Below are 70,104 nucleotides of genomic sequence, written 5' to 3'. Positions count from 1 at the left end.
GATTTATTATGATATATAAATCAAAATTTAAATTTATACTTATGAAATATTTTTTATGAATTAAATTATGAGATATTTAAATTAAAGCAAATAATATTTCACAAGTTAATTAGAAATTTTTACAAATAGTATTAGAGTAATTATCAGTTGAAAGAAAATTAAATGTTTCACCGTAAATCCATTTCTAGAATCCTGAAAAAATTAAATATTACACTGTAAGAGTTATTTTTAAAATCCTAACGTTTAATATGATTTTGGTTTTATGTTTATGTGTATATTTTGGATTAGGATTAATGGGGATGTCAAATTTTAACAAAAGAAGTTTATGACATTTCAATCTCACATTAAAATATTTTGAGAATATATTATAATATATAAGTTAAAATTTAAACCTATATTTATGAGATATTTTTTGTGAAATAAAATCATAAAATTTTTTTATCAAAACGGATAATATTTTATAAATTGAGTGGGAACCTTCACATAACAAAAGTCATGATCTAGTTACCATTCTTTAGTAGTAAGTAGTATCTTTTCTACTATATTTTCTTTTTTGGTATAAAAAAAACTAAAAGTCTAAAGAAAATTAAGGAAAGAGATATTCGACATGGGTACGAAATCGAATCTAATTATCATTGTAAACACTTATTTTTCGAACTTTGGTTTTTTAATTTGATATGTTTCAAATAAGGATAATAAAAATAAAAACAGAGTTTTAGTCCTAATAAAACTCTAGGATAAGGAGGTTTATATTTTGAAATTAAGCTAATAAGAAGATTTTTTAGGAATCAAAATAAAAGGGATGAACGATATGATTTTTTTGGAAAAAAGGATTTTTAGTTTTTTTTTTATTATTTTTGGTTGATTTGAGGTTTAGTCTTTATGATTTGATCCTTATATAAACCATTAATCACACACACATAAATGGGTAGAGAAATAAAAAAGTCAGAAAGTATCAAAAAAAATTTGAAGAAATTATTGTTTTCTAAAAGAGGTTTTTTTGAAAATTTTCTAGTTTGAGGTTGGATTAGAGCCGAGGTGATGCTTTGGAGGATCTCAAGAAGTAGAAAAGCGATTAGGTTTTTTTTTTGTAGGGATTTTTTTGTATTTTTATTTTTTTGAGAATTTTTTAAAAATTTCAGAATTTGGTTGAATTTTTCAACAAAAATTCAAACTTTCCGACGATAAACTTGGTTTCAGGCTTTGAAATCTCATAAATCGGTGAAAGCTCAACCGGTGTTCTTTCTTTTTAGAAAAAAAAATAAAGGAAATAAGAATATAAGAAAAATAGAACAGGGAAAATCTAAGGAGAAAAAGAAATTTTGGTCTTTTATACAAGTGGCAAACGACACCAATTTTAGCATTAACCATTTTAGGATTTGTGTGTTTCCCTTTAGTCTGACCCAATCTAGTTCGTTGACCCGACGACCTATACCAATGTTGAATTAATTGAGCCGCTAAGTCGAATTCAAGCCATATCCCTCCAACCAAAGGTTTGAGTCTGCAACTAAGCCGAGCCAAGGTAAGTTAAGGTTTTTTTTGTCTTTCTTTTACCTGTTTATCTGTTTATTTTTTTTTTCACAAATTAATAACATTTATTCAATTTTGTATAAGTTTTTTTTTCTTTTCTAATATTTTTTAAGAGAATTAAAATGTTTTAAATAAAAATTAAAAATGTGAGGAAAATGAAAGTATTTTTTAAATAAAAAATAATCAAAACATTTCATAAAAATACTTTTTGAAGAAAATAAAAATTCAAAAAAATGTTTTTAGGGAAATTAAAGTATTCATTTTTCTAAAAAGTAAAATTTTAAAAAATATATTTTTAAGGAAAAGTTGAAAGTATCAATTAAAGTATCAATTTTCTTTAAAAATAAAAATTTTTAAAATAATATATTTTAAAGAAAAGTTGAAAGTATCAATTTTTCTTGAAGATAAATGTTTCAAAAATGTTTTTTTGAGAAAAAAATTAAAAGTATCAATTTTTCTTAAAAATAAAATTTTTATTTTTTTAGAAAAAGTTAAAAGTTTTAATTTTTTTTGAAAATAAAAATTTTCAAAAAATATTTTTTTGAGAAAGGTTGAAAGTATTAATTTTCTTTGGAAATGAATATTTCAAAAGATGGATTTAAGAAAAAGTTGAAGTATCAATTTTTCTTAAAATAAAATTTTCAAAAAATATTTTTTGAGAAAAAGTTGAAAGTATAAATTTTTCTTAAAAAAATAATTTTTTTTCAAAAAAATGTACTTCAAAATAAACATTTTTAAGGAAAATTTGAAAGTACTAATTTTCCTTAAATAAAAAAAATTTAAAGAAAAGTTGAAAGTATCAAATTTTCTTAAAAAATAAAAAATTTTCAAAAAAAATATTTAAAAAACGTTTAAGAAAAAGTTAAAAGTATCAATTTTTCTTAAATAAAAAAGTGATTTTAAGAAAAAGTTGAAAGTATAAATTCTCATTAGAAAATAAAATTTTTCAAAAATATATTTCAAAAGAAACATTTTTAAGAAAAAGTTGAAAGTATCAAATTTCTTTAAATAAAAATCTTCCCAATATCAAAAAATGCAATTAGGAAAAAAGTTAAAAGTATCCATTTTTTTAAAAAAAATAAAAGCATTAATTTTTTTAAATAAAATAATAAAAAATCTTATAAAAAAGTCAAAGTATTAATTTTTTTAAAAATTTTTTAATGTTAAATAATCTGACATCAAAGTCCCTGCAAGAGAAACAATAGTTTTCTTGTATACTTTTGAGGTGAAAGAATTTTTTTAATTTTTTACCAAAAGTATTGGAATCAATTAAGAATAATTTTTAATAATTAATTATCTATTAAGTTTTTTTAAGACTTAATAGATAACATTAAATCAAGCTGATATAATATTTTAATAGGCTTTGTGAAGGTGTTATAACTTTATTTACATGTAATCGTACTTTCATACCTAAATTTGATTTTGTAAAAATTGAATCTACTTTTTAAAAAATATTTGAATCAAATTTAAGATTTTTTTTTTTAAATGGGATAGATTCATTTAAGTAACCAATTATACTTAAATAAAAAAAATTAGTGACAACTTTTAAATTAATGTCTAATGATAAATTCATAGACCTAAATGTTATAATAATCATATGAGAATTCACCTCAATATAATAATAATACCATTTCTAGTATTCTTTAGTAATAAAATGGTATCATCGTAATCACATATAGGATGGATCAGGGAATGAAGTAAATTGGTCCAAAAACAAAATCAACCAGAGATAGCACCATAACTGAGAATGGAGCGACTGAATTTACAATTTAGGAGGTCAGTCAGGCCATGAATATTAATAAATTCAAAGCCTTTTAATTTTGAAAAATAGTCAATGCAAGAAGCTAATCAGCTGTCCCTTATTACTTATTATTATCAGATTCAAAAGATGAGCAGTGAAATTTTAAAAAGTCTAACCTATGGTCTCTGGCCTCCAAAAAAAAAAAAAAGTCAGAAGGTTTTTGGAGCCAATGTTCTATATTTGATATATGCAGCAGCTGCCTCTATACTTATTCTGATATGCTTCTAAAATCATAAAGATTACCATAACATGAAATTTTTTTAGAGTTCAAAGTTAAACATTAATGGAAATGTGTGACTAAATAAATGGATATATTAACTTCATGCACGTACGGTTTCTGCTTATTCTATTCATTGTCTTCTGTTAGGTAAAAACGCAAATGCTTGTCCCAATATATAATTAATCTTTGCCCCCCACCAAAATAAGATATTTTATTTGCCTGCAGCATTTTTTTACGAGAATTATAGCTGACTCTATTATTTTTTTATGACAACAAAATATTATTATTTTTAAATCTAATGTGAACGCTTAAATGTACAAATTTTATATTTAAGTTCGTATATGTTTTATTATTAAGTTTGTAAGTGTTTAAGCTTGAAAGGAATTCAGAAATAACTAATCTAGTAAAGAATAGGTGATCAACTGAAATTTGTTTCGAAATCTTTAGTAAGGATTTTCAAGACAGTTGATGCTAATAGAAGAGGATCGAACCATTTTATATATAAATATATATATCATAATGCATTTTTAAATTTTTTTCAATCTCTCTTACTTGGTGATTTAATTTCTTAATCTTTCAAGTTAATTTGTTGCACTTCGAAATTTTACATCTCTAAGTTTTTGCAAAAAAAATTACCATTTAACTCCTCTACTGATATAAAGAGAATAATTTATGAGTGCCCTCAGTTTTGAAAATTTTAAAAATTGCGTTTTATAAGTAATCGTGACCTCAATTCTCTGTAAGAGAGGAAAATTCATTTGATCAAATCTAAATTACATTTTAAAGTCAAATAATTCAAAATACAAAGAGAGATGGAAACTATAACATAAAACACTATAATATGTAAAATTGAGGTTTTCTTACATGATGAAGCTAAGATAAGAAATAAGACTATTAAGGTATATATGAACATTTAGATTTGTTCATGATGAAATTACAAGTGCTTTAAGGAAATGGTTTTGGAGGAGGGATTAATTTATTGATAAATTTTATGGGGTTGTCCAACCAAATGTGGTAAAAACATATCATGTGGCAATTTAATTTGTGGTGCATATCACAAATTTGGATGTGATAGCAAGTGGACCCTTTACACACATTGCATCAGATTTAAAAATATGTGCCATATAAAGGCATGACCAAAAACTTTGATGTCAAATAACGAAAAAAATTTTGTTTATTGCTTGTAGTTTATATGAGCCAATCCCTTGTTACCAAACTGACCTTTCCAAGCCCCCTCCCCCCTTTTATATTTTTAATGTTCTAAGCTGGGGCAGGTTAAACAGGAACTAAGGTAGTTGAGACAGATTTTCACCATTATTGAAACAAAGAATTAAACTATTCAAAGCACGTAAATTGTGCTTGAGCCCTTTTGTTTGTGACAAAAGAGACCAACATGCAAGAGGAAAAAGAGGCTAATCCAGCTTGCTAAGACCAAGGGCTTCAGTTCAGCTGGGGCAGATGAATCCTATTTTCCCTTCTATCTCAAAATAAATATGGGCATAACTAATATATATTAATTAAAAAAAAGAAAAAAAATTAAGAATTAAAAATATGGGCAGAGAGGGCATCAGAAGCAATAACTTGGCTGCGTTTTCCTTGAGAAAATCAAAGTATATAGTAATATTTATTCCGACGCCCATATTATTATTTTATATATTAATTTGTCTTAAGCAAATCAAGTTGTTAGAAATTAATCATAATATCTTAAAAATATCTTTATTTATTAAAAAAATTAATAAAATTCTCTCCTGATTTGTTGAAATCCAAAACTCTAAAATATAAAGCTTTTTCCGAAACATATGGCGCGGGTAGATAGCCAATTAACGAAACAAGACAAAATGGAACTGTAGTTTTTCACTACCTTTTTTGTCAGTGAAAATATATGTCTATCAATATTTTCTAAGCAATAAATTTAATGTTTGGGAGTGAAATTATTTTATTAGTATAACGGCGTGTGCCGTGCACATGCCCTATTGCCTTGTTTTTGCATATCAAAGTAAAAAAAAAGTATAAAAATATTTATTATATACTTTTTATCAATTTGATATTTAATATTTTAATTTTTATTTCATCATCTATTTTTTTATCTAAGGTTAACACTGTCAATTAATTTACAACGTGTTATGAACATTTAATAAAATATTGAAACATGTTAAAAATTTTAGTTAGTATCACATCATCAATTATCGTATTTGCATTACAAAATTTTAAAATTTACAAAAACTACAAAAAAATCTAAAACATTTAAAAGAATTTTAAAAATCTTAAATATTTAAAGTAAAAAATTAAAAAATTAAAATTTTAAAAAAATTCGAAAATGAAATCTTAAAAATTCAAAAAAAATCTCAAATTTAAAAAAAATCCCAAAAAATTCAAAAAAATTAAAATTTTAAAATTTTTCAAATTAATAAATCACAACAACTTTAAAATTTTGAAAATAAGAAAAATCTAAAATTTTTTGAAAAAATCTAAAAACTTTTACAAAATTGTAAAAAAAATTTTATAACTACGAAAATTTTTCATTTTTTAAATATACAAATTTAATTTTTTTACATATTTTAGGAATTTTTTAGATTTTTAAACTTCAAGGAAATTTTTTTTAAAAGTTTGGAATGTTATCTTTTATATTTTTCATAATCTTTTTAATTTTTCAAAAAATTTAAGAAATTTTTATAAATTTTTAGATTTTTGAAAAAAAAATTATTTTTTTAATTTACAAAATTTTTCAAAAAATTTTAGATTTTTTATTTCAATTTTTTAAGTTTTTGAGAATCTTTTTTTTTTAATTTTAAGAAATTTTCATTTTTTTTGAATTTGTTAAATTTTTTTTATTTTTTATTTAATTTTTTAGAATTTTTTAAATTTATTAAGTTTTATAATTTCTAAAAATATTTCATAATTTTTAATTTTTTTTATAATTTTTTAAAAATATTTTAGATTTTTTAAGAAAATTTTTAAATTTTTTTAAAATTTTCTATTAATACTAACATAGTAATTGATGATGTAATGTTAATTAAACTTTTTAATATATGTTTGCATTTTATTGATTGTTTATGCCACGTGAATGATTTTACTAATGGTGTTAATCTGAAATATTAAAGTAGATGGTGGAATGAAAATTAAAGTATCAAATTGATAATTTTATTTTTTTTAGATATTAAATTGATAGAAAATATATAGTATAGAATCTATTTTTATGTTTAAAAAAAAAAAACACTAACCTTTCGGTTCCCAAAATTTTATAGCACTCACCTCTCTCTTTTGGTTCTCTTGAAATCTTAAAAATAAGTCTATAATTATATGTTTTTGTTCTCTTTAAGTAAAATATTCTCTTTTAATGAATTGGTTGAAATTTTATAAGTTTATAATTGATGTGCAAGAATCTTAGAGGGTTTTTTTTTTTTTTATGTTTGCACACATCTTGTTGTTGTTTTTTTTTTTTTTTTTTATGGTTGAAAAATATGAAGTTATAATAAATCTTTTTTAAACTCACCTCACTCACAGGCATGTCAAAATTCCAACTACATTATATACATGTAAATGCCAAATATTGATTAAATTTTCTTGCAAAACCAGAAATTAACCATTAAAATTGCATATATATGCAATATTTTAGGCCTTATTATAACTCCATATATATTTTCTTAGTATCCACTCATGAAGTGCCATAGTTTTCCTATGCAAAATATATAATAATTAAGCAACCGGATTCACACAATATGTATTCATAAATCCAATTCTATGATCAAAAAAGTTTCTTGCCACCATATAATTAATCTGATCAAAGACTTTAATTATAAGTCATGCACCCCAATATTTAATTAAAGTAGATATATGTATTTCTTATATATGTAAAAAGTTAAGTTCAAATTTCTCTCCCTTCTTAATTTTTTTTTTAATTCTTATAATGATCATCATGGAGGTAATTGTAATATCACATTGTATTTTATATAAAAAAAATTGAATTTATAATATTAAATATATTAAAATCAAAAATTTTTTTAATATATTTAAAAATTAAAGAGAAACTTAAAATGTGACAATGAGAATTATATCAAGTATGAAAGAAAAAAAAAACCCATAATATCACTATCAAAACTTTATCAATTAAGATGTTTGATAAAACTTGCACGTTTCTAACACCACATAGGGAAAAATAACCCCCAACCCCTACCCATCAAAACTAATATTGCAAGATTCACATTATTGATGCAAAGCAAAGCAAAACCCACATTTTTCTTCATTTTCTTTTTCTATTTTCCTTTGCTTATTTGGGGTGTTTTGTGTACTAGACTAGGCTATTGATTTTCCCTTTTGGCCTTTCTCTGATGGAACTTTGGCCTCAGCAATATTATATGGGTCAGTTATTAATTATATGCCAAGCTGCAACCAAATTTATAAAAGAAAAGTTGATGAAGTGATCAAAGTTCATGGTATCCAACTGACTTACTGTAGTTTTTGTTAACTAAAAAGCATTTGAAAGTGAAAGACTCTTAATTGCTATATATATAATTTATTTATATGACTTGAGGCAGTAGCACATAAATCTTGGCCAGATATTATACTTTTATTGACATTTAAAAAAACGAAATAACAAATTCAATCCCACTTCGTACATTCAATTAATTTGAAAAAAAAATTTTGTAAAAAAATTTAAAATATTTGACTCAATAAGTAATGCATTTATTTTAAAAATATTTAAAAAAATGTTTTCTTTGTATAGACTGAAGTTATGGAGTTGAGTTATAACCTTCCTTCAAGTGGGTACAAAAATCTGTATTATTCAGTAACCGAACTAATTAGTAAGTGATAGTATATAATTGATGAGAGGGGATCGAATTCCTGCTTTGCTTAAAATTGGCCTTTACATATGGCCCCTCAACACATGATATACATCCATATGTTGATAAAGCTTCAACCTGCAGGCAAATGCCCTGAGGAGCATCTCACATTCCCAATCCTAACCATATCCTTTTGTACACAAATATCTCCAATGATCCCTTTTGTGATTAATAATTGATAGCTATTCCCTAATAGTGTTAACATTTTGGCCTTTTTCTCATACATTTTTAATTAATGTTTGTTCTAGCAGCTGATCATGCTTGATGTTTCCAGTTTGAGGTAGACATATTCAGCCAGGGCCGACCTGAATCCAAATGATTTTGGTCTAAAGTTGGGTTTTTTCACAGGTGAACTGTGACAAAAGCAGTTCCACTACTTGAGGTGGGCAATGGGCAATGCTCCTTCATTCTTTGAAAGATTCAATGGAACATAATCTTCTCTCATCTACAAGCCCTTTCTTTTTATCACTCTCACATGATGGAAATATCATGTCGATTAAATTCTTTAAATTCAGAATATATGAATTTACATCTTACTTCAAGTGGGTACTTTTAATCAAAGCATAAATCTGTGGCCGTCCTAATCTCAATTTTCTAATTAAAAGAATACTTGTCGAAAGTTCATTGGGGATCATAATAGAGATTCATGAATAAGAATTGGTCACACCAGATATCAGTTCTATAAGAGAACAGTAAGAACAAGGACTCGAGGAGTCTAGTTGGTGAGGAGCACTATCTTACCCAAAATGTAAGCTGTTCTATGATTTGGGCCCATCCATAACATGAGTGGACCAGGGCCTGCCTTGGGCACTTTCTTTTTCTAAACAGTAATACCAGTGGGAGTAGGACCTTGCTGCAAGTTTCAGGTGACAAAATTGACAAAAAAACATGTCATCATGTCAGTACTGCAGTAACAAGCATGAAGCCTTTGTATGTATCGTTTAGCCTGTCTCCCATTGGCTTATATTTGATCGACAATTTGATAGCTTGAAGCTTTTTGATGTTTCTGGACCATTGGACATGTCGGCTTGCTTAAGTTGTAACTAGCAAGAAACTCACCCAGAGAATGTAAAATTAAAAAAATAAATAAATAGGAAATAAGTTGTGGTTTTAAAGGGATAGCTTTAGTCCCTTAGCCATGGATACTAACTAGCTCTGTTTGGTTTGTCCTTTTCCTTCAAATTGAAGTGAACGAATCGCATTCAATCTGGGTACTTATGTTAAACAATTTGATTTCCTTGGTTGTGAAGTAAACCAACTGAAGCAGCCTGAAAAATACAATCCCTCCCGCTACAAATGTAGGCGTGAGAATTTAGATTTCTTTTTAACCTGCTCAATATGTGAAAAGTTGCGCAGATTCAATATTTTTCAATAGAGATAACCACACAGGAGATATTGATTCACTTGCCATGTTACTTAAAAATCAGAAGATTCCCATCATGGCCTTCTCATATATTTTCAGAATTATTTATGTGGCCACCCATTTTCATTGATGGTGATTACCAATATGAAAGAGACTCGGGAGAGAGAGAGAGAGAGACGATTACTTCAGCCCCCGGCAAACGCTTGGAGCCACAAGATGGCTAAGAAGCATATCCACCACTCAAATGGCCATTCTTTTCCAGTTGACAATATTGTTGAGTACCAGGCGGGAGGATGAAGCGCTTTCGTCAAAGAAGTATAAAAGCACATAAAAACGACAAAAATTAACAGAAGCACAGAAAATGGAACATTTGACATCAAATGGCAAAAATATCATTTGAACAAGATCCTATAGCAGACCACAGGAGTCTATAGCATATGTACAACATATCTACAAAACTAAGGAACAAAATCTGTTACTACATAAATTAAAACAAAACCAAGAAAACAAAATGAAAACTTACACTCAATACCATGGGCATCGCAAACTAAGTTCTAAGGAAAATTACGTGGCAAATTATAGACAACCCACAACCTCCTGGGAAGCTAGCCCTATTTCCCTACCTCCGGCACCCCCAACCACCTTGTAAGAAATGGGATTAAAAAGAAACAAAGAATAGAGTTCACAATGCTATTGCTTAAAGCTGGAGAACTAAAGAATGTATGAAAGAGAGCTCCAAAAGGACCAATTGAAGGAGAACAATTTACATAGAGTAGGATATCAAAAGATCAGAAAAGGAATTATGACAAAATTTTTCAGTTTTCATGTCTTGCTCTTCCCGTTGGCACCTTCTCTCTGATTTCGGAAGTGACTGAGAAGCTGTTGTGCCTGCAACAGTAAAAATCCATATATCATGTACTTTCTCATGTGCATCCAGAAAATTTTCTTTAGATTAAACAGTAATCAAACATGCAATTAATAAGCGAACACCAATTTTAAGGTTTAATGAACTTTACAAGAAAACCTAATGCCTTTCTGACGTCCCTGCTTTCCACAACATGTTTTGGAAGCATAACACATTTTTCTAACCTTCCTAATTAGTTACAATAAGAATCACTTTACTGGTGAAATGACACGAAAATTAAGGAATATAATCATAATTTCGCTTATTTCATTGAGATCCCAAAGAAAGGAGAAGACAATGCAAGGACTGTGGCACCGTAACTGAAGAAGAGGAAAAAATTAAGATGCGTACCTTTTCCTTTGCTCTTGGTGTGCCAGACTGACACAATGCGATAAGGGGTGGCACAGCCCCTTCTTGCAAAACCAGGGTACAGAACTTGGGACTATTAAGGCATAGTTGCAGCAATAAAAAGGCAGCGTTTTCCTTACCCCTCTGTGATCCTGATTCAACAACTTCAACTAGTACTGGAATACCACCTTCTCGTAAAATTGCCAAACGCCCTTCACCAATCGTAGACAGGTTTGAGAGAAGAGCAACTGCCTTGTCAACCATCCCACTATCAGGATCCATTAACTTGACAAGGTATTTTACCGCACCTGCTTGAACTATACGAGCCTTATTTTCATGAAAGATTGATAAGTTAAACAAAGCAGCAGCAGCATCTTTTTTTCCTCTCAATGTTCCAGAGCCCAGAAGATTCACCAAGGGTTTGACAGCACCAGAACGTCCAATGCTTGCCTTGTACTCTTCCAAGGCAGAAAGACTGAACAAAGCTGCCGCAGAGTTTTCTTTGGCTCCATCATTTCCAGACTTTAAAACATGAATTAGTGGCTCTATTGCTCCTGATTTTGCAATCATAGCCTTATTATCTTCATTAATTGAGAGGTTTAAAAGGGTTGTAACAGCATGCTCTTGGGTTAGCTTTACCTCCGAGTACAATAGAGAAAGTAATGGTGCAACAGCACCACAGTGGCATATAATTATACGATTGTCCATGTTGTACTTTGCAAGAAGACGCAATTCTGCAGCAGCTGTAGTTTGGATTTCATTTGATAGGCTTTTAAGGTTATCCACTAATTTCTTCACATGGGAACTTGTGGTCAAATCATCATACCCTGACCCAGAAAATGCAATGGAGTATGCTCTGTTATAATTATGATTTCCATTGACCGTCTCTTCTACTTCTGTTCCAGAGACCTGCAACTGCTTTCCTGTTATCCAGGGAGAAAATCCGGATTCTTTTGTTGAAGGAAAAGTGCCAAGGCCCTCAGATGAAATTTCAGCTAACTCATTCATTTCATGTTTCTTTGACCTCCTTGACAAGTAATTCAAAGCAGGAGGCACATGATCAATGCTGGAAATTTCACTCGAGGTTGATTCAGTGCTGCTGTGAATATATGACTGATCAGAGGATTGGTGGTCATACTTGTCAATCTTTCTGCTTTGGCATCTATTGCATTCTCCGCCAAATCTAGATGAGACGTCAATCTTCTGCTTCTCTAAACCATTTCCAACTTCTAGAGATGATCTTGACGTGGAACTACTACTGCTTGCAAAGCAGTGGAAACTATCAGCATGGGTTAAATCTTCAGAAGATATATGATTTGAAGAAGAAGAGATTGAGACAAGTTTTGCATGCCCAGTGTTATTCGAAAGGCGTAAGTTGTTTTCCTCACACCAACTTGCTACCATAGCTTTGACCGTGTAATTTGGAATGAGATTTGTATGCGTGAGCGTTTGACGGGTCTTTGGGCAGATGGTCAGTCCAATATCAAGCCACTTTTGGATGGAAGCCCTGTCATAAGTTTGCCCAGAAGCCACAATAACAGGATCCAGCATAAGTTCCAACGACAGGGGGCAAAGGAAGTATGGAGGTATCAAAATGCCACTTGTGGGTTCAAAGTGCTCAATTTTAAGCATACAATCACGTACTTGGGAGATGAGATCCACAATCTGATTGATTTCTAATTTCCCTTTTGCGTTGTTGACTTCCGCATTTATTCTCTCTTTTTCCACTGCCAAAGTTTCTTTTAGCAATTCCATGTTTGACGTCAAGTTTAATAATTTGATAACTTTTATCAGATGATCAGTGCAAGGAATAGCATCATCTTTTTCACTTCTCAATGCCTCTCCTATATTTTCTGATAGTCTCTCCTGCTTCAGACATTCAATTTCCCGCATACAATGCTGAAACAGTTAACATCAATTAGTCTTGCTACTCAAAGCCAACTAGCACTGAGATAGTGATAGGAGTTGCCATCCAGCTGCCTAACAATTTCTAAAAGGACAACAAAATTTGTAGAAAGAAAACGAATAGCATTTTTGTCATCCAAACATAGACTGAAGAAACAAATTTGATTTTCTCATACCTCTACACTGGTTATACTTGAAGTGGACGGTGATGACTGCAACAATCTATACAATATGTGACATATCTCAAGTGAAGAGCTTTGCATTTTTATCAGAAAAGGCTCACACTGGAGAACCTGTACATGTTTTTAAAATATTAAAAGATAATTGAAATATGATAGTAGTAGAGGCCTGAAAATCCTATTTCTTTTACTCAGGAAGGAAAGGTATGCATAACACAACACAACATCCAATATTCAAGCTTCTTTCTCTTTTGGGTGATAAAATAGGGGAAGGCCTCCCCTTCCATTCCCCGCACCACCCAATCCCCCCATAATGGCATCATGATCTAAGGTCCTTAGTATAACATCAAAGAACTTTACCAATTAGCATAGCCGGCAAGTTCCTTATTCATTTTACTAAATACTACATTTGATTGCAGGAAAAGCATGAGGAAAGAAATGCACTTTCTTGCAATCTATAATAAACTGGATTAGCTATTTTATGAGACAAGTGTTCTTCTACAAACTATTATACTTTAATACCTAGTTGGCACCATCCTTGTTATCTTTAAATATGATGTGTTATATCTGCAAGAAATAGATTTTCTGGCAATCTATAACAAACTGGGTTACATTTGCAGTCATATCATTAAAGTTTTCTACTATAAACTATAATATTCTACAAATTAACCGAAACTTCACAGAATCTCATTCAGAAGGCAAATTTTTAGGTCCTTGTACTCATTGTGCTAGGCATTCAGGAGACAGGGCATCCATCCTATCAATGGTTTAATCAATACATATCTCAAATCGATGGTGGGTACTATTTGGCTCCTATGTCCTATCCAAAACAGCACCCAAATTGGACCAAATTGATGGAAACTGGTTTTTCAAACATGAATAATAGAAAAAAAATCCTGACTAAAAATTAGAATATGCTCATAGAACACTGATGTTAGAACAGATAGCATTTGAAGCAATGCAACCAAAATAAGAACCAAAAAACAAAGACAAATCAACTGGAAAGGGAATCCTTATTTCCAGCACTACCCTTTTTTTTTCTTTCAGGTATCATTTTATCAAGGGAAAATGTATTCAGTAAAGATTAAAATTAAACTTACCCGGTGGATTTTGCTCATTGTAGGACACCAGTTCTCCAAGAATTCTCGAGCCTCATTAACAAGCATGTCTAGCTCTTCACAGTCTTTAAATAGAACTTCATCTGACGGTATCTCGCAATCAACAACATCATCAAGCAGTGGTTTTAAAAGTTTTAACACAACAACAATTTTCCTGTATTCCTTTTCAATGGGAACACCTTTTATTGTCTGGCATGACACCAGATGAATGAATCGAGAGATACTGTTGATAAGACATCTCACGGAGGTTGTGGCCATCTGACCTGAATTTAATAGAGCATAATAAAAACTGCTCAGGTAAGATCTGTTCATAAGTACAACAGTGATTGCGTGAAAAAACTTAAGCTTGCAACTTTGTCGGTGTTGACTTTTTTCCATAATCTAAGGAAGCCCGGACATCTAGATGATGACCAAAAAGATAAAAGATCAGATTTTTACAATTTTTCATAGCAAGTGAAAGGCTTTTGATTGATGTCAATACCTGCGGAACACAGACAAACACATGCACTGCTGAAAATTATTTGTTCACCAATGCCATGGAGCTTGACCTTTTTTCCCCAGAAACACAAAATTTCCAATTTAAAAAAAAATAGAAATAAAATATAAGATTTTAAAAAATTCAGTATAAACTAAAGGCTTTTGACTAATGCCTACGGAAGAACACACAAACATCATTTCAGAAAATATATTATTTTTTACGCATTACATGGCATTTTCTATATTGACTTTTTCCCAAATAGTCTAAGGAAACCTTAGATTAACTTTCCAACAAAAAATAATATTAAATAAAAGATCGGATCTCTCTCGATATCTCCAGAAATTAATACTGAATTTTTATATGAAAATGTTTTCATAGTTTGTTTGGTTGTGAAGAAGCTTGATAAAAGTGTAAAGTCTAAATGTCTAATACGCACCTCCATTGTTTCTTAAGAGAGTGAAAGAGACAGTACTGATAGAGAATTCCTAAACTTCAGTGACGAAAATCTTTCACCGTTCATTTAGTAGCTGAAGAAAGCTTGATAAGAGTTTGAAGTCCAACAACATCAAAAGCTAAGTTTAACAGAGCTACCATAACATCCAAAATTCCATTTACTGAACCAAGAAAAAGAAAAAGGTTTTTCTTCAATCCACTAGAAACATAATTCAAAAACTACTCCACACTCATAAACTAACAAAACCTAAAAAGAAAATTCACATAAAAGCAGGAGTTTTTCCCAATTTCCAGTGCTTAAATCCAATTCAAAGCAAGACCACCACTTTATGTAATGAAAAAACCCACCAAAATATTAAACAAAAAAGACAAAAAAATATATTGAGAAATCAACATTTAAACATATAGAGGAAGCATGTTTTTAACATTGAAAGCATACCTCTGTCTTGAAGTGGGTTTAAGCTGGAGAAAAAAAGAAAGCACAGATTTTGATGGATATTTGAGTAATGTAAAACCCTCAATGAAAATAATCAAATATTGAACTTTAAGCATCAAACATAATAACTTCAGCTCTGCTTCTTTTTCCTCAGTCAAAGCTGCATGAGAGAGAGCTGCAAGAAACTAAAGAAACAAAACTTGAAAAAACAAAAAAAAAAAAAGAGGGGGGGGGGGGGTGGGGAAGACAGGGAAAGAAGGAAAAAGGGCAAACTGGGTGGGGCCCTCTTTGGTTGAAGATTTGTTGGATTATGAGGAGAAAATTAAGAGTGGGGGAGATTTGGAATTAATTAAGCCTTGGGTTTTTATTTTTTACTTTCTTTTGTTATTTAATAGAATGAAATCCAACAGGATTTCAAAGACAAAGTACTAAGGTACTTCGATTGGTCTTCAGCTGTGTAATAACTTCAAATGAGTCATTTACCCTTGTTCTTTCCCACTTACCTCAATTGGCAACCTCTTCTTTTATTTTTCTAATTTTTGCCCCCTCTCTTTTAAATGTTTGCAATGTTTACCACCACTTGATCACTTATACATAGGCTAGGTGACTAACAAAATTAATGAAATAAGAAATTAAAATTTCAACTTTGGGGTGATGATAGCAATCTTATGTTTATATATTCAAATAATCGCTAATATTTAATAAAATGATTGCAAAAAAAGACAAATTATTTATCAATGAAGAAATTTGTTTATTAATAAAAGTAAAAAACAAAAAATCATTTATCATATGAAAGGATAAAATATGGGGGATATTGTGTCTGTATTTTATATGATCATTGTATGGATACTAATTTCATTTCTCAGGAAGAATATCTCTCAAAAGTTTGATATTCTAGTCCTAAAGAATATGGCATCTTATGCTAAGATATATGGTAGTTGATGAGACTCCTTTTTTCATGTATCCATTCAAAGAAATATCCATATTCTGTCATTTTCAACTCGATTTTTTTTTTTTTTTTTGGATTGAGAATAGCGGATATGAATGTAGTTGCAAGTCACAGGGAAAAAAATATGGTAAAAACCCTTGTCAGCAATTTCTCTTGCCTTTTGGATTCAATTGTTAAACTTTTTTATGTGACATTGTCTTTTTGGAACCAACAAAATGGAACAGATTTTGCTTATCAGTAACTCCATATTCTTTCAAATCAATGTAAACATTTGTGGTAATTACCTCTTTATCTACTAGTTTTTGACACTTTTATTTTTTTTAAAATTATTTTAATAAATAAATTGTTTATACAATAATAATTATTATAAATATTAATAATTTAATTTTGGTATAATATAAGTAAATTTTGATTTTTTATATAATTTTAATTTTAATAACTATTGATAAAATTTTGGTAACATTTAATATAATTTTGGTAACGTTTAATATTAGTTTGGTAACTTATCATATAATTTTGGTAACCATTTATAATATTTTAGTAATCTCTTTATATAATTTTTGTAATTAACTTTCTAATAACTTGTTATATACTTTTAATAATTATTTATAAAATTTATATCATCATTTATTTAACAATAGGTTCCCATATAAAAGCACGAGTTTAATTCTAACATAAAATAATTTTTTTTATATAATAACATTATTGTTTCATTTAAATTTAAAATTTTCTTACTAAATTTTTTTATTAAATAGGTTTGTGATAAGTTTATCCTAATCTCCCAATATGAAATTTCTAACTTCATTTTTTTCTAGTAATAAAGTTATCAATGATTAACTAATTTACTGTTAATTTATCGGTAATTTATTACAAAGTTATCAATGATTAATTAATTTACTACTAAATTATCATTAATTTACAACTAAATTATTAATAATTTACTACTAAGCTATAAAAAATTTACATTTAAATTATCATTAATTTACTATTATACTATCATTGATTTACTATTTAGTTTTTTATTATTTACTAAAAAGTATCATGGATTTATTAATAAATTAATCAAGATTCATTATCAAATTATCACAAATTTATATTAAATTATTCATAATTTACTATTGAGTTATTTAACTAGTAAGTTATCAATGATTAACTACTACTAAGTTATATTAATTTACTTTTAAGTTTTTATGATTAAATATTAAATTATCATTATTACTACTAAATTATTTATAACTTATTACCAAATTTATCGATTAATTACTACTAAAATGAAACTAATTTACTATTAAATTATCACTAATTTACTATTAAATTATCACTAATTTACTATTAAGTTATCATTGATTTATTATTAAGTAATCAATTATTAACTATTAAGTTATCACTTATTTTTTATTAACGTATTGTTGATTTACTAATATGTTCTTATTCATTAACAATTATGATACATGAAACTTAAAAAGTCCACTAATAATATCTGAAATAATTTTCCTTTTATACAATAATGTTATTATTTTATTCAAGTTTTAAATATTGTCACTAATTTTTTTATTAAATATTAATGATTTAATTTTGGTATAATATAAGTAAATTTTGAATTTTTTATATAATTTTAATTTTAATAACTATTGATAAAATTTTGGTAACATTTAATATAATTTTGGTAACGTTTAATATTAGTTTGGTAACTTATCATATAATTTTGGTAATCATTGATAAAATTTTAGTAATCTCTTTATATAATTTTTGTAATTAACTTTCTAATAACTTGTTATATACTTTTAGTAATTATTTATAAAATTTATGTCATCATTTATTTAACATTAGGTTCCCATATAAAAGCACGAGTTTAATTCTAACATAAGATAATTTTTTTTATATAATAACATTATTGTTTCATTCAAATTTAGAATTTTCTTACTAATTTTTTTTATTAAATAGGTTTTGTGGTAAGTTTATCCTAGTCTCCCAATATGAAATTTCTAACTTCATTTTTACTAGTAACAAAGATTTAATTATTAACAACTTTAAGTATAAAAAAATATATCAATGATTGACAATTAAATTATTATTGATTTATTATTATATTATCAACGATTTAATACTAAGTTATTAATAATATACTCTAAATTATCAATGATTTTATTACTAAATTAACATTAATTTACTACTACTTTATAAATGATTTACTACTAAGTTATAAATTATTTACTATTAAATTATTGATGATTTATTACTAAGTTACTGATAATTTCTTATAAAGTTATAACTAATTTACTGTTAATTTATCGGTAATTTATTACAAAGTTATCAATGATTAACTAATTTACTACTAAATTATCATTACTTTACAACTAAATTATTAGTGATTTACTACTAAGCTATAAAAATTTTACATTTAAATTATCAATGATTTACTATTATACTATCATTGATTTACTATTTAGTTTTTTATTATTTACTAAAAAGTATCATGGATTTATTAATAAATTAATCAAGATTCATTATCAAGTTATCACAAATTTATATTAAATTATTCATAATTTACTATTGAGTTATTTAACTAGTAAGTTATCAATATTAACTACTACTAAGTTATATTAATTTACTTTTAAGTTTTTATGATTAAGTATTAAATTATCATTATTACTACTAAATTATTTATAACTTATTACCAAATTTATCGATTCATTGCTACTAATTATCACTAATTTACTATTAAATTATCACTAATTTACTATTAAGTTATCATTGATTTATTATTAAGTAATCAATTATTAACTACTAAGTTGTCACTTGTTTTTATTAACGTATCGTTGATTTACTAATATGTTCTTATTCATTAACAATTATGATACATGAAACTTAAAAAGTCCACTAATAATATCTGAAATAATTTTCTTTTTATACGATAATGTTCTTATTTTATTCAAGTTTTAAATATTGTCACTAATTTTTTTATTAAATAGGTTCATGGTAGGTTTATCATAATCATCAAAATGAAAGTTTTGATTTCACTTCTATTAGTAATCAGGGTTCAATCATTGACAACTTCAAGTATAAAAAGTTATTAATGATTGACAATTAAGTTATTAGTTATTTACTACTAAGTTATCAATGATTTATTATTAAATTATCAATTATTTACTTTTAATTTATGAATAATTTATCATTAAGTTATGAACGATTTATCAATAAATTATAAATAATTTCTATTAAATTATTGGTAATTCACCACTAAGCTATTGATGATTAATATAAAGTTATAATTAATTTACTACTAATTTACCGATGATGATTTACTAAAAATTTATCAATGATTAACTAAATTATTATTAAATTATTATTGATTTACAACTAAATTATTAGTAATTTACTATTATGTTATTAGTGATTTACTGCTAAGTTATTAATTTACTACTAACTTATCAAATATTTACTATTATATTTTTATATATTTACTATTATGCTATTATTGATTTACTGCTTAATTTTGGATTATTTACTACAAAATTATCACTAATTTACCACTAAATTATTTTTTATTCATTACCAAGTTATGACAAATTTATATTAAATTATACATAATTTATTATTAAGTTATCACTCATTAACTATTATGTTATCGATGATTTACTACTAAGTTATACAGATTTACTTTTAAGTTTTCAATGATTAACTAATAAATTATCAATTATTTACTATTAATTTATTATTGATTTACTACTAAGTTTTTTATGATTTACTATTGTCAATTAATTACTATTAAACTAAAATTAATTTATTATTAAATTATTACTAATTTACTATTAGGATATTATTAATTTATTATTAAGTTATTATTAATTTATTATTAATTTATCATAAGTAACTACTAAATTATCGCTTATTTTTTTAAAATTATCTTTAATTTATTACTATGTTATTATGTATTTATAACTATATTATAATTGATTTACTATTAAGATATTATGCATATATTATTATATTATTATTGATTTACTAAAAAGTTATCAATTATTTACTATTAAATTATCATTAATTTACTATTAAGTTATCACTAATTTACTACTAAATTATCGATGATTACTACTAAGTTATACTGATTACATTTAAATTTTTAATGATTAATTACTAAGTTATTAATTATCTACTAATATGTTATTATTGATTTGCGTATATCCAAAAAAAAATTAATCACAATGTATGTTAAATGATGTAATTTGTAAGGTAAATAAAGAAAGAAAAAAATTTCAAGCTTAAATGACTTGAAAAGCATGAGTAAATGTTCTAAATTTACTATTCATAATTTCACACATAATAATAAGTTAAAATCATAACTTTTTATGCTAATGCAAGTATTAAAATTAAATTTAATAAATATATAATATATTAGGTCAATATTTTTAAAATATTCTTCAAAATTTTTAGTTAATGGTAAAATAGTACATATTAAGAAAATTTTCATTTATGATTGAATTGAATTATTAGTGTTTGTATTTTTATACATGTTAGTAAAGTACAATTGCATATAAAAGATTGAAATTTTTGAAGTGTTCTATCACTAATGGAAGTAATAAACTTTAGTTTATGTTTATGTTTTTAAGTATACAATTTTGGGTAAATTTTTTGTTATATATATATATATATATATAATAAAAGTAATGAGAACAAATTTACTAAATAAATTTTATAAAAATTAAACAAAAAATAATTTTAAAAAATAATAAATTCACAATTTATTCTCCATAAAAAAATTTATTCTATTACACAAAAAGTTAGTATATTTTTAATTGTTGCTTCATTTTTATTACCATTATTAAAAATAACTTTTTTAATATTTTGATACCGATCAACTTCTTCATTTGAAAAAAGTAAAAAATATTTTTGTAATTTTCATAAAAAAATTTCTTCTACTAAATAAAAGTATGGTATATTTTTAATTGTTGGTTTATTTTTATTCCCATCATTGAAATTGACTTTTTTGATATTTTGATACTAATCAACTTTTTCATTTATAAAGAGTAAAAAATATTGTAATGAGTCATAACAACACAAATAAAGTTTAGCTCTATGTTGTCTTTATGAATAAGTTTGAACTATGATATGATTTCTTTCAAATAAATTGTTTAAATCATTTCTCTCAACATTTATAGCAACAACTTGGTTAACAAATGAACGATAATAAATTTGTTAATTTAGATTAACATTTTCTGCAATACAAATTTTAAAATTCTAAAAAAAGAAATATCCTTTAATCTCTACAAAACTTAGGCACATGGATTTTCTTCTAAAATTATCATTAGTATCTTATCACTTTTGCACTTAAATTTTCATTGTGTTGTGTTATTATCAGTGCCATAAAAGTATAGCTAAAATAACATAGATTAATCAATTCAAATTGAGTATAAATAAAATTTTTACTCATTTTAAATCTTAATTAAATTAAATATAATACAATACACATAATTATAAAAAATGAACTAACTTGATTCAATTTCAATTGATTTAAAAAAGTTAACAACTTAACAGTTATTTAAAACCTGAAATGAGTGAACATGATAAAAATATGAATTGAAATAGCAATCCAATCAAAATCTAACATTAGTTATTCATATTCCATAATTTAAAAGTTTTTTAATTTAAATTTTGTTCTCTTAATAGTTAATATTTTATTTTTGTTGTCTTTATGATTGAATTAGTTAATTAATTTTATGAGTATTTTCTAAAGTGAAATTACAATTATAAGTAATTGAGTATATATTTTTTTATTTGAATTTTGGACGATTTGAATCCAGCTTCTCAAACAAAGAGAAGATGCATCAATTATTGATCAAATTTGGTTAAATACATAAGTGAATAGTTGAATACACTATGAATAGAAGTAAATGATAAAACTTGACTTAATCTAATTTGTCACTAATCCTAAGTCTAAAATTCAACTCAAAATTATAAAAAGTCAAATTAAAAAATGACTGAAATACTAAATACACAATTAAATAAATATTTATCAAATAAAATTTTGCTAATAAATACTTTAAAATTATTTTTAAGTTTAGTTAAATTATAGTTTATAAAATTTTTATTTTAGATGTAAAATGATAATTAACTTGATGAATTTCAATTTTTTTGGAATAAATATTACTTAATATGTCAACCTTAAAAATTTTGATACAACAATGAATTTTTTTCAATTGATATAAAAGAGAAATGAATGAGTATACAATGTTTCTCCAAATAAAAAAGTTTCATATTAATCTTAAAGAAATTTGAAGTTAATAAATTTTTATATTTTTCATTGAAACATATATAGTACTAATTTTCTTTATTATATGAAGAAAATAGAGTTATGTATAACTAAGCAATCTTTCGTCTCACATTTTTGCATAAAATAATCTTCTATTGGTACTCTCATCAATTGAATATAATTGTACATCCTATCTATTGAAAGCTTAATTTTTCTTTCATTTGAAATTTTATTATACATAAAATTTTATTAAATAAAAATATTATATTACATAATTTTAAAAAATAAAACGAAATAAAATAAATTCCTCACCTTGGTACTTATCATTTTTTTAAAAGAAAATTCTAATTCTGAGAATAACAAATTTATTACGTAATACTTATACTATTGATAATAATTTCATTTTTAGTATTAACAACATAATTTTCATGACTGAATGTAATTTTTGCATAAACATATTCAAAAGATAGATCCAATAAATTTTGACACATCTTGAAAGAATTCACAAAAAATAATTAATTTTACTTCACTTGATAATTTTTTACTTATATAATTCATGTTAGGTTGTTCAACCACTTAGATGACAAAAAAAAAGTGAGTAAATTTAATATAATTGAGAAAAATTAAATAACCTTAAGATATAAATTAATTATATATATATATATATGTCTCAAAGCCTTTGCCCTAGTAGCTAAAGGTGTTTGAAGGGACATCAAGGGTTTGGTTTCGAGCTAGGCCTTCCCACTCTCCCTTACTTGTACTAAGGCTTTGCACGTCTGATGTAACCAAAAAAATATTATATGTATGCATATTAAGATAAAAGTTAAGAGAAAATAAAATAAGTTATTATTTCAATCAAGATGAATAATTGTTATGATAATTTGATGAGACCCAATCCTAAGCTAATGGTAGCTTTACCTCCTCCTAAATCATCTAATTGTATAGGTGTAAAGTGAAATTAAAGGATTCAATAAATCATATAATGTTAATTGTTGGTAGAGAGAATGCAATTAATTTGCATTTGATTTGATATTAATTTTTGTTTATGAGAATAACAATTATAAAATTCTAGAGGTAAAAAATATAAGAAAAAAATTAGTTATAGAGGTTAGATTAAACTACAAGAATGATATGTTAAAAATTATTTCAAAGGATTAAAAATATTTAATTATATTATTAATGATCAAATGATTAACTCATAAAATATATAAATAATAAAATAATTAACATACATATGTAATTAATATATTAAAAAATTGAAAGGCAAAAAATAAAAAAAATGCTTTAATGACTTAATTATAATTATTTTTAATGAATTTATTTATCAACATAAACTACATAAACAATTGCTTTTACAAAAATTAAATAAACAAACTTTATATAATTATTTTATTCCTATACGTACTAAGTTTTGATCTCGTTCTATTCTTATTTTCATTTGATGTAAAAAAACATTTTACTATAAAAAAAGAGTTAAATAATAAAAAAATTAGTTAAATTAAAATTTGTAAAAAATTACTAATTATAAAAAAATGATTTAAATTAAATTTTATAAAAAATTACTAATTATAAAAAATTTATAAAAAAAATAGTTAAACAATCAAAAAATAATTTAAATTAAATTTTATAAAAAAATAACTTGTAACATTTTTTAAATTAAAGTTTCATGAAAGGTATTTTAGTCAATCATTTTTAACAATTTTTTAGTCTAATTATAAAAGAAAGAGTTTAATAATAAAAAAATTCATTTAAATTAAAATTTATAAAAACATTTACTAAAAATATTTTTACCAATCAGTTTTAACATTTTGAAATTAAAATTTTAAAATTTTAAATAGTTTAATTTCACATAAACTCTATTTTTAATTTTAGTTTATTTAAATTAACTTAAATAAATATAAAAAAATTATATATTTAAAGATAAAATTGTTAATTTAAAAATTTATAAAAATATTTAAATCGAAAACTATTAATACTTTTAGAATTCGTAGTTTTATATATAAATGATATTAAAACAAAATTTCTTCCTGAAATTAAAACTTAACTAAAATGTAATTGATAAACATCTCACAGTTCTCACTCGTATAAAACAACAATATATTACACATGATATACTTAATCAATGATTGGTTAATGGAAATTTCAGGAAAAGAAGAAAAATTGGAAAAAAAAAAAAGGTAGTATTGTATGTAAATATAAACTCTCTTTGTTTTACTGTATGCCATAAATTTTATTCAAAGAACCCTAAATTCTTTTTTCAAAAAGATTAATGTGTCAATATTTTTATATAATTTTTTCTATATTTCCTTCTATTTCGCATTTCCCCTGAAATTTGCACCCCATCCTTTTCTTTTTCCCTTTTTTTTTGTATTTTGCCTTATACAGCCCTTAATTTTGTTGAAACAGAAAAGTGTTGACAGATAAAGACTAACCTTCATGATTCTAACATTTTGCAACAGAGATCATTATTAAAGAGGAAATTGGAATAACATGTTGCTGTGCTCAAGATTCCAGGCCACATTAAATTGGTCTTTTCAAAACAACCCCTTTTATATATAAATAAAAAGGGTCAACTACATGATTCTTTTTTTAATCCAAAAAGTGAAAGATATGAAGAAACATACCTGTTTTGTAGGAAAAGAAACTTGCAAAAAAAGGAGGAAAATTTTCTTCTTGTTGATAAACGGAGATAAGGATAAAGAGAAAAAGAAGAGAGTGCAGGCCAATTGAATTGGCAAAAGCTTAAGCCTAATTGTTTCCATTCATTACACATTGATACTGTACAAACAAAGACAACTTTCTTGTCCCTTTGCTGCCTTAATTATAACAGCCTGCCCCATTTTCCTTTTGTTGGTCCATTGCCAGCTACGAGCATCTTTCCTAAAGATGAACAAAAGTACATGCATCAGCATCATTAACTGCCCTTTTCTTTCTTATAGAAATTAAATCAGCTTACAAACCTCCAAAAGTAAGTTGGACACCAAATGAAATAATCTGCCCCACCAGTCACCTAGTAAATGAAGTTTTAATGGAGATCTTTTATTTTAGATTGAAAGAAAATGTTAGAGAACCACTCTGGAAATATAACTGACAAGTCAATCCCTCTAGGCTACTGCTTTGGTTATACTTAAAAAGGGTTTGTGCAATGAACCAATTGCTGAAATACTGACCCTTTTCACTGCTTTGACTTGTAGTTTTTGTTTTAGAAACACGTTTGTAAATCACAACCTTTTCAACAGGTTTTGCTTTAATGTTATCTCTTATTATGTGGCCAAAGTCAAATAACATCATATCAGATTACATAACTTTCTTCCTTGATCTCACAATTTAAATAAAAGAGACCATGGTTGCCGTACACGCCATGTTGCAAGTTTTCAAAGGACAGGTTTTTCAGTGGTTGGTTCCCCAAATGGGGATACAGCTTTGGAGAAGAGGATGACTTTGAAGGACTCTAGTCCAATCAGATAACCCTACTTTCAAACTTTAATTTTCTCCACTTTTTTTTATTTTTATTTTTATCTTTGGACCAACACCCGTCAAGATTTCAAGGCTTCATTCAGGACTTTCTCAATTGAAACAATTATGGCTTTGCTTCCAAAACTCACTTACCTTATCCTAATCTTCAAAGTGTCGGTCACACAGTCAATCCAGTAGTAAACAACTAGAAATGCATAAGGATAGAAGTTTCTTATCTAGTTAGCCTCGACGGTAAGTGCTCTTAGATTTCAGTCATCTAAGTGATGTTTTTGTTGATGTTCATTTAAATGTACGATCTCAATGATGGCAAATCTTATCCTCATCTGTTTGAACCGATCCGGAGAGGAAATGTAATGGATAAATCATAAATCCTTCACCGCAAAAAAATGTGATGCTTCTCCCAATCTAGCAGAGTGAAACTCGAACAAAGTTCTACTATAGCAAGGACCAGGAGCTGTGAGCAAGCCACGTGCTGGTTATACCATCAGGTTCAGAAAGAAGACGGAAAGGGTCTTGATGTTGTATGGTGGGGCTCCTTTAGTGCTTCCACTTTAAGACTAACATGACAACTTTACCGGTCAGGACATCAATTAAATTAAGCTTCCAGTACATTTTGCCAACTTCCATGGCCAGCTTATTCAGGAGCTTGAGACCCCAACGAAGCAACAAGTATCCGACTCGTATCTCTTGATTTGTCAATTTTCAAATCATCATACTTTATCAGCTGGACCATTCATTCAGAAGAAATCTGAGCATAAAACATTCTAACATATAAATTAATGTATATTCCGCGTGTAATCATTCTTTCTGTGCAAAAAATGATCGTTAATCAAATACTCTTTCTATTTCTTTTTGTTCTTGGAAGAGGGAGGTTTATAGCAGTCAAATTCCAATTCTAATAAAAGGGAAACAGACACAGTGAGGAACCTGTTAGGGATTTGCAGGTTCGCTTGCTTCAGCTTCAAGCTAGATCACGCAAATTATGTGAAGTTTCCCAGAACGTCTCCGATGGTATATTTTACTAAATAATGCTATTCTTAGTACTTGGGCAGAAACGTCAAAAAGACAGGTACATATCATCATTCCAATTCTGTACAATCAAAATAAGGGTCTCATTTACAGTAAACTTGATTACGTAACATGAACTTAAAATTTCAAGAAGTTTAATCTGTCATGCATAAACCAATCCCAGATCCATTATTGGATTTCCTCCCGTCACACGGTATAGAGCCTTAAACTTTTTTTCAAGTTTATGAGAAGCTATAGGTTTCAAGCTTTGAAGGAAACAAAGAGGGTGATGAACGATTTCCGAGAGGAAACTTCTAAAAGTCTTTAAATTTCTATGCTTTATTAATTTAAGGACAAGGACCAGAGAGCTGAGGGAAGATTTTTGTGTTTGGGATTTCAGACACTTTCTAGTTTCTCCTACATATTGGAAAATATGTCTTGACAGTTACATACAAGGTATTACCTGTCATAACGTCTAGATCTAAGGATCTATCATTAGATATTGGTTTGAAAGAATTGTCACTAATCTTTTTTTATTTAGGTGACATTGGCCACCTAAAGAATTTATCTTTTCAGGGAACACCTAAGTTTAAAGGTCTCTAAAAGAGTAAGTTTGGGTCTACTAATCATAACAGGATTCAAGAGTTCAGTTACATGTGAGGAAAGTTATAGCACCCTCACAACACCCATCAAAAAATGATACCAGCTTAATTTTGTGTTATCCAATAAGCCTTAAAAATTTATTAAGTAATTAATTATTAAAAATTATTCTCAATTGACTCTAATACTTTTAGCAGAAAATTGAAAAAATTTCCTTATCTCAAGAGTATATAAGAAAACTACTGTTTCACTTGCAGAGACTCCTTCGTCGGATTATTTAACATTAAAAAAATTCAAGAAAATAAAAAAGAAGAAAAAAATGATTGCTTTTATATAGAAAAAATTGATACTTTCAACTTTTTCTCAAAATACTTTTTAGAAATTTTAATTTCGAGAAAAATTGATACTTTTAACTTTTCATCAAAAATTCACTTTTAAAAAATTGTTTCTAAAGAAAATTGATACTTTCAATTTTTTCTCAAAAAATTCATTTTTTGGAAACTTTAATTTCAAGAAAAATTGATACTTTCAACTTTTCCTCAAAAATATATTTTTTTGAATTTTATTTAAAGACAATAAAATAATAAAATAAAGAAAAAAATAAAAATAAAAATAAAGGAAAATAAAATAAAAGTATTAAACAAATATAATTTAATCAATAAATAATAATAATAATAATAAATAAATAAATAAAATGAAAAAAAACCTGGAAACGGCTCGGTTAACGGCTCAGCTTGGCTTGGCTTAGGAAATGGCTCGCACTCGAGTCGAAAGCAGGTCGGATCTTGGCAAAACACGCGGATCCTCTAGGTTACTTAACGCAGAAACGACGTCGTTTTGAGAGGGTATATAAAGCTGGTTCCTTCGTTTTTTCAGCAGAACCCTCTTTTCCTCTCTCTTTGTTCCTTCATCTTCTCTCCCTTCTCTCTAAAAACTCGAAGAAATCCGGTTGAATGCCCGTCAAATTCTGAAAATTTTCGTTGAAATCTGGATTTTTCACCGGAAGTTCATCGAAAAACTAATCGGTTTCTGAGAATGGTTGCTGAAAACTAGGAAATTGGTTGAAAAATTCAAACTTGATCAAAATAGTCACCGAAAAATTCAGTCTTCGTTAGGGACGGCAATCAACCCCGTCCCCAACGGGTTTCGGCCCGACCCGACCTTATGGGGTCGGGTTTTTTTTTTTAATTTTTATTTTTGGGTCGGGTCGAATGGGTATAGTTATGGAATAATCAAGGTCGGGTCGGGTTCGGGTATACCTAAAACTCGACCTGACCCGACCCGACATTATATAAAAAATTATTTTTTAATTAATTATTTAATTATTTATGTATATATATATTTATATAATGATATTTTTAAATATTTATATTTTTAAAAAATAATATTTTATATTTTAAAAAATAATATTTTATTAATTTCGGATCGGGTCGGGTATGGTTTACATAGTGTGGGTCGGGTCGGGTATAAAAAAAATCAGGTAGAGTCTGGTTTGGGTATGCTAAAGCATAAAGTCGGGTCGGGTTCGGGGCGAGTTTTGCCATCCCTAGTCTTTGTCGAAAAATTCAATCGGACTTTGAAAATTTTTCAAAAATTTCCAAAAAAAAAATTCGTAGAAATATCTCCAAAAAATTTTCACCGATTCCTAGAGCTATTCTAATGCCTCTAAACTTTTTTTCAGCTTTTAAATCTTCTCTCTGTGTTCTTTTCTCTCTGTTTCAGTACCTATTTATAGGGATTGATCATAAGAGTTTATGATTAATCCCAATTTCCCTTGGGATTTAGATTCAATCTTTGAATCCAATCCCAACTCTGCCAGCCCCAGATTCACATCAGAATTTCAGCTGTTCCTAATCCTAATCCCAATCAGATAATCAAAAAAATTGAAGAAAAAAAATAGATAAATAAATAATATAAAAAAGATAATAAATTAATTAATAGATAAACAATAATTAATAGATAAATAATAACATATAAATAGATAAATATATAAATATATTAACAGATAAAAACATACATTAATAAATAGTAACAATAAATAAATGATAAATACATAAAAGATAAAGAAAAAACATATATATAATATAAAATAAAATATAAAATATAAAATACAAAATAAAATAAAAAAACAAAGTGGACCAACCCATTTGAATTAGGCCCAATTGATCCGGGCCTGGACCAAATTGGGTATCTACAGCTGTCACTCTTTGCACATTTTTTGTGAAACAAAAATTGCGTAAAGACATAGACATCCATTCAATACTCAACTCAACCTTTTTTTTTCTTTCATTTTTTTTTGTGTTTAAGATTTGATCAAAGCTCTTCTAAGCAGAGGCTCAATAACTTTTGAAAAACATAAATAATGCTCCTTTAATTAGAGGCTCAACGACTTTGAAAATGAATAAAGCTTCTCTAATCAGAGGCTCAACGACTTTGAAAAATAAACGGCTTCTTTAATCAGAGGCTCAACGACTTTGAAAAATAAATAGCTCCAACGACTTTGAAAAATAAATGACTCATCTAATCAGAGGCTCAATGACTTTTGAAAAATAAATGGCTCCTCTAATCAGAGGCTCAACAACTTTTGAAAAATAAACAAAGCTCCTTTAAACAGAGGTAATTTTTTTTATTTTTTTTAAAATTTTGATCAAAGCTTCTCTAAGCAGAGGCTTAACGACTTTTGAAAAATAAATGGCTCCTTTAATCAGAGGCACTACAACTTTGAAAAGCAAATTGCTCTTATAAATAGAGGCAACAAAACTTTTGAAAAATAAATTGCTCATTAACAATCATGTCCAAAGGAATTATGGATCGTGATTGAAGGAATTTTGTAATGAAAACTCAAAGATTCACAATTTGAGTTCAACATTCATATGTTTAGATTCGCAAGAACCTTCCAACTTCGTAAGAATTTACTGAAATTTGATTCTTAAAATTTCAGTTTCGTTCAAATTTGCAAGTTCTCAAGATTTGCATTTGCAACTCGCATCAAAGATCCTCATTTGAATTTTGGAGGCTTACATCCAAAAGGTCAAGGCTTTTTAAAGGTTTGCATTTGACAAGCTTAGGATTCACATCCAAAAATTCAAAGCTTCTCATTTAAGTTCAAAGGCTCAGCAATAAAACTTAGAGTTTCACATCTAAGTTCAAAAGTTCTCATTTAAAAATTTAGAGATTCATATTCAAAATTTACAGCTTTGTATTTTGGAGATTCACATCCAAAAGTTCAAAACTTTTCATTCTAGTTCGAAGATTCACATTCGACGAACTTTAGGGTTTCACTCCTTAAAGATTCTTATTTTGAAACTTAAAGATTCTCATTTGAGTTCTAAAAAATTCTCATCAAAATATTCATAATTTTTTTCAAGTGACTCAAAAATTTGTATGAATGAATGTTATGACCAAAGATGCAAATGCCTTCTTAATGATGCAAATATGATAACCTATATTCTCATAGTGCCATGCATGTCCAAACAAAGTTTAATTCATCTAATTATGTGCATGTATTATTCAAGCAATGATGCCCTCATGATGCATGTAATACAGACATCTATGTCACAAAATTCTAAATAATTATGGTAATATGACTCTCAAAACTCCACCATTTCGCATGTATTCCTTGTTCAATTTCTCAATACTTTGAAATAAGTTTCATCAATAGATCATCACTTGACCACCATTCATGGACTTTTTAGCACTAACAAATTTCAGAACAAGTTTCATCCACCATCACTAGGTCATTACTCATAGGTGTCTCAGCATTAATCATTCCAAAATAAACTTTGTCCATTGATTATTTTCATCATTTAATCATAACTTGTAAGTCATATCGACCAATTTATCCTTGTACTCATCACTTGATTATACCACTTTTCAAGATTTGCCCCATCTTCATTTTATTGTCCAATCCATCATCATATTCTTCATTTGGTTATATCATGTATCCTTCCAAATCATCTTTTTTAGGTTTTTACTATTTCTTCATTTTGTTACCACCTTCATCTTAGATTTCTCTTTAAAGAATTGTAAGGTTTTTTTATGCATATTGTCATTCATTCATCATCATTTCAATTCTTGACAATTATAATGCACTCATACATTTTCTTGATTTTTTTTAGGGATATAACAATAAGAGAACACAAGGTGAATTATGGTAAAGATAATCAATGAAGATCTATTTTGATACAAAACAAATAGGAAATGAAATAAATTGGATACATGTCATTGGATGAATGGTATGTCCAAATGATGAATATTCAGACAATTCTCAACATTAATCTAGGATTTTCTTTTTTAAAAACTCATTCCATTTACTGTTGAAGTCATTTTGAGTTTGGTGAACTTTGTCCCAATCTTTGAGAGATCTTCAGATGTCTTTGATTCTTCATCCATGTGAACCATTTAACCTGGATATTTTTCTACCAAAATCACCCTTTCAGGTTTTCAATTTCATTTTCTCATTTTTTTCTTTCTTTTTTTTTTCTATTTTTTCTTTTTTTTCATCATCTTTTTTTCTTTTTTCTCATTTTTCATCCATTGTTGATATCTTTCCACACATCAAACTTTAGAGCAATGTAGCATGATTCTATTGCTTCATCATGAGCATGCCTTCACTCAACATATGATCATTCAAGTTGAGCATTCACACTTGATCCAAATGAAATTTTTAATGTTGTAATGTAGGCCAAGGTGAAGGGTAAAAAAAATAGATATAATAGGCTCAAAACATGTATTAAAAAGGTTCAAAACCAAATGATCATTTGATGCAACTTGGCATTTTACCCCTACATCATTTCATTATTTTTTCTTTTTTCACTCAAAGGATTCTCATTACTTTACCCTAAATCATGTGTGGCATTTATTTTTTCTTTTGCTTTTCTTTCTCTTTCCATCTTTGAGACCTTTTGTGATATATTTTTTTTTAAAAAATTACCCTCTCAGTGTAAAGGGTGATCCTTGGTTAGGGTTCTTTAGAAAAAAAAATCATAATAAGCTCAAAAGAGTAGCAATGAATGGTTTTTCGAATGGTAAAAGAAAGATGACCATTTTTCATTTCAATTGTGAATACTTTTATTAAACATCATATATTGAACAAAGCTCATGAACCTGTATAAAAAATTACACATCTTTGAGACATATCTATTTTATCTCTGGTAACAGCTTACTTTTTTGCTCAAATCATCTTCTCATATTAATGTGGATGAGTTCTCAAAATTAAATCCCAGAATTATTGTTATCATTGTCTAAATATTCATCATCTGAAATTTGAGAATGAGAATATAAATTTATGAAAAGTAACAGAGCATGGAGTAATGGTCGAGTGAAAGAGAAAATGTAATGAAATGCATTAACTTACCTTTATTAAAATGATAACAAGTGAAGTCATATTACAAAAAGAAATCTAACATTACTAAAAAAGAAATCCTAAAATGACAAAAATCCTTCAACCAGCCTTATCTTCATTCTTCAAAATTATCCCTCTATGCGATCAGGTGAAAAATCTCTATTGACATATTACCCCTAAATTCATTGTGACTCTCCGGACCCTTTCTGACCAATGTGTTTTTTATTGTCACTCAGAGCACTAACATTAGGTGTTGTTGCTTTTCGTTGATCAAAACTTACCATTCCATCATTGATCAATCATTGCACCTTATGCTTTAAAGTAGTGTAATTTTCAGTAGAATGACCAGTGATTTCATAGTGATAGTCGCAGTGGGTTGTAGGATCATACCACTTAGGATAGGGTGGCTTAAATGGCTCCACATGGCTAGGGATAATCAAATGACTATTATAAAGTTCTCAATATAACTCCGTATAAGTCATGGGAATTGGATCAAATACAAATTTTCTCGAGTAATCCGTTGTTCTCGTGAACCACTTGCTGGGTTAATAAAGCGAATTTGGGTTTTTGCAGGAGCTTGAATGTTAAGGCTATATGTAAAATCTTGAGGACTAAAAATTGATCGGTGTGTGAATGAATAAGGTGGTTGTGGAGCTAGCTGGTATGGATAGAATGAAGCATTATTCACAGCAGGATAGTATGAAAAGTAATCTTAGGGTGGATAGGGTTGATAACCCCTGAATTGTTGTCTATCAAAGCTCACAGCTTGAGCTTCAATTTTTTTTTCTGATGCCTTCTTGGTTTTTCCTCCTTTTAACTTGTCATTTTTTATGGCATTTTCAATAATTTCTCCAGAGATCACCATGTCGACGAAATTTTTTGTTGCATTCCATATCATCTTTCATAATAGGGAGATTTTAAAGTGCTGACAAACAACACTGTAGTTTTTTTCTCAATCAGATGAGGCTACACTTGAGAAGCAATAACCCTCCACCTCTGGGCATACTCTTTAAAAGTCTCATTGACCTTTTTCTCCAGGTTTTGTAAGGACAAACGATCATAAGCTAAATCCATGATATGTCGATATTGACTAATAAAATCATGGGCCATGTCACTCCAGGAACAGATGCGTGTTTTGTCTAACTGGATATACCACCTAACAGTAGAACAGTAAGACTGTCTTGAAAAACATGCATTAATAGCTTTTCGTCATGTGCATGGGTTACCATCTTTCGACAATACATGGTAATATGAGTTTTTGGGCATTTTATGTCATCATATTTTTTAAATTCTGATACTTTGAACTTAAGAGGAATGACCACATCAGGGACTAAGTAAAGCCCAGCAGCATCAATTGAATCATAGAAACCAATTTCTTCCACAGCCCGTAGCCTTTGTTCTAGCATACTAATTTTGAAGTTTTCTTGAGCTTTCACTTTTATCTTTTCCTTATCTTTTCTTTTTAGTTCATCCAAATCAGGGATTTGAATTGGTTCAACTGCCTTTTCAGTAAAGACAGGATTCACATAACTATAATAATGTCCTGGATTTGAAGCTGATGGTATTCCAGGATATATAGAATATGTGAAGTGTTATGGTGGAACCTCTTGTGTAGACTAAGCTTGAGGTGGACCAAAACCAGGTGGATATAGGGGGTCGGTCACTTCTTGCGATGCAGGACTTTGTTGGCTTGTATTCTCTTTTACTCCTTTCTCTTTATTTAATTTGTTGAGAGCATCCAAAATTTTACTTAACTCATTCTCAATCTTTTCCTGTGCTTTTTCTAACTTTTCAAATCTGTGAGAATTTTTTTGCTCCATTTGTTTGGTTCTGACTTTTGTGTTGTATCGATGGATAGAGTTTTCACTAGATGGAGCTATCTTTGAACCTTTGACACCACAATTATGATTAGAAATGCTATGCTATGCTTTATGTATGACATGTTAATGCACAAATGAAATATACATTTTTATAGATGAAATCTAATATGAAATGGATGCAAATGATTGTATTAAAACATGATCATGAAAATAATGCAGATGCATAAAATCAGACAAATAGTTAGTTTCATAGATGAAATGAAAGTAATGTCGAGCCATAATGTTACATATGATAATGAAAATGATGCACAAAGTCAAACAATCAAAATGATTAGATAAACACCCTTTTTGTGTCTTAGTTTCAGGGTATACCTATCATTAGGTAGAAAGGGCTCTATCTTAGGTTTAGGCACTTCTAAAGTTTACTATGTGTGATTCAAGGTTAAAATCTAAAGGTTTCCAAATTACTTCTTACATCATTGTCCGTCACAGACTAGTAAGGCACCATAATCTTCACCCATTACAAGCTATAAGCGAAAAATGTTCAATTTGAATGAAAGTATTTCGCTAGCCACTACGGAGACATTAAACCTCACAAAAATAATATGTACTTTACTTTCTCTTAAAGGGACGAAGCTCGGGTATAGAGCTCATATTATGCATATGCATATGAATGACATAATTAATAAAGTAAATAAACATGAATGAATAAAAAATCTATACAAAAGGTTCAATTTTATTAGGCTTTTGGATAACACAAATTTATTTGCTGGCCTGACTCTCGGACTTCCCTAGTGGAGTCGTCAAGCTGTCATAACGTCTAGATCCGGGGATCTATTGCTAGACATTAGCTTGAAGGAGTCGCCACCAATCTTTTTTATCTAGGTGCAATTGGTCACATAAAGAATCTATTCTTTCAGGGAACACCTAAGTTTAAGGGTCCTTAAAAGAGTAGGTTCGAGTCTACTAACCATAACAGAGTTTGAGAGTTCGGTTACGTGTGAGAAAAGTTATAGCACCCTCACAACGCCCATCAAAAGATTATACCAGCTTAATTTTGTGTTATCCAATAAGCCTTAAAAATTTATCAAGTAATTAATTATTGAAAATTATTCTCAATTGACTCTAATACTTTTAGCAGAAAATTGAAAAAATCCTCTCATCTCAAGAGTATGCAAGAAAATTATTGTTTCATTTGCAGAGGCTCCGTCGTCAGATTATTTAACATTAAAAAAAATTCAAGAAAATAAAAAAAAAGAAAAATGATTGCTTTTATGTAAGAAAAATTGATACTTTCAACTTTTCTTAAAAAATTCACTTTTGAAAACTTGTTTCTAAGGAAAATTGATACTTTCAACTTTTCCTCAAAAAATTCATTTTTTGAAAATTTTAATTTCAAGGAAAATTGATACTTTCAATTTTTTCTCAAAATCTTTTTTTGAAAATTTATTTTTAAGAAAAATTGATACTTTCAACTTTTATTCAAAAATATATATTTTTTAAATTTTATTTAAAAAAATAAAATAAAGAAAATAAAGAAAATAAAAATAAAAATAAAGGAAAATAAAATAAAAGTATTAAACAAATATAATTTAATCAATAAATAATAATAATAATAATAAATAAAAATAAAATGAAAAAAAAAACTGGAAACGGCTCAGCTCGGGGAAAAAAAATGGCATGGAGACGCAGCTCGGCTCGACTCGAGAAACGGCTCGCACTCGGGTCGAAAACGGGTCGACGCTCGGTCGGGTCGGATCTTGGCAAAACACGTGGATCCTCTGGGTTACTTAACGCAGAAACGACGTCGTTTTGAGAGGGTATATAAGGCTGATTCCTTCATTTTTTTCAGCAGAACCATTTTTTCCTCTCTCTCTCTTCCTTCCTTTTTTCTCCCTTCTCTCTAAAAACCCGAAAAACTTCAGTTGAATACCCATCGAATTTTGAAAATTTTCGTCGAAATCTAAATTTTTCGTCGAAAGTTCACCGAAAAACTAATCGATTTCTAGGAATGGTTGTCGAAAATTGAGAAGTTGACTGAAAAATTCAAACTTGACTAGAATAGTCACTGAAAAATTCAGTCTTCGTCGAAAAATTCAACCGAAATCTGAAAATTTTTCAAAAATTTTCAGAAAAAAATTCGTAGAAAAATTTCCAAAAATTTTTTACTGATTCCTAGAGCTATTTTAACGCCTCTAAACTTTTTTTTAGCTTTTAAATCTTCTCTCTGTGTTTTTTTCTCTCTGTTCTAGTACCTATTTATAAGGATTGATCAGAAAATTTTCTGAACAATCTCAATTCCCCCTGAGATTTAGATTCAATCTTTGAATCAAATCCCAACTCTCTCAACCCCAAATTCACGCCAAAATCTCAGCTGTTCCTAATCCTAATCCCAATTAGATAATCAAAAAAATTAAAGAAAGAAAAAAAATAGATAAATAAATAAATAATATAAAAAAGGTAATATATTAATTAATAGATAAACAATAATTAACAGATAAATAATAACATATAAATAGATAAATATATAAATATATTAACAGATAAAAACATATATTAATAAATAATAATAATAAATAAATAAATAATAAATACATAAAAGATAAAATATATATATAATATAAAATAAAATAAAAAATACAAAATAAAAAAAAAAGTAGACCAATCCATTTAAATCAAGCCCAATTGATTCAGACATGGATCAAATTGATTATCAAGCCCAATTAATTCAGACATAGATCAAATTGGTTGTCTACATTGCCAACGGAAGTGCTAAGATCAATGTAAGATTTACATGGTCATCGTGTAATACCACGAAGGAGTTTAGCGTCACAGATCCCTGACTAGTCAGACAAATTAGCCGGTTGGGCCGTTACAATTTGCAATTACCAATAAATCACAGGGCAAAGAACATATCAGTAAGGGTCCCATTGATTGTCTAAGCAATACGAATGAAGAAGACCATTAGGGAAAAGTAGAATTTAAGACCATCACGACGAGTCTGGGAACTAAATTTAATCACACCTGACCTGACTACTGAAGCATGTTGTGTACCGAACAAAAGAAGATTGATTTCTAAATTACTTTCAAAAAATTGCAAAAGGTTAACTTGACAGAACTATATCAAAACATCCATAGCTTCCCTTGGAAGGATTTTTTGGCAGGTTAGTTATTTAAATAATAAACAGAAAATAAGCACCATGAAAAACAAAAAGAGCATCTCACATGTCACAACTATCAAAATGCAATTGATCATTCGTTTTTGGCTTCACCATTAATTAGCCTGAGCGACTACTACTCAGCAAAGACACCAAATCGCCCTTCTTCATTTTCGAAAATCCCTTCAAACCGCGAGATTTTGCAAGTGCCCTGAGTTCCAGAAGCTTCAATGCACTCAAATCCTCATTTTCAATCTGCTGTTCCCCATTCTCCTCATCAACATCATAAGATTCATCCTCTGACAACTCATCCAACACTTCAGGATCTTGATAGATTGACTCAGACTCAAGCTCTGGCTCAGATTCAGACTCTAGTTCCTCCTCTAATTCAGACACATGATCATGTGCAGGAGGTGACTCAGCCCAACTCAAATTTCTCTTCCTATCTGAATTGACGGTCTCTTCACCGGAATAAATTGACTGATATTTCATTTGTGGAACAGGTGACTTCCGTCGGAAGTTTGATGCTGGTCTGCTTAAACTAAGGGTATAAGGTTCTTTGGCCTCACTCCTCACTCTATCATTTGAATCAAAGAAACCCAAGCTTTTATCTTTATTGCAAGAGCCATTCACTTCTGGATGATCCAAATTCAGGTCTCTGCTGCTGCCAATGCTGTTTTCTTTCTTACCTTGTTCAATTGAGTGTTTCCTCAATAACTTAACAAGAGAATCAACTGTGTCACTCTCTTTGCCTTTTCCCCGTAAGGCTTCAGTTTTCTTATCTTCTTTAGCCACAGTTCTTTCTTTAAGTTTAGCTAGGACCTTCCTGAAAAGCTCCACAATCTCCTTCTCTCTTGGACCTGGGGCTGCAGTGGCTTGAGATTTTGTGGAACCAGAGAAGGAGAAAAATGGCCCATTTTTTGAAGATAACTTTTTAGATTCATCTAGACTTTCAAAATTCTCTCTCTCTTCATCTTGCCTATTCCTCCCTTGAAACCCATGTCTTTGCCTCGAGAAGTCAGGGTTTCTCCTGTGACCACTAGAACCTGCTCTGCACACAAAAGATATTCCCCTGGAACCACATTTCAAAGATCTAATCTTCACCTGTGAACAAATTCTGTGGTCACTATGTGAAGAGCAAGGAGATAGAGTCACTGCTCTTCCAGAAATACCTGAGCAGGAGAGATATCTACTGTCTGTTGGTCCATAACCTACAATAGATCAGTATCCAGTGACACAAAGTTTAGAAAACAACCAACTAAGAAGCAAGATTATTTTTGGGCCTATTTCTTTATCCAGGACGCACTTGCTGAAAATTCAAATAACTAAAAAACACCAATTAATAACACAAACCGACAATCTAGACCGGTAACTACCTTTGGTAAATCCCACAGTCAACATCAATCTTCACAAAGTTGCAATCACTTTAAACAGGAAAAAAATGAAATTGAACTTTCTCTCAAATCAAACCTAAGCATGCCCACATAAACTAATCTTGTCAGAGAATATCTAAGATGAGCAGAAGATCATAAAAAGAATGAAAAGAAAGTAAACAGCTCTTTTCATTCTAGACAATATAACAGAAAACCTTCAACATTAGCAATCAAAGGCTTCGTTGCCAACTGGCCCTGCATTCTTCTAAAGGTGATGTGCGTAACAATGTCCTCAACTTTGCTCTATGTTTTATATTTTATTAACTAATGCAGATAATAAAACCTCAATGCAGTATCTTTTGTTGTGCTTCCAAAGAAATCACTCAAAACCACCAATCAACCATAAAAAACTTAGCTACAATATTAGCACTGCGTGAGCCACCATAGAGACAAACTCAAAGATCATATAACCCCACGCCAACAGAGAAGGAATGACGAAACCAGCACATCAAGACACGATTCTCTCCTCCTCTTGCTCATCATAAATGAAAATTACTTATTGAAGATGCTAAAATGAAATGCATAAATCAATAATTTTTCGCTTCCAAAAATGCAATTAAAAATATGCGAAAAAAAAAAGAACACAATTAAGCAACCTCCTAGGCCACAAGAATACAGACCTAAACAAATTTAACACTTTAAACTGAATTAACTTTAAACAAATTCAGAGAAGCCAGCATGAACATCCAAAATAATCTACTAAGGATAATATTAGTACAGATTAATCAGAAAATCTTTTAACAAAAAAAAAAGGACCAATTGGAATAAGTTACAGAGAAAAAAAAAACAGCTCTGTTTAATGAAAATGGGTTTTGTAGAAAAATACCCAGTACAGCCCTCAACCTCGAATAGAGCAAACATTTCCTTTCATTTAATTTCTCACCGTTTCTTGGCAACCAAACAGAAAGCAGAGGAGATTGAAAGGAAACCACCACCACCACCACCCCCCCCCCCAAAAAAAAAAAAAAAAACAAAGAGGAGAAATTTACCAGGAACGCTATTGGAAACGAGATGAAGTGCATGCGACATGAGCGGGGGAGTTCTGGAGAAGCTTCAAAAGAAAGCTTTGTGGCCGTTTTGCATTCACTTGGCAGGGGTTCTCTTTCTTTTTTCTTTTTGTTTCGAACGGAGAGGTTTTTCTCCTTCCGCTAAAATTATATAAGCCAAGGGAGTTCCTCGGTAATCGCTGATATACCCTTTTGTTTATGGGCAATAGAGGATTAAGGCCTCATAAAACTCTCAAAGGGCCCAATTCCCGTCCACTTTGTTCGTTTGTTTTGTTTGTTTGTTTTTTTTTTGAAAGTATCTTATTCGTTCCCATTTTGCTTTTGAAAGAAAAAAAAAAAAAAGCAAAAGAATTTTCATGCTCGTCGTCTCCTTTGCTGAGGTTTGCAGTATCTAGGTTGGTAAAAAGTGCGTAAAACACCCTTTGAAACCGATCTGACTTGGAGACTGAACAAAAACTGAGAATTAAAAATATATATAATTTTTTGTGACATGAATTAATAACATGGATAAAATTAAAAAATTAAAAAATAATTTTCCCAGGAATAATTTTTTTTTTAAATCTCAATTTTAAGCATATCATCGAATGTTTTAAGGATAAACAAATAAACCTATATAAACACTCATCTTTTTTTTTTTTTCTCCTTCACTTCCATGTTAAATTAAAAAGATTCCCTCGGAGGAAAAAGGACAATAAAGATGATAGATACACACTAATTGAGTCAGCATCAAATGTGGGCAGTTTAGGCTTTGTAATTTTTCACCATGTCATCGACGTCAAGCTCTATATCCGACACTGGAGAATCCATTCGCATGCTGAAATCACTGTTGGAGGAACATGAAAGTTTCAGCAATCAACAAACTTTCACCTGATGTAAAATACAAATGGTTTGAGTTATATAATTACTATATAAAACAGCTACCTGTTCTGAACAGGACCATGATCCACAGCCGTTCGCAGACAATATATAACTCTGCCAACTATGTGGATCATGGGAACTGGACCAAAGAACCGGCTGTCCTTAGCTTCCTATCATCGAAGAAAACGAAAACAAAGAAAAATGTAGAATATGGAAGAGGTTCTACCAAAGCCATATAAATAGCTGGATTAATGTTATTCATTACTCAGAAAAATCGGGTTAAAAAAACTTGGCTCACAATACTAAAGAGATATGCAAGTAATAGATAATAAGCAGTCTTTAAATCAAGATTATTAACGGGATTACTGACTTCTGTTTTCGCAAATCTTAATGATGCCTATTGATTTACATAAGAATGGCAACTAAGACTTTTATCAGTTGTATTACTAACATTTTATACCTTGGGCTTCAATTTTTCATTGTCAAACAATACCCAGCACTGATCCCTTTCAAGAACAAATGGCTCATCTTTTTCATCCTTAGACACCATTTCATATCATTCAGTGGCAGCCAATCTTCTGACCAGACAGTTATCTGAATTGTCAGGGTCCTTCAAGACAACGACATTTCTTACAAAAACTCAGACTGTCAAGAAGTTATCCATAAAGTTAGAAAACCTTAAAATCCAAAATAGAAGAGTAAATACGAAAGATATATTATAAAGAAAAAGCAGGAGAGAGAGGATCATAAGAAGATTCTGCTTAAATAACATTGATTGAATCATGACTCATGAGTGCGGATGCCATGACTGCATGCTTTTTACATCTGGTTATCTTCACACATGCATAAAGGTATACATACATTTGTATGTGCATGCATATTTACAAATTATTATGGATTGAATAGCTGAAAATAAATAAGTGCTTGATCTTGCAAACCCAATTGTTAATATTACCACATGGCTTGTAAATACATAATTAAATGGAAGTCAGGGAACTGATGTTCAGAATGAGTAACAAAAATTAAACTTAAACTAATATAACCTATCACAGTGGTTAGATATGCACAAACACTTAATGATTGAAGAGGATTCATTACAGTTTGTAATAGTCCAACTCAAACCAGAGTTATGAAACCATAAGCTTATTTTTCAGGGGTATAAGAGCTTGCTCATTTAAATTTTCATAGTGAAGTGCATCTTTGGGAAACTGTACCAAGAATAACTCTGAAAATGTTGCAAAAGCACAATTGAAAAGAGAAAAATCCTTCATTACAACAAAACTACAAATATATATGTATAAATATATATATATATTTAAGAAAAAAAAGAGTAGTATTACGTTAGGTCTGCAGCTGGAATCTTCCGAAGAAGAAGAGTGACCCCTTGTTCTCCAATAGTTGGGCCATTGGCTCTCCTTTATTCTAGTATAAGTAAGTCAAATTTCTCTGAAACACATTTTTACAAACTGTGTCCTGGAATTCCCGGTCACCGATTTGACCTCTCTTATAGCTCTGTTCCACATCCAGATTCCTGTTAGAATAATATAAAGAACGCCAGCAAGCAAAGACCTATCCAAAATTCTGCATTTTGAAACCAGTAAAATTATACAGCAGAAGGAAATGAAAGCATTAACCAACCATAGAAGCCATCTAAAATTTTAAAAGTTCCATTATTAACATAAGTACCTCCACATCATAAATTAAACATTAAGACTTTACAAATAAAGCTGATGGACCCTTTTTTTATATTTTAAAAATTTTCCTCTAATCCTCTTCAAATTTCCAACTTTTTTCAGTAAAAAGTTTTATTGATATGAAAGATGGTCTAATTGATAAAATGTCTACTAATATAGGATTTTCTTAATATAATGAAATTTGAAGTTGCTAGCTTGTTCTTAAACTATTGATAAGCTGCTGGTACAGAGAGACTCCAGTTTTGGCCATCTGGCCAAAGCCACAAGGATAGATCGTGTTTTGCTTACATTTGATTTGTCCATAATAGTAGAAGCCCAGCAAACAGCACTGTGCGTAACTTAGTCAAAAGTTGCAAAATGATAATACCCCTCTCATTCCTATTTTCATATCATAGAATTAAAATAATTTGGAGAATGAGTACCTACAATTACAAGGTTTTTCTTTCCTGTTCTAAGTTCAGCCTGGGTTTTACTCCATGCTCTGTAATTATGCTGGAATTAAAATGTTGGAAATGCCAATTTGCAGGTTGGTCCTCTAGTAAACTATTTAAGCTTCTAAGGCTCCTTTGATTGTGTTATCATTTCATTGATTTCCCCTTACTCTTCTATCCAATGTTTTGATCCTTCATAATCCATTTTAACAGGGAATATATGTATTTCTTGAAGGATTTATAAATTATAACAATAAGAGGATCGTACTAAATTCAATTTTGTTTCTTTCCTTTTTGCTGATATTTCATTTTTGTTAAATTACAATATTCTCATTAGGAATTGTCAATTTGTCATCTTTTGGATGGTTCCCAGCCCCTTTTAAATGTGCCTACATCAATTGCATGCAGGCTATCATGCATTTAAAGAAGGTAATTCTCCGTCTTTTTGCTTACTTTTCCTCCTCTTTTAACATAAAGCAGAGCTTGAAAGGAAGAAGTACACATATTCCAGTAGATGATGGGAACTCACCCCGCTTGCACCATACCTTGGAGTCTTATAGGGGAGAGCCATTGCCTCCCTCTGAAAATTATCCTGTCAATAACACAGGTTTGCATGGTAGTGATTTTGCCTATAGTTATGGGAGTCTATCAGTTGAACAAAAGAAGGAACTTTTTGAAGTAACTCGGAACAGCCTTGAGGTTCTCTCTAGCATGTTGAGTACAGAAACAGAACTGAAACCCGCAAGGGTAATTATTCTGCTTCTAGCATGAAAGCATGATTTAACTGTAATTTTGTACTTTGTAGTTCATAGAACTTGCTGCATATCCAACCATTTCTGCTGTGTAGTCATTTGACGCTATATCAGTTATATGGATGATAGCACACTATTGTAACTTATATTGGAGATTTTACTTTCCAAAATTCATTTAATTTTTACCTGCTCTTTGACCTCTTTGGCATGCCAGCATTTCACGCCGGGAAATGAAATGCTACTGCATTTTAGTTTTTATTAGATATGTCAAAATGCTATTTATTAACTACATCGTGAAGCCTTTTTGTTCTTCCAATCTGATTTTGTGGGCATAATATCTTCCAGGATGGTAGGAATGGGCTAACCCCTTTTAAAATTGGAATGATATATCAGAATGCCAGTTTTTAAATGTATATAAAACGCAGGATAAAAACAGACGCGGAAAAAAAAACTGAAAAACTCAGAAAAGTTCTTGTGTGATTGCAGGACGAGCTGACAGAGAGCATGTTGGAAAAGTGCAAGCAGTCACAGCCTGTCATTCAGATGATCATAGAAAGCACTACAGATGATGATGGAATTCTCTTTGAGGCACTGAATCTGAATGATGAACTTCAACAGGTCATCTCCAAATTCGAGGAACTGGAAGCTGGTTCAATGTCTGGACGGCAGCTTATTGAAAACTCTGGCACCACTGCGGCTGATGCCTCTGCTCCGGTTGAGACCCATAACGGAAGTATGATGGGTGCTTCTCCTTCGACCCAGGACGAGACCAAGACAAGTGCTTCTCCCTCAACCCATAACGAAACCAAGATGAGTGGTTCCACCAAAGTAGATGGTACTGAATCCAGCAGCAGCAGTGCTAAGAAAACATTAAATCATGATAATTTGAAGAGTTAAAAGAGATTCCTAGTTTTAATTTCCGTTGCACCACTTGTGCTGGTAACTTTATAATTGGTTTTATTATAATTAGGGAATATGATTGTGTAGTCCAGTCCAGTCCAGTTTAGTAAAATTTTGGAACTATTTAAAATTAAAATTTTCTAATAATTTTATTTTTTTAATGTATATCACTTAATTAAATATTTTCAATGAAAAATTTATTAAGTAATTTATAGCTATTTAATGTATTAAGTCAATTTTATTTTTTTAAAATATTATTTAATTATATTAATTTTATATTTTAAAACTTTTTTATTCTTTTCTTTTTAACTTTTATAAGTAAAAAAAAATATAAAATTGTATTTCTTTTATAGAATAAATTAATAAAAAATCTATTAATTATTTAATTTTTAGTAAAATATCAAATATTTTTTATTTCATAAATTGAATATTTAAAAATTTAAAAACTAAAAAATTTTTACTAAATTTTTTGTGTTTAAATTGCTCAGTTTATCAAATAATACTTTAGTTATCATGTAATTATCTTTTATACCAGTCCTCTGCTAATTTACAACTGTTTTTTTATGCATATAAACGTAATTAATTGATAAATATTAAATAAAAATGTGACAATTATATAGTTTTTCAAACAATAACAATTGGTAACGCATGTATATTATTTTTTAAAGGATATACTTAATATAATGGCCAAAAAAGATATACTTAATATTTTAAAAAAAGAGATTTGTACATAAGTATTAGATTGAACAATTTTAATAAGCAATTTAGTACTATAACAGTTTTTTCAATTATAATATAAGATTGTTTGATTTTTTAAATTGATTATTATTATATATATCTATCAACTGATGATTAAAATTAAAATAAAAATTCTCCGACCAATGAGATTTTAGTTTAATGACAAAAAAGAAGCTTTAAAACCTTAAGATTTTAGGTTCAAATCTTATTTTGTGTGAATATGATTGTATAATTAAATTATAATTTATTAATAAATTATTTAATAATGTAATAATTAGTTATATGAATGTAATATTTAATTATAAATATAATTTAGAAAAAAATAAAAAACCTTAACTCACCGTACAAATTTAGATAAGAAGACTGTAACATCAATAGTGGGCTTTGTGAAATCAAGCCCCAAGGCCCGAAACCCTCCAGGCTAACGTTAAAAAATTCAACGGATAAACGAAAAAAAAAAGCAAGCAGAAGAAACATCTCCTGCAAGTCTACCACTCTCCAAGCAACGCGCAAGGCTAACGTTAAAAAATTGAACCGATTATGTGAAATCATAAAACCCCCCCACCAGAAAGGAAACGTCGCCTGCAAGTTTACCATTCTCCACTTTCGAGAATGGATACTCAAATTCCAACTTTCCTAAAGTCTCCCAAAATCTCTCCTCCCGCACTTTCCCTGCCACCGAATCCCTAAACCTTCCAATTCCCCCCCCCCCCCCCCCCCCCACTTTCCCGGAAAATCCCCCTTTCTCCTCCATCCTCCCAAACAAACCCTAACCCTAGTTACCGTTCCGTTCCTCCAAACCCCAAAACCTAAAGCTTCAAATAAAAAACCCAAACCGAAATGCCGTCGCTGAGTTCTCCAGGCAAAATCCTCCGCTTAGAGCTTGAGAACTTCAAGTCCTACAAGGGCCTCCAAACTATCGGTCCTTTCTCCGACTTCACTGCCATTATTGGTCCGAATGGGGCGGGCAAGTCCAATCTCATGGACGCAATCAGCTTCGTTCTTGGAGTCCGAACGGGCCAGCTCCGTGGGGCCCAACTCAAAGATTTAATCTACGCTTACGACGATCGCGAAAAAGAACAACGTGGCAGACGCGCCTTTGTGCGATTGGTTTACCAACTTGCCGGTGGCTCCGAGCTCTGTTTCACCCGTTCCATCACCAGTGCCGGTGGTAGCGAGTACCGTATCGACAGCAGCGTTGTTAACTGGGATGAGTACAATGGGAAGTTGAGATCCCTTGGTATTCTCGTTAAGGCCCGGAATTTTCTTGTTTTTCAGGTAATTTTTTTTATGTGTAAACTTCAAATAGGATTTAGTGGAAGTTAACGCTAATTTGTAAGATATAATGATATAATTTTGTGAAAAAAATTTTGGTCTTAGGGTGATGTGGAGTCCATTGCTTCAAAAAATCCTAAAGAACTTACGGGGCTGCTCGAGCAGATTTCGGGTTCTGAGGAACTCAAGAGAGATTATGAGACTTTGGAAGAGCAAAAAGCTAGGGCTGAAGAAAAATCAGCGCTTATTTATCAGAGAAAGCGGACAATAGTAATGGAGAGAAAGCAAAAGAAAGAACAGAAAGAAGAAGCTGAGAAACACTTTCGCTTGCAAGATGGGCTGGTATAATTAAAATCTTTGTTTTGTATAATTTCCTTGTTTTTTGTTTTTTTTAGACATTAAGATTGATTGTTAATTACGTTTCCTTTTGATGTTCTAAAAAAATTATGCAGAAATCTTTGAAAAAAGAGCACTACTTGTGGCAATTGCTTAACATAGAGAAGGATATTGAAAAGATTACTGATGACCTCGACTCTGAAAAGAGGAACCGTGAAGATGTGATGCATGAGCTAGAGCATTTTGAAACTGAAGCAGCTAAAAAGAAGAAGGAACAGGCCAAGTACCTAAAAGAGATTGCTCAATGTGAAAAGAAGATCTCTGAGAGAAGCATTAGACTCGATAAAAGTGTGAGTTTTGCGAAGTCTTTTTCTTTTGTGTCCAAGCGGATTGGTACTGTTGTACTTGAATTACTGGTCTAGGTTGGAATGCATGTTTGTCAATTAGTTTTGATTATGTTCTTTGCTGACTAGTTCTTTAGATGGTTAAGTTGGGGAAGGGGGGATTTGAACTAGAGACCTTTTTGGGGATAAGATTGTGGCTACTACCAGGCTATTGCCTATTCCATGAATTTTGTGGTAACTAGATTGCTTCTTTTAATGTGTAGGTGGGACTTCTATTCCAATTAATGATGTATTGATCTCAGTTTTAGGAGATTATCTCATGTTCATATGATGAAGAGAAGCTTATGACGTAGTTTTGTTATTTTTGGCTTTTTTAAATTTTCAGCAACCTGAGCTTCTGAAATTAAATGAAGAAATGTCTCGCATAAATTCAAAAATCAAGAGTAGCCGAAAGGAGCTTGAAAGAAAAAAAGAAGAAAGGAGGAAACATACTGACGATATAAAAGAATTGCAGAAAGGCATACAAGATCTAACTGCAAAGCTGGAAGACTTAAATGAAAAAAGTCGTGATGGTACTGGGAAACTCCCTTTACTTGACAGTCAACTTACTGAGTATTTCCAAATGTAAGTTCTTTTTGGTTCCTTATGAGACGAAATTCTTCAGTTTCTTTGCTTTCATGGATTCTATCATGGCTGAAATATTAAATTTCTGTTTTTTCTGTCAAATTCAACTTAAAGATTTGTAGTTATTGTCCTTGACTCCTGGTTATTTTTTATGATAGAGTGTTCCTGTTTCATTTGCCATCTACTTCCACTGGGTAATCCTTGTAGTATTTTTCTTTCTTCCTTCTCTTCCCACCTCTTGAAATTTTCTGAAACAATTTAAGCTTGTACAAAAAACACGGTGTTGATTCTTTATTCTTTTCTTTCTTTCTTTGTTATTGTTTTTGTGTGTGTTTGTAGAATGATGATTTTTATGATAATCCCCCCTTTTCTCATCCCAAATATTACAAAAAAGGGAGAGAAGACCAGCTCCTTGAATATGTAAGAAAAGCCATGTGTGCAGGCTTTTAATATCACATAAATCATCTTTATTTAGTGCAGAGAAAGTGTTCTTACCTTTTTATGTCATCAATTCCAAGTGTTAATACTGAGTCAACCTAATTTTTCTTTTTCTGTAGATTATTCTTCTGGTAGCTACTCTGTTCATTATAATGACATATTATTTGCTCCTGATTATGGTTGATTAAGAATTGGCTCTATGGTTATTAACTTGGATTTAATATCAATCTTATGACAACTCCCAACTGGTGGAAATTGTTTGTGACACATTTTGGGAGAGGCATTTTGTTCTTTATATAGCGGTGTCTTGAAAAAGTAAGTTCAGGCTGTTCTCATTGATACGCTGTCTCTTGGATTGCCTCAAGTGAATTTGGAGTTGAAATCGGATCAATATTAGTGGAGATTCGGTTTGCCTGTTGTTGATTGTGTTGTGCTTTATTTTTGTCAGTTTGATAGATGCAATCGGTGAGGATGGATTGCTTATCACATTTGTGTAGCTAACCAAAGCACAATGTCTTCTATGTTTCTGGAGATTCGCTTGAAGTTGCTGTTATTAGTAATGGTAATGAGTTATTTGGTTTTCTGCAGGTTGGAGTTGGATCCTTTTCTTTCTTCCATTAATTGGTTAACCACGTTTGAATTATTAAAACTTTTTGTTTCAGGTGCCATTGTTGTTATTCCTTGCAATTTGTTTTCATTTGACCTAATTAGATGGTTGGTGATGTGTAATTATATATATATATATATACTCTATGCATGTGTCTCACTTATATTAATTCGTGCATGTAAACTAAACTTCATAAGTTAGAAGTGAATCTGTTCAAGGCCTGAAAACTTTCTACTTACTGAAACAATCTTGGGGATGTTGACATTTCAGTAAGGAAGATGCTGGGATGAAAACTGCAAAGTTAAGAGATGAGAAGGAGGTTTTGGATAGGCAACAACATGCTGATATTGAAGCTCAAAAAAATTTGGAAGAAAATCTTCAACAGTTGAGTAATAGAGAGCATGAACTGGAAGCACAGGAGGACCAAATGCAAGCTAGACTGAAGAAGATTCTTGATACCTCTGCTAAACAGAAGGATGAGCTTGCTGATCTGAAAAAGGAACTGCGAGAAATGCAAGATAGACACCAGAAGTCCAGGTTGCTCAAGCTGATGATAATTATTGGCTGCATTGGTCTCATTATTGGCTGCATTGTTCTAAGCTTTTGTTTATTTTCTATATTTACAATCTTGAAATGTCCTGTGCTTATCTAAGATGCTTTTCCTCTGTCTTTGAGTTTTGACATGCAGATCCAAGCATGAGAACCTCAAGTCTAAAATTGGTGAAATAGAAAATCAGTTACGTGAACTGAAGGCTGAACGCTATGAAAATGAGAGAGATGCCAGGTTGTCTCAAGCTGTTGAGACTCTGAAACGCCTGTTTCAAGGTGTTCATGGTCGCATGACTGATCTTTGTAGGCCAACACAGAAGAAGTACAACCTTGCTGTCACTGTTGCTATGGGCAGATTTATGGATGCAGTTGTGGTAGAGGATGAAAATACCGGAAAGGAATGTATTAAGGTCTTCTAATTTGCTGTGTTCTCCAATTAATCTTTTCATTTGTTTGATTTTGCCGTTAACAACTTTTAATACTTGCATTTAAGCATTTAAACCCTTCTTGAACTGTGTGAAGATGGCTGAGCAATAATATATGTAACTGCTTATATGTGTTGAAAGTCAATCACCTGACTGTTTTCTCTTTCTTTGTAATGTTAAAATGGTATGATGCCTTCTTTTTTCCAACAATATTTTGACAATGAAAGATATATAGTACATAGTAGGAAATGGAAAAAGCTCTCCTGAGTTATCCATAAAATATGACAGGAGCAGCATAATTGTAGAGAAATGACTCCCACATAACAAAAATGTTTATTTCATCATTACTGTTATTATTCATCATCTTGAGTCCTTGCCTACTGGTCAGATATATTGGTTGTAATGCTGTATGCATGTAATTACTAGTTTTGTGTGTTTGAGGATGGTCTCGACTCTTGATTTATACTGTCACTTCCTCCCTGTACCCCATTTTTAAGGAATAGAAATGATAAGAAAGAAGAAATAAAAATACAGGATAATGGAAATTTAAAAATGCTTTTGCACATTGATGGTTTGTGTATATGTAGAACTGGCTGCTTTACTGTCATCCTTTTATATCTTTTGTATGATTATAAGAAAGCAGAGAAAATATAAACAGTAGAATTGATGGTTAGTGATATAGTCATATAACAGAATGTTTGCAATTTGCAAGGCAATTTTTTTTTTCAATATTTATATTGTTCTTGTATAAGTCTGTTCTTGTTTTTCCCTTCAGTTTTTAATTTGATTGGATTTGGTTAACATTTTTGTTTAAGCAAAGTAGGGCTATGAGTTTTAATCCTGGTTGTTCTTTACAGTATTTGAAAGAGCAAAGGCTTCCTCCTCAGACTTTCATCCCTCTTCAGTCAGTGCGTGTTAAGTCAATAATTGAAAGGTTGCGCACCTTAGGTGGCACAGCGAAGCTTATCTTTGATGTGATCCAATATCCTTTGCCAAAGCTCATATTACATGTTCTCTAATCTTAGGAGAAACTTCATATGCAGTTATCTTTATTAGAGTCACAGAACACTCCATATAATTGGGGCTTTATTCCCTTCAGATCGCTGACTTTAACTGTTATGGCTTTCATTAAAACAACAATTCTTTTCTGTTCCACACTGATTCTGTGGTCACTTGATGTTTGGTCATGAGACATTTGGTTTTCTTTTTTTCTTTTTTTTTTTTTTTATTATTATTACTTTTATGGAAAGCCACTGGTGGAGACACACTTACCTTAATCATTTAACCAGTCACTAGTTGATTTGATTATTGGGTTGAAATAGCAGGTCGAGCTTCACATTTACCTTAGAATTTGATTTGATTTTGATCTCATCTGTCTTTTCAGTCCATTTCCTATTTTTCTTTACTCTTTGTTAGTATGTAAAAAGGTCATGTTTTTGTTTTTAGTGTCAATGTACTGGACATTAAGATGTCTTCTGTCACTTGGAACTGTGTGAAAGGTGTTAGGGTAAAATCTTGGAGCATGTGAACCTGGGGCTTTTGCGGGGTTTGACCATGAGTCTTAAGTTTGATTGAAAAAGTAAGAAATGCTCATTGTCTAGTTTATGCCCAAGATGGCAAGAAGTTGCTCTCATATTTAGGAATACTATGGCTGACGATAGTCTGTGAGCTTCTCGGAATTATGATGGTGGCTTACATTTGAGTGCATTTTTCTTAAGTTATTATATTCTTTTAGTGGAATAAATATGAGGAAAGGTGTATGTGTCCCAGCCTTGGCTCAAGAAAGAACATAATAGTTGTAAGCATATATTCTGAGAAACTGTTTGATGTTCTCTCCTTGCATACCTGTGTTTAAAAGACATGAATTGGGGGAATTCTGATCTTTATTTCTTCCTCTTCCTCAACCAGATGCTGCCTTAGTCTGTTCTATTTTATCATGTATAAGAAAAACTATATTTCCATTAAAGAACATGAAAGGGAAAAATGAAAAGGAAAACAAGCATTCATATGCCCATACATTTTGTGTACTTAACATTCATAAATTTGATCCTGCTTTGGAGAAGGCAGTTCTTTTTGCTGTTGGGAATACTCTAGTTTGTGACGATCTTGAAGAAGCCAAAGTTCTTAGCTGGACTGGAGAGAGGTTTAAAGGTAAATTTTTATTATCCTTTTCGTTTAGTAGTTCTTGATACTTTTGTATAGAATTCAATATTAATCTACAAATTTGTATTCTTGCATTAGTTGTAACTGTTGATGGGATTCTACTCACAAAGTCTGGTACAATGACTGGTGGTACAAGTGGTGGAATGGAAGTAAGGTCTAACAAATGGGATGATAAAAGAATTGAAGGTTGGTTTCGTACTTAACTTATTCAAGCCTTTTTATTATAATATTGACTGTTGCTATTCTACAGGTCTGAAAAGAAAAAAAGAACAATTTGAATCAGAGTTGGAAGAACTTGGATCCATTAGAGAGATGCAGCTAAAGGAGTCAGAAACATCTGGGAGAATTAGTGGACTTGAAAAGAAAATTCAGTATGCTGACATTGAGAAGGTAGCTTGACCAACTAATATATAGAGCAACTTCCCTTCTGTCTTTTAATAGAATGCTTTTTTTAAAGAGAAAAAATCTTTCTATAAAGATGGTATTTTTGAAGTTTGTGTGTTAGCCATTCTTCTCCGTGTATAATTTAAAAGAAGAGATAAAATTGTTTGGTCCATAATGGATGCCATCATGGTTTGTTGATTATGTTGATTACATAGATAAGTCTTATTTCATTTTCTATTTTGGGAAAGTAATATAAAGTTTAAATTAGAGCTGAAATTATTTCAGTCTGATCTGTAACGGATAGTATAATGATTTTCTTGATTGTGTTGATAGGTAAGTGTCTATTAATCTTTTATTTACGATTGATCTCCATGAGATGCATAACATAAAATGCATTTGTCACAGAAAAGCATAGAAGACAAGCTAAAAAATTTGAAGCAGGAGAAAAAGAATATTAAGGATAGGATTGGACGTATAACTCCAGAGGTTCAGAAGGTGATTTATGATGGCAACTATGCTTTTAGTCTATGGTATTATGCCGCTTCTCTTATGGGGTTTAATTGCTTGCAGCTAAAGGATGTGATCGATAAGAGGAGCAAAGACATCAGGAAGCTGGAGAAGAGGATTAATGAAATTGTTGACCGACTCTTCAAAAATTTTAGTCAGTCTGTAGGGGTGGCAAACATCCGTGAGTATGAAGAAAATCAGCTTAAGGCTGCCCAGAATATGGCAGAAGAGAGGCTTAGCTTGAGTAATCAACTCGCAAAGTTGAAGTATCAGTATGTTTTCTTTCTCTCCATCTTTTTTTTCCCTGATGATCCATAAGTGCATTCTGGAAAATATTTTCGATGCTTTCTTAGCTGGGTATTCTAATTCTTAAGGGTTTTCTTACATTTTTTTAATTATATAATGGGTGCTGGAGGAGTTAGCATGTCTATTTGATGTGAACTGTTATATAGCATACTGAAGTTCAGACTCCATATGAATTTATAACTTTAGTGTCGGTTAGCACCAATCACTTCTGTCATCCTCAGCTATGCTGCTATGCAAGAATGTGGTAATACTGCATAGCTTCAAGAACTAACTATACACTGATTATAATGTTAGGACAGATTTTCTTTCAAAAGAATAGGATAGTAGTTGCATTACACTGTTGCCATACAATCCTTTGCCTATGGTCAAATGTTCCAAATCACTTTATTATGGCAGCTTTGGATGAACCATGAACGTATAAATAACCTGAAAATGCTCCTCCCTGTAATGCCTTGTAGAGTGAAGAGAATCTAAAATATGAGTGGAGATGAGCTATTTTTCTGTAATACTAATTGTGCTGAATTACCTATAAGTGGAAACCTAAAGAAAGGTAAAACCTTATGGTGTAAAAAAAATTTACAAGGTTGGCATTCAGTAGCTAATAGAATTTTTGCTAGGCGGTTCTTTTAATTGGATTATGACATCTGGTTTTGGTTGGCATGCTACTGAATTATGCAGATGTCTGGTTTGCCTGTGATTATTATGATAGCATCTTGATTTGTTTTTGAGACGTTGAAGAGAGAGAGATTAATAGTAAGAGTGGAGAATTTGCTTTATTGCTACCCTACAGGGTTTAAACCTTTTATTGTTTATGGTATAAACATGACTACAGCAGGAAAACATGTAGATCTCCCTATGTCACTTGTCATTAGGTCTTATCCTAGTAAGTAATTTCATTTAAAAATCATACTGCATTACTGCTGTATGGCATAGCAACAGCTGGTTGACACTTATTCTTCTTTCTGACTTTCAGGTTGGAGTATGAGCATAAGCGAGATGTAGAATCAAGAATTAAAAGGCTGGAATCTTCTCTCAGTTCCTTGGAAAATGATTTAAAACTGGTTCACAAGAAAGAGGCTGAAGTCAAGTTGGCAACAGAAAAGGCTTCTGAAGAAATCAATCGGTGGAAGGAAGAAGTGAAGGGTATGGTTTTGTATGTGAAGTTCAATTTTTTGTCAAGCAAATTAATCCTTTCAATTTTTCTTCTAAGGAAATAAACCTTTTTAGTTGCAAACTCTTACATTTATCCTTACATGTGTTAGTTAATTGACAGTTGGATCTGATAATTTACATCTGTAGATCATACTTTGTCATGTTTTCAAGTGATTCAATTCTCTAGCATGTTATACAGTAGCAATTGCAACTGTATATACATACAGAAAGTTTAGTTTCAGCAATATAGTGGCTGTAGACTAACATGCATGATGTACATGATAGATTATTCTACCCAACAATTTAGTTTGCGAAAGCTGAAATAACAAATAATTAAGAGTGGTGTATGACTTCTTAAGACTTCCCAACGTGATTCTTTATAACAGTATTTCTTATCACAAATTTCTAATAATTTCTGAGATTATTAGAATTGCTGAGTGAAATTGGTAATTTCAACATGGTATATGGTTGCTGACTCATAGCAAATAACTCTTATGATAGTTTTTTGTCCTCTTGAAGTTTTGAAAATATTTGAGGTTTCATTGCTACCTTCCTGTTGGTTCAGTTATGCTGCTTGTCTCCTATTATCTGCACAACAACCCTGCTTTGGTTCAATGTGTATGATTTGATGTCATTTTATTTATCTCTCTGTTTATATTTTGGTAGAGTGGAAATCCAAGTCAGAAGAGTGTGAGAAGGAAATTCAGGAATGGAAGAAGCAGGCTTCTGCAGCTACAACAAGCATATCCAAACTTAATCGCCAAATAAATTCCAAGGTCCAAGGATCTTCTTTTTTTTTTTTTCCTTACAGCCAGATTCTTGAATATTTGGATATGCCTAATTTTGAATTAAATTGCCCTATACATCTCTTTTCTTGATTTTACAGGAGACTCAGATTGATCAATTAGATGAACGGAAGCGAGAAATTATTGAGAAGTGTGACTTAGAGCATATTGAGCTTCCTCTCATTTCAGACCCAATGGAAACCGAATCTTCAATTGAGAAAGAGTTTGACTTTAGTCAGTTAAATAGATCTCTTCTGCTGGATAGAAGACCTTCTGATCGTGAGAAACTTGAGGCAGAATTCAAACAGAAGATTGATACCCTAGTGTCAGAAATTGAAAGAACTGCTCCGAATTTGAAGGCTCTTGATCAATACAAGACTCTTCAAGAGAAGGAAAGAGATGTAACTGAAGAGTTTGAAGCTGCCAGAAAAGAGGAGAAGCAAGTAGCTGATGCTTACAATTCAGTTAAGCAAAGGAGGTAGTAAACCATTATCATTTTGCAACAATTCGGATCTTTTAGATAGTAACAAAAAGAAAATTAAAATTAATAAAGCTAAGTGGTGTTTGATATGATTAAACCTAGTGAAACTTAATGTAAGTAGTCTAATTATCTATGTGATGGCACTTCAGCAATTCTGATTTCTTGATTGCTACTGGTTCAATGGATTATCACTGACAGTTGGATCTAGTAATGGTTTTGGAAAGCTGTTCTGCTTGCAATATCATTTATATGCATCAGTAAGGGAAAAGGTTCTTTTTCATTTTTGGGGGGCGGGAGTGGTGTTGTTGGGTTGGAATGTTGTGGTTCGGGGTCTGGGAAACTACCAGTAGTTGTCTGCTCGTACATTTTAAAAATTTGTTGCTTGACTTTTCTTAATGATTATGCAGATATGAGTTGTTCATGGAAGCTTTCAACCATATTTCTAGTAATATTGATAAGATTTACAAACAGCTAACTAAGAGTGGTACACATCCATTGGGTGGGACAGCATATTTAAACTTAGAAAACGAGGATGATCCTTTTCTACATGGCATCAAGTACACAGCTATGCCACCAACAAAGCGCTTCCGGGATATGGAACAACTATCTGGTGGAGAAAAAACAGTTGCAGCACTTGCATTACTCTTCTCCATCCACAGGTACACCTCAGAGATTTAGATTTCATTCTTTCCCATTTTGTATGTAAGGTTTGATCTGTTGCAGGAGATGCAGTTTGTTCAGTTTATTACTTTGTACCATTTCTTTTGTTTGTGATGCACCTTTCATTCAGTTTGACTTGTTAGTTTCCTATTACTAACTAGGGTCCTAACTCCTAAATTCCCCTTCCCTTCCCAATTTTCTCTCTCTTTTAAATTTGATTTTGTTCCTGTTCTTCCCTTTTCAAGTCCCAGTTGCTTCTGTGGGGACCGAGGACATTTCTTTTTACAATTTATAAAGATGATATGCTGAATTGAGTTATGTACTGGGATCAGAGAGTGTTGCCCTTCTGATCTGGTTTTATATAGGCTAACGTCCTACACACATTTGGTTCAGCTACAAGCCATCACCCTTTTTCATATTGGATGAAGTGGATGCTGCATTGGATAATCTAAACGTTGCAAAGGTAGCTGGATTCATTCGTTCAAAATCATGTGATGGAGCCAGGACTAGTCAGGACAGTGAAGGGGGCGGTGGCTTCCAAAGTATTGTAATATCACTTAAAGATAGCTTTTATGACAAGGCTGAGGCTCTGGTTGGGGTTTATCGGGATTCAGAGAGGAGGTAAGTTCTTGACACCACACCATATCGTTAATCCAGTGACATTACATGTCTAGTTCACCAACCTAAAAATCCGTTCTCATTTTACAGCTGTTCGAGAACTTTGACGTTTGACTTGACCAAATACCGGGAATGATGAAAGGCATTAAATGCAGGTTGTAGCTTGTTAAATCTTTCTGTAAATAACTTACCACAATCTTGAAATTACTTGTATATACCATGATTTTCGGAGCAATTAGTGTTCATTTCCTAGGATGTAGGAATGTGATAATGAATGGCAAATGCTAATTAATCTTAAATGTTTTTGTATCTAAACAAAATGTTTGGACAGTCCTAGCTCTGGAGTTGGATTCTCTCTCTCTCTCTCTCTCTCTCTCTCTCTCACACACACACACACACACACACACACACACACACACACACACACACACACACACACACACACACAGAGAAACAAACAAGACACTTGCATGTGCTCAATGTATTTGAATTTTATGCCCCTTGAGTTTGGAAAAATTATTATGTCAAAACCTAAACACTAATCTCTTTGATTCTCGCGTCTCCATATTTCTCTTCCTCATTTTTGTTTTTCAATCTAATGCTATAAGACAAAAAAAGAGCCTATTATTCACCCGACTTCTTTCCCTTTCTGTATTGATCTATATTTGCTTCTCTTTTTATTATTATTATTGAAAAAGTGATTTTATTTCTCTAAAGTAGGAGAAACTTACTGTAAAGAAGAAAAAAGCACGCAATCAAGAAGCAAAAAGGCTTTTCCTTCTTTCCTATCAGGATATTCTTGCCTTTCCTATGAACCAGACAAATATATCAATGCAGGTCGAGCACCTTAACAATTATTAATGCATTAAGTATGTTTTAACGTTGTTTTCTGAACTCAATGTTGGGCATGTTTCAATTTCCATCTAGAAATGCTATTTTATTTTATTCATTTATTTATTTATTTTTTTGTAAATGTCAATCATCATTTATTTATTGTTGTTTGGACTCTTATATTTGGGCATAGAAAAATTCATTTCTTTGTAACAAAACAATCACCTTTCTTTTTTTGAAATTAACAATCACAATTTTTAGGTGGCCAAAAAATAAACCACCTATTTTACGGATTATCAAGCGTTTGGAAACCTGGCAATGAAACAATTGGACAAAAATCCAACTCATGCATGCTTATTACCATGAAGCTCCTCATCCTAAATTTGGCGCCAGGTAACCAACTCTCGGAGTCGGAAAGCTCATCATAGGTGTTTAATCAATATTCAAAATCAGCTTGTTTTTTTATTTTTTTTTCACCTTCTAAGACAATTACTGTTACAATACCTCTCTTTATTTGGCTCCCTCTTTCTCTCTCTCTCTGGGTCTTGCCATTGAATCTATTAACCCACCCTCAGGGGTTCAGTTACCGGCTGGCCCCTGCCTCTAGGTTCTGGATTCTTGCAAGGTAAGAGCCCCAAACCAAACAGCGAAATGGGGAAGAAAAGAGAAAAGATCAACAAAGCCAAAGAGAGTGGTAAGAGTCAGGATCAAAACATGGCTGATGAAATTGAAAAAGAGATGAGCCCCGAAGTTCAAGAGGCTAATGAGATAGAATATGGAAAAAGCTCCGCCAACCAAGAGCCCGATGAGGAAAACTCTGAAGAACCTCCATCATTTCAAGAAGATGAAAAGAAAGTTGCAATGGAAATGAAGCAAAGACAAAAGAAGGCTCTGATCGAATTTAGGTGCAGAGTTGAAGACGCGATTCTTGGGAATTATCTCTTGGGGAAAGCCAACAACTATGGTTGTCGAAAAGAAAGCGCAAAGGCGATAGAACAACTGAAAGAGATCACACTCTGGGGTGTACCTTTGATGCCAAGCAAACGCCATGAAGGAACCGACATTGTGTTGTTGAAATTCTTGAAAGAAAAAGATTACAAGGTTCATGAGGCCTTTGAGATGCTTCGGAAGACGTTAAAATGGCGAAAGGAATTCAAGGCTGATGAAATACTTGAAGAAAGTTTGGGTCCTGATTTTGAAAAGGTGGCTTACCTAAATAGCAGAGACAAGGAAGGTCACCCTCTTTATTACAATATCTATGGTGCTTTGAATAAATTACTTGGCTCAGAAGAGAATTGTGAAAAGTTTTTGAGATTGAGAGTTCAATACATGGAGAAGGGTATCAAGGAACTCAATTTTGAACCCGGTGGAACAGACTCTGTAGTTCAGATTATAGATTTGAAGAACTCACCGGGGCCTGCCACAAAGGAACTTCGTTCCGTTTTCCGAAAATCTTGGATGTTGCTTCAAGATCATTATCCTGAGCTCATCCATCGAAATGTAAGACCAAAACATAGCAACTCAGGATCGTATAATTTTGATTAACTGATTATTGCTTATTGATAAATATTTTCAATTGCAGATAATCATAAATGTTCCCTTGTGGTACTATGTATCCCACGTGCTTTCTTCACGCCTGAAGAAAACTCAAAGAACGAACAGCAAGATTGTTTTTGCCAGACCTGGGAAAGTCCCTGAGACTCTTCTCAAGTAAGAAATGTCTTTACTTATTTGTTCTAGTTTTTCAATATCCGGTTTCCCATTTTCATCACATGAATTGTTTATTTCTTTTATCCAACTTTGGTTGGAAACCAGATTTATATCTCCAGAAAACCTACCAGTTGAATATGGAGGTCTCAAAAGGGAGAATGACAATGAGTTTTTCTCAGATGGCAAGGTTTCAGAGTTTAAGGTCAGAGCAAATGCATCTGAGAGCCTCCAAATTCCAGCCCCTGAGGTATGTATATGTACAAAAACTAATCTTGTAACAATTTTAGTCTCTTTCGATTAATCTTGCTTAATTTTGGTTCGTTTTCTGCAATATATGCAATCAGGCGGGAGTGACAATAGTTTGGGATTTGACGGTGGTAGGATGGGATGTATCCTACAAGGAGGAGTTCGTCCCAGACGATGAAGGCTCGTACAAGGTGTTGCTCCAACAAGAAAAGGAAAAAAAAATGGGAGAGAGTGTTAGAAATTCATTTTATATTAGTGAGCCAGGGAAGATTGTTATAACCATTGATAATTTCATGCTCAAGCAGAAGAAGGTTCTCTATAGATACAAAACCAAACCCACTGTTCCCATGTACCTGATGATTAAGAAATAGGAGTAGTAAATTAATTTTTTGGTCATTTCTTTTCTTTACACCAACTGTCGTGGACAGACTTGGATTGAAAATTATGTTGTAGAAATGGCGATCATTCTTTCCCCACTTCTTGTATTTTGTTGCATAGTATTTGGTTTTATATACTACTAATATTCTTGGGTACTGCTAAATAGCATTATCTGATTTGTTGTAATGAGAAATATTGCATTTACATTTTCAAAGGACTTGATCACTGTGTCAGTAGCATATGCTTAATTTTCAAGACATTCTGCTTATAAATGAACAATTGAAACATATAACTGAATCGTTGTTTCTAAACTGCCTATTCTAAGTTTTTGGAGCCAATTGAAGAATTGGCACTGTTGCAAAATGTATTCCATTGTCTTTAATATGGGTGAACATGATCATTAATTAGTTCTTTTTTTTTTTTTTAAGCAGTGATCATTAATTAGTTAAAAACATATGCAGTTGCTTGACCCATAGGCAAAATGGATAATGCACAATAAAAAGGCGTGTGCGTTTTAGTTCTCTATGTGCTTTTTTTCCTCTTTTTTCTCCGACAACTTAGAGTACATTGTTCGCGTGGCCTAATGGATAAGGCGCTCGCCTCCGGAGCGGGAGATTGTGGGTTCGAGTCCCACCGTGAACGTTGTATTTAGAAGTTTTTTAAAATTTTACAAGTTTCTTTTTAGTCCATCATCATTTCATAAGATTATTTCATAAGTAAATTACTTATGAAAAAGTTGTTTTAGCATGCTTAGTTGTGACTCTTGGTTGTACAGCCAACTACCAGGATTGGATAAAGCTTTAAACAGCTACGACCCAGTTGTTGCAACAAGAAGCCAGAGGCAGCAACAGTCATACGCTGTGGGTTCATCGTGTCCTCCCTCCTGCGACATATTCACGTGGGCTTTGCGTGAACTTTCGAAGCCCTATGGTTCTTGAGACGTGAGAAAAGAAAAAACAAAGTGGTCAGATAGATATTCACTTGGCTGGTTGGCTGGCTTGAGTTATGGTTGAGGATGATATAGCTTACAAGCTCAAAGAATCAAACTCATCTAGAAAATTAAAAACACTCCCCTCTCTTAGAGAGTCTCAAATGGAGACAGGTCGTTCTTTTGGATTCTTCTCTTTTGGTAGGGTATTCGTACTAATTCACTGAAGCTTTGAGACACCTGCCCTACCCGATTTTATGATGTGTAAGCCATTAGGATTATGTCACCATGCAAACTGAAGAATGGGGAAAGAATCCTGACTTTCATGTCACTCTTTCGCTTCTCTGCTATAAAATACCAGCTTCCTCCACTCGCCTCCATAAATTCATCAACCAAATAAGCAGCCTTAATTTAGCCAATAAGCCTTCTCTGCTCTCTCATTCTCTTAGTCTTCTTTTGCTCTTCCATGGCTGCCTAGCCCATCGTCACAGTCTTAGCAGTTCCAAAATGAGTATCAAATCAATATGCTTGACACCATTGAACCCATTACACCAATTAAGTCCAAAGCCGGTGTGACTGAGTGCTGGAACCCAATAGTTAAACAGCACTGGAGTGGCAGTTATGAGTCACATTGTTGAACCTGATGGCCTTGTTTTGCCATCGTTCATCAATGCTAAAACATTTAGTATTAAGTATAAAACATTATCATTATCTTCATTTCAATCAAATTCTTCCACATTAAAATTAACCACACAATAAGTGATCATTACATGTGTAAAATGATATATAGGATTAACATATCTTGGTATAATTAAAGAAACTTACATTATTAATATGTAACATGTTCATTTAACCATACAGTAAGGACATCGAATTATTGAATTCCATCAATCAATGAACATAGATAACATACATGTAGTACGGCTATAAAGCAAATAAGAAGGGGTTTGAAACATTGAAAGAAATAAATTCTCAGTGCAAGGACAAGGAAAACTCACGTCAAAACAAAAGGAGTTTTCGGCCATTCCGCCTTCACGTGCACCTGTACAACGTGGAGGTTCCTTCCTTTTTTATTTTTTTCCTGGCTTTCACAAAGACAAGGTTACCCTCCTTGGCTTCTACTCATCAACTCCATTAAACAAGAAAAGAAAATTAAAAAAAAAACAATTTTAGTAAGTATTGTGACAATTCATATTGTGAAATATTTACACTAACAAAAATCAATTATATCCATAAGAATCACCTTTTACTGATTTTCTATTTGACCTAACACCATAGAATCAATTATTAGCTTTATATACAAATTGATATTGATAATATAAAAAATTATGATATATACTTTGTTTTCTTATTTTTATCTTTGATTTCAAATAATAATGTATATTTCTTACACAACATATGATTTCTGTAAATGAAACATAATTCTCATTGAAAAATAAGTGAGAATTCATTTGTGTTAATATGTATTCTAGCAGATATTAGAGCCATAGCCACCGTAAATTTCACTTCTTCCTCTTTTTCACCTGATAAAAAAAGGTTCAATTTGGGACGGTTATTTCTTTTTTGGTCTGTAGTTTCAAACCAACTAGCTGGGTTGGTTTACATTTTTTGAGATTTAAGTTACAAAATAGTTTTTTTGAAGTTAAAGAAGGGCAAACATGTCCAAAACATGTCCAAAAGATTTTTTAAAAAACAATCCATCTCGAGAAATGTAGCCGAGTTAAGAACAGTTTCTACCTACTGAAAGCAAGCAAACTGTGTAGGTAGCAGGTTAGCACCACGTTCCGAACGGCGAACCAAAGACAAAAATCTCGGCAACTCAGATCCCAAACAGCAGTTTCTCCCTCAAGATGGAAGTCTAGTCCCTCAAACAAGCTAAGATGAGGTCTGCTTCTCTTCTACTGAGTCCACTTATTCTCACTCTATTCCTCACTTGCTCTGCAGCCATGTCATCAGTGACGACGACCACAATAACTCTAAAACGACAGCCTGGTTTTCTCTACTCTAGAAGCAGAGAAAGATGCACTCCCCAGTAAGCCCTCTCTCTCTCTCTCAAAACTCATCAAAAAACATGAAATGCTTACTTATTTTTGTTTTTCAAAAATACCCAGAAGTCAATTCCTTTAAAAGATTTAAAACAGTTCTAAAAATATGTTTTTCTTCATGAGACTCGGTGAGTTATGAAACCGAGTTGACTCGCGGGTGTGTAATGGTGAGTTTTGCATCCGCAGGTTCTGGAGCAGCAAGAGGGAGGCATGGCCAAGGATGGTCCCACAGACATCGACGGTATTGAACGTGTTCGGGTCGGGAGCGTTTGAACGGTACAGATCTGATATGACATTGTTGGAATCAACGGCTATGAATGAAGATGCGAACGTGTTCAATAAGTTGCTGAAGCAGGCGAGTGCTGCCTTGCTCAACTCGTATGCTAGGAAAGGTTTTCCTTACTCAGCTTGGGAAGTGAAGACTCTGATGATTCAGGGGTTAGTCTCGGAAGATGCCGCAGCTCGCCTAACCAAACGGTTTTCCATTGCCAATGATGCTTGTATTTAGTAGTATTTGGCACTTCTAGTTGATGAGGCCATAGTGGAAACTAGTTTCGTTCTTTTTTTTTCTTAGAGAAATATGTTGAGGATTAGTTTTCTTCTATAATAACATTTGTTGTACAATGTTTTGTTTTGTGGACAAATTCTGCATTGAATATTTTCAGGAAGGTGATCAAGATTTCTAGTGTACGTGATTAATTATGAAGAATAGACCTGTTGTTTGCCTTTTCACTAGGTGTGCTTTAAAAAAATTAAAATGGCACAGCACCCAACTTCCATGGACTATGCTTTAAAAAAATCAAGGAGGACCGGAGCCGGAGGAGTCGCTATAGGTTTTTTTCCCTCCCCGCTCTGGTTCTCTCTGAAAATGAGAGAAAGGATGAAGAAACAGCGATGACAAAAATTTGGAAGGCAAAAGATGAAGATTGGCCAGCTGAGCTCGTTGCTGGTTTTGTTTCTTTCCATTTGTAAGGGCTTTGATAAAATTCTTTTGTTTTTTTCTTGTTTATAATAAAAAATTATATCATTCACTATTTGTGGGTTTTGTTAAAATACATTGGTTAATGCTAAGGAAGCTACGTTTAAAAGTTGTGCGTTCAAGAATGAAGGGCCAGTTTGTATCTCATCGTAATTTTAGTGCGATGAGAATTTTGCCTCAGAAAGTGAACAATATCGGTCACCATGGTTGATTGTTTTGGTTTCGGTAGCAATTCTACTATAGTTATTCACCGAAGCTGAGACCCTGGCCAGCCATCGAGATTGATTTTTTTTTTCTCTTTTACCTTCGGATAAATAGAAGCAATTATTTTGATTTGACTTATGAGATTTTCATTAGTAAATACTTTTGTGTTGAGAAGAATTACCGTTATTTATTTTTTATTTAAAATTGTAAAATAATTTATTTTTATTTGATATAAATTATTATTATAAAAAAATAGCTTAATATTTATTTATTTATTTTATAAATATTAAATAATTTAAAATTTTTATTATCTATAAATTTTAATATAATATTAAATAATCTAAAAATTTATTTGGATGTATGATGAGATTAGTTTTGATAAAATTAAAAATAATGTTAGAATTAGTTATTATAGCAGTAAGATTAAAATCAATGATAAGATATGTATTTAAATGCAAAAATAATGATGATAGTGAGATGAATTGTAATAAAAAGATAAAATAATTATTAAAGACATTAGATTAAAAGATATATAAAATTAAAATTTTAAATTATTTAATATTTATAAAATTTATTTATTATATAAAAATTGCTAATAAATAATAAAATTTATTAATAAGTAATAAATTTTATATTAATAAATTTTATTAAAGGTAAATTACATAAAAACACCCTATAATTTAAGACAAATTTAAAGTGACATATAAAATTTAAAATGTGATATTTAACTACTCTATTATTTGTTTTATTATTTCATTGCTCAAAGCGTAACTTTTTCTGTTACTTCTTCAATGATTCACTCTTTTTTCTTTGACTTTCTCTATTTGACGTTCAAACTCTCTTACCTCTCTTTACTTTTCTTGTTAAAACCCAAAATTTTTTTCTCTCTCTATTCCTCATTTCTTGCTTCATGGAAAGAGAAGAAAACCCAAAGGAAAAAAACAAGTTTGAGTCTTTGAGCTTAAAGTTACTATCTTTTTTATTATCCCGAATGACCAAAATGGTGGAAGCACAAACATGGACAAGGAAGATGAACGACTCAATATTGGAGTCAATGGCTACTACTAGGTTTTGGATATTCTGGTAACCCCAACTGGTGATTTTAAAAATTGAATCCCCATATGAGAGTTGTTACTAGAAATGGTTTATCATTGACAGTCTTTGTTAGCTTATTGCTTTCAGTTCCAATTTTGTTACTGATGCTACTGTTCATGCAAATTTACTGGCCTTGACCTTCCAAACAAAATCAAGGGTCATCATGTTACTTTCTCCACAGCTCACTCCAAATATTACTGGCCCTAGAGGATTCATTTCCATCGCCTGAGTTTTCTCTTGTAACAAAGTTAGAATTGCCACTATCTTCACGTTCCATGTTCTTTATCAAGCCTTGGTTTCAATCAACTCCGTTAATAAACATGTTAGTGAAAATTTTCATATCATTCATTCCTAAGCTTTCTGTGATAGCATTAAAAAGTGGGGTCATTTCATTAGGGCTTTTTTGCATGAACGGGTTAGAGAATCCTCCATTGTTGATTCTAACCATGATTGAATGATTAATTTGTGATAGAAAGTGATCATAAGATGTGTTCTGTTACTGCATTCCTCCAAAAGATATTGGTTTAATGGACTGGTAAGGACCTACCATTATATTAACAAAGCTTTTTTTCCATCATGAGAGAGATTATACCATTACTTGTAGTTGCACCCATTTGGGCTACTTTTTACAGCAAGGTTGTTGTAAACATATGGGGCAACTTGGCAATTTGGCAACTAGTTTTGCTGTTTTGTAAATAATTAAAGCCAAATGGTTTATTTTGAACTAAGTTGTAAGCTAGAGGAAGCTGAGGAAATGCTTCTTTGACCACCAAACAGTGTCAGAGTTGCTTGAAAACATGCCTCCACCTATGTTCTTTTTTCATGTTAGATTTAAAACCAAGAACCCAAAATTTGTTGGAGCATCGTTGGATTCTGGGAATTTTGAAAAACATGGTGGCGGGTGTTCTTACTTCTTAAGTTTTCTAGGTTTTAGTTGAAAAATTAGAGAAAAGTGTTGGAGTTTGAATGTTAGAGAGAGAAAGTTAGAGAAAAAAAAATGGATTGTTAAAGAAAAAAGAAAAAAAAACAAAAGAAAAAAATATTTGAAAATAATAAAAAAGTTACGATTTTGGGCAAATAAGTAATAAAACAAACCATAGTATAGTTAAATATCATATTTTAAACCTTATGAACTACTTTAAATTCGTCTCAAATCACAAGGTGATTTTATGTAATTTAACCTTTTATTTATGATATTAAATTAACAAAAAAATATTTTAAAATTTTTATATAAAAAATAAAATAAAAAATAAAACATAAGGATATTTTTTATATAACAATTTAATTTAAAGGATAAAAATGTAAAAAAAAAAAAAATTAGTAACCTATCATTAATTGGATCAAAATTGGCCAGTTGATGATAGGCCTTTTATCAATCATATCGTTAGATCATTTGGAAAAAAAGCTCAAGTGGACACATATTTTCAAGGCAATTGCATCTCATTGATGCTTCAGTTGCTTCTAAAATGGACCTAAAATGCTTGATGTTTTCTTTCAATGAAATAAATAAAATAGAGATAGGACAAGTTAAAAGTAAATAGAGATAGGAGAAATTAGACATATTTCATTCCTTTGATTTTATTTAGAAATAGAAGGGACTAATATTTTTTTTTGTTCAAAGTATAAGCATTATCTCTTTTAGAATGTTTTTAATATTCCCATATAATATATATATATATATACATATATATTACATAATATAAAAGCTATCCCCAATTGATTCTACTAGAGACAACTTAGCAATATATTAAAAGGGGATTAGTGGTTAGTTTTGGTAAAAATACTATTTAATTATGTTGAAATTTTCTAAAGTTTCTAGAAGCTTCTCGAAGAAACTTTTAGAGATAAAAAAAAAAGACTGATGTTTTTGAAGACTGATTTGGTAAAAAAAGCAAAAATAAAAAATAAAAAAAAGGGGAAGAGGGAATTAGCCGCCGATGTTTATAAATGGCACTCTTCCAAATCAACCCATCAGTTAGCCAAACTCTGAAAAGATTAACCCCTTTGTTCGAGCAAGTTCATTGGCATCAATATAGTGGGTGATTGATTGGAATGTGAAATACTTCAGCTTGGATTCATAAAAAAAATATGCTTTTGTCTTTGCATGTCATAAAAACTCAAAATCTGATGGTGGTTTCTTTTACTGGTTTCTGGTAAGTTTTTTTTGTTTTTTAAATTTCTAGGTTTATTTATACATAATATAAAAGCTATCCCCAATCTTACTTTACAAACATACTTAAGCAATATCTTTAAAAAAATTACATGGATAATTTTTAAAGAAAGTAGTTCTATAAGCTTATAAATCTTCTAGGTTTCATCTCTTAAAAAAGATGTAAAAGACAAGTTGCTCTTTTTATATTTATTTATGATTTTTTTCTTTTCCTTTTTTTAATACCAAATCTACTTGCAATCGCAAAAGAGAAAGAGCCAGCCTTTCATTTGCAAGTACCAAAACTTTACATCGTTTGTAGGTAACCTTTAATTATATATTTTTTTCAATCTTTCCATTTAATCACTTTGGTTCTTGTGCTTTTTGTTGTTCAATGTTTAAAAATGGTCATTTTTTTTTAATTCATGCATGATATTTTGATCTGTTTAATATTGTTTTTGTTTTCTATATTTTGCTAAAAATCCATGACTTAAGTGCTCTCTAAATCCAATAAAACATTGATTTTTTGAATGGATTTTAATTTTTAGTCCAAATGAGAATTCATTTGATCTATTTTTTAAGAGAAGCATTTTGGGAATCTTGGTTTCTGCACAGGCCAATCATGCAACTTTGGAAGAATTATTGTAAAAACTATATTTTGTCATATTTTTGTTTGAAATTTATAATTTGAAAACTAACCAAAAGTTAATATGAAATTAAAATAATAAAACAATATAACCAAAAACTAATCTTCTTGACTTTTTTGTTTACTTTTATGCTATTATATTTGCAACTTGCTTGCTTTGATTTTTGCTTCTTAAAAATATGTACTTTGATTGTTACTTTATTTTGGTTCAAGCATTTGCACAAAAGCACCAATCTTTTTACTACGATGAGTGCTTGCTTATTTTTGCTTTTATTTGGTTTTGATTATGTACATGCTTAATAATTGGTTTTTTAATATTTTGGTATTGAAATAAAAAATTAAAGGTATATTATGTTAAAAGTACTAAGATGGTGGGGCTTATTGATTTATACATTATTCCATAACTAAACTAATCGATGTATGTAGTTTATTTTTAATACATAATATATTCAATTGACATGTGGTAATTGAAAGCAAATTGTAGTATGAGTTATAAATTGTATTAGTTCAGTTAGGATTTTTAGCATCCTAACCATTGCATCTGAGTTATCTACTAATATTATTATTGTAGCAACTATTGTGGCAGAACCTTGCTATAGGGGAATTTGATGGTAATTTCTTTTAACCTTATCTTTTTTTTTCTAAATAAACAAATGTAGTAAATGTATTATCTCATTTGTGACTTTTATTCTTTATTTGTAAAGGTAGCATTTGTAATGTGAATTCTTCGTTAGAGTAAGAATAACAATCAAATCAATGAAGAAATGAACATCTAAATAAGTTATATTTAATCAATGAAATTATATTTATTAGCTATTTTAATTCATTGCTTAATATAGATGTTTATTAGGTATAATATTACTTAGTTTTTTGTTTCCTTCTTTTTGTTAATCAATGTTATGGAAACATGTTATTTTGCTTTTAACTTTGGTGGTTTGAAATATCTTTCTACTTTTTGTGATGTTGAAAAATCTTTGGCTTTAATGTATTGTTGAAAAATCTTGATAGTCTTTTATTTCGAGTGATCTTATGATATTTTGGTTTTGTGATTCTCTAAAGCTTTATTCATAATAAGCAAACTTACAGCTACTCTAAAAATACTCATTTCTTGGCCAATGAGATTTCAGTAAACTCTTAAAGCAATTTTTTACTCCTTATTCCCATTGTTTAATCATGTTTCTCAATATATTAGTGGTATGAGATTTTCAGATAATGTCATTCCTATCAATTTAGTGTTTTATTTG

General features: G+C 30.6%; 7 protein-coding genes and 1 non-coding gene across 21 annotated transcripts; 5 read left to right on the top strand and 3 right to left on the bottom strand.

The window, feature by feature from the left end:
• Window positions 1–10,098: 10,098 nt before the first annotated feature.
• Window positions 10,099–15,786, bottom strand: LOC111314320 (U-box domain-containing protein 3-like). Of its 5 annotated transcripts, none has more exons than XM_089752627.1 (6): window positions 15,580–15,786; window positions 15,124–15,301; window positions 14,192–14,472; window positions 13,089–13,205; window positions 11,011–12,906; window positions 10,099–10,643 (listed from the first exon to the last, which is right to left on the bottom strand). In XM_089752627.1, exons 3-6 carry the CDS (start codon window positions 14,465–14,467, stop codon window positions 10,578–10,580), a joined length of 2,355 nt encoding a protein of 784 aa, XP_089608753.1. In that variant the 5' UTR covers window positions 14,468–14,472; window positions 15,124–15,301; window positions 15,580–15,786; the 3' UTR covers window positions 10,099–10,577. The 5 variants fall into 5 exon arrangements, with proteins under 5 accessions (XP_089608753.1, XP_089608755.1, XP_089608756.1 ...); XM_089752629.1 differs by lacking the exon at window positions 15,124–15,301 and adding an exon at window positions 14,691–14,757 and having other exon boundaries at window positions 14,192–14,608; XM_089752630.1 differs by lacking the exon at window positions 15,124–15,301 and adding an exon at window positions 14,691–14,757.
• Window positions 15,787–38,070: 22,284 nt separating this feature from the next.
• On the bottom strand, window positions 38,071–40,863 carry LOC111314319 (rho-N domain-containing protein 1, chloroplastic-like). 2 transcript variants are annotated; one of them, XM_022915542.2, is made up of 2 exons: window positions 40,605–40,863; window positions 38,071–39,378 (listed from the first exon to the last, which is right to left on the bottom strand). In XM_022915542.2, the coding sequence occupies exons 1-2, from the start codon at window positions 40,642–40,644 to the stop codon at window positions 38,303–38,305; spliced, it is 1,116 nt and encodes a 371-aa protein (XP_022771277.2). In that variant the 5' UTR covers window positions 40,645–40,863; the 3' UTR covers window positions 38,071–38,302. The 2 variants fall into 2 exon arrangements, with proteins under 2 accessions (XP_022771277.2, XP_022771275.2); XM_022915540.2 differs by having other exon boundaries at window positions 38,071–39,393; window positions 40,605–40,851.
• A 369-nt stretch (window positions 40,864–41,232) lies between these two features.
• LOC149512150 (mitochondrial ATP-independent inner membrane protease subunit 2-like) lies at window positions 41,233–43,537 on the bottom strand. 2 transcript variants are annotated; one of them, XM_089752892.1, is made up of 5 exons: window positions 43,463–43,537; window positions 42,821–42,992; window positions 41,941–42,125; window positions 41,544–41,650; window positions 41,233–41,445 (listed from the first exon to the last, which is right to left on the bottom strand). In XM_089752892.1, the coding sequence occupies exons 3-5, from the start codon at window positions 42,028–42,030 to the stop codon at window positions 41,364–41,366; spliced, it is 279 nt and encodes a 92-aa protein (XP_089609018.1). In that variant the 5' UTR covers window positions 42,031–42,125; window positions 42,821–42,992; window positions 43,463–43,537; the 3' UTR covers window positions 41,233–41,363. The 2 variants fall into 2 exon arrangements, with proteins under 2 accessions (XP_089609018.1, XP_089609019.1); XM_089752893.1 differs by having other exon boundaries at window positions 41,941–42,110.
• Window positions 43,538–43,889: 352 nt separating this feature from the next.
• LOC111313453 (TOM1-like protein 2) lies at window positions 43,890–45,368 on the top strand. Its single transcript, XM_089752891.1, has 2 exons — window positions 43,890–44,352; window positions 44,844–45,368. Exons 1-2 carry the CDS (start codon window positions 44,008–44,010, stop codon window positions 45,252–45,254), a joined length of 756 nt encoding a protein of 251 aa, XP_089609017.1. The 5' UTR covers window positions 43,890–44,007; the 3' UTR covers window positions 45,255–45,368.
• A 1,050-nt stretch (window positions 45,369–46,418) lies between these two features.
• On the top strand, window positions 46,419–57,985 carry LOC111314316 (structural maintenance of chromosomes protein 1-like). 5 transcript variants are annotated; one of them, XR_016332721.1, is made up of 18 exons: window positions 46,419–47,273; window positions 47,376–47,612; window positions 47,723–47,956; window positions 48,336–48,574; window positions 49,890–50,156; window positions 50,308–50,578; window positions 51,451–51,577; window positions 52,637–52,744; window positions 52,835–52,942; window positions 53,007–53,146; window positions 53,546–53,635; window positions 53,711–53,919; window positions 54,927–55,096; window positions 55,772–55,881; window positions 55,992–56,368; window positions 56,779–57,030; window positions 57,397–57,652; window positions 57,740–57,985. XR_016332721.1 is itself a non-coding variant. In XM_089752887.1 (18 exons), exons 1-18 carry the CDS (start codon window positions 46,836–46,838, stop codon window positions 57,783–57,785), a joined length of 3,651 nt encoding a protein of 1,216 aa, XP_089609013.1. In that variant the 5' UTR covers window positions 46,419–46,835; the 3' UTR covers window positions 57,786–57,985. The 5 variants fall into 5 exon arrangements, 3 of the variants coding, with proteins under 3 accessions (XP_089609013.1, XP_089609014.1, XP_089609015.1); XR_016332720.1 differs by having other exon boundaries at window positions 57,364–57,652; XM_089752887.1 differs by having other exon boundaries at window positions 57,425–57,652.
• LOC111314317 (patellin-4-like) lies at window positions 57,740–61,031 on the top strand. 4 transcript variants are annotated; one of them, XM_089752890.1, is made up of 7 exons: window positions 57,776–57,804; window positions 58,367–58,518; window positions 58,742–58,873; window positions 59,056–59,980; window positions 60,063–60,190; window positions 60,296–60,437; window positions 60,535–61,031. In XM_089752890.1, the coding sequence occupies exons 3-7, from the start codon at window positions 58,827–58,829 to the stop codon at window positions 60,805–60,807; spliced, it is 1,515 nt and encodes a 504-aa protein (XP_089609016.1). In that variant the 5' UTR covers window positions 57,776–57,804; window positions 58,367–58,518; window positions 58,742–58,826; the 3' UTR covers window positions 60,808–61,031. The 4 variants fall into 4 exon arrangements, with proteins under 4 accessions (XP_022771271.2, XP_089609016.1, XP_022771272.2 ...); XM_022915536.2 differs by lacking the exon at window positions 58,367–58,518 and having other exon boundaries at window positions 57,740–57,804; XM_022915537.2 differs by lacking the exon at window positions 57,776–57,804 and having other exon boundaries at window positions 58,370–58,486.
• A 352-nt stretch (window positions 61,032–61,383) lies between these two features.
• Window positions 61,384–61,456, top strand: TRNAR-CCG (transfer RNA arginine (anticodon CCG)). The gene has a single exon. It is a non-coding gene; the product is annotated as a tRNA-Arg (tRNA).
• A 2,003-nt stretch (window positions 61,457–63,459) lies between these two features.
• LOC111313452 (uncharacterized) lies at window positions 63,460–64,519 on the top strand. Its single transcript, XM_022914133.2, has 2 exons — window positions 63,460–63,774; window positions 63,974–64,519. Exons 1-2 carry the CDS (start codon window positions 63,623–63,625, stop codon window positions 64,293–64,295), a joined length of 474 nt encoding a protein of 157 aa, XP_022769868.2. The 5' UTR covers window positions 63,460–63,622; the 3' UTR covers window positions 64,296–64,519.
• The last annotated feature ends 5,585 nt before the right edge of the window (window positions 64,520–70,104 follow it).

The sequence above is a fragment of the Durio zibethinus genome, chromosome 23 (genome assembly GCF_047325235.1).
Source record: "Durio zibethinus cultivar Kanyao isolate XHJ-2024 chromosome 23, ASM4732523v1, whole genome shotgun sequence".
Classification (NCBI taxonomy): domain Eukaryota; kingdom Viridiplantae; phylum Streptophyta; class Magnoliopsida; order Malvales; family Malvaceae; genus Durio; species Durio zibethinus.
Note: the sequence above shows the minus strand (reverse complement) of the source record. Positions and strands in the feature narration are given on the sequence as shown.

Bases quoted from the DNA above. Each gene is read 5' to 3' on its own strand.
- LOC111314316 (XM_089752887.1), top strand. From the start codon at position 46,836: ATGCCGTCGCTGAGTTCTCCAGGCAAAATCCTCCGCTTAGAGCTTGAG. The intron at 55,097-55,771 runs GTATGGTTTTGT...ATATTTTGGTAG, and splicing joins GTGGAAGGAAGAAGTGAAGG to AGTGGAAATCCAAGTCAGAA. The intron at 55,882-55,991 runs GTCCAAGGATCT...TTGATTTTACAG, and splicing joins ATCGCCAAATAAATTCCAAG to GAGACTCAGATTGATCAATT.
- LOC111314317 (XM_022915536.2), top strand. From the start codon at position 58,827: ATGCATGCTTATTACCATGAAGCTCCTCATCCTAAATTTGGCGCCAG. The intron at 59,981-60,062 runs GTAAGACCAAAA...TTTCAATTGCAG, and splicing joins CTGAGCTCATCCATCGAAAT to ATAATCATAAATGTTCCCTT. The intron at 60,191-60,295 runs GTAAGAAATGTC...GTTGGAAACCAG, and splicing joins GTCCCTGAGACTCTTCTCAA to ATTTATATCTCCAGAAAACC.
- LOC111314319 (XM_022915540.2), bottom strand. From the start codon at position 40,644: ATGTCGCATGCACTTCATCTCGTTTCCAATAGCGTTCCTG. The intron at 39,394-40,604 runs GTAAATTTCTCC...GATCTATTGTAG, and splicing joins CGTTTCCAATAGCGTTCCTG to GTTATGGACCAACAGACAGT.
- LOC111313452 (XM_022914133.2), top strand. From the start codon at position 63,623: ATGAGGTCTGCTTCTCTTCTACTGAGTCCACTTATTCTCACTCTATTC. The intron at 63,775-63,973 runs GTAAGCCCTCTC...TTGCATCCGCAG, and splicing joins AGAGAAAGATGCACTCCCCA to GTTCTGGAGCAGCAAGAGGG.
- LOC111313453 (XM_089752891.1), top strand. From the start codon at position 44,008: ATGCAGGCTATCATGCATTTAAAGAAGGTAATTCTCCGTCTTTTTGCT. The intron at 44,353-44,843 runs GTAATTATTCTG...GTGTGATTGCAG, and splicing joins CAGAACTGAAACCCGCAAGG to GACGAGCTGACAGAGAGCAT.
- LOC111314320 (XM_089752629.1), bottom strand. From the start codon at position 14,587: ATGGAAAAAAGTCAACACCGACAAAGTTGCAAGCTTAAGTTTTTTCAC. The intron at 13,206-14,191 runs GTAAGTTTAATT...AAACATGTACAG, and splicing joins CAATGAGCAAAATCCACCGG to GTTCTCCAGTGTGAGCCTTT. The intron at 12,907-13,088 runs GTATGAGAAAAT...TAACTGTTTCAG, and splicing joins CAAGTATAACCAGTGTAGAG to CATTGTATGCGGGAAATTGA.
- LOC149512150 (XM_089752892.1), bottom strand. From the start codon at position 42,030: ATGGTGTCTAAGGATGAAAAAGATGAGCCATTTGTTCTTGAAAGGGAT. The intron at 41,651-41,940 runs GTATAAAATGTT...CTTCGATGATAG, and splicing joins ATGAAAAATTGAAGCCCAAG to GAAGCTAAGGACAGCCGGTT. The intron at 41,446-41,543 runs GTAGCTGTTTTA...TTCCTCCAACAG, and splicing joins CATGGTCCTGTTCAGAACAG to TGATTTCAGCATGCGAATGG.